Genomic DNA, 72,089 nt, shown 5'->3' on the forward strand with positions numbered 1-72,089 from the left:
AGCTCTCACCGGAAGGGTTGCTCGTTGGCAAATGGTAATGACAGAGTACGATATCCAGTATACATCCCAGAAAGCCATCAAGGGGAGTATTCTGTCAGACTATCTTGCTCAACAGCCGATTGAAGATTATGAGCCGATGAAGTTTAATTTTCCAGATGAAGACATCATGTTCCTCAACATGAAAGACTGCGAAGAGCCAATTGTTGAAGAGGGACCTGATCCAGACGAAAAGTGGACTTTGTTGTTTGATGGGGCTGTCAATGCTAGAGGAAGTGGAATTGGTGTTGTCATTACTACTCCGAAAGGTGCCCACATGCCTTTCCCCGCTCGTTTGACTTTTGAGTGCACCAATAATGAAGCTGAGTATGAAGCCTGTATCTTGGGTATTGAGCAAGCCATTGATTTGAGAATCAAGACTCTGGATATCTTCGGAGATTCAGCTCTAGTGATCAATCAAGTGAGTGGTGATTGGAACACCCTCCATCCCAATCTGGTCCCTTACAGAGATTACACGAGAAGATTATTGACTTTCTTCACAACAGTAAAGCTGTATCATATACCTCGTGATGAGAATCAGATGGCAGATGCTCTTGCCACTCTATCCTCCATGATCAACGTGATTCGGTGGAACCACGCTCTCAGGATTGATGTTATGCGCCTCGACAGGGCCGCGTGTGTGTTTGCTGCTGAACTGGTAGTTGACGACAAGCCCTGGTATCACGATATCAAGTGCTTTCTGAAGAATCAAGAGTACCCTGCAGGGGCATCCAACAATGATAGAAAGACTTTGAGAAGATTGGCAGGCAGTTTCTTCTTGAACAAAGACGATGTTCTGTATAAGAGGAACTTCGACATGGTTTTGCTCAAATGCGTGGATAGACACGAAGCAGACATGTTAATGCAGGAAGTTCATGAAGGCTCATTCGGTACTCATGCCGGGGACATGCAATGACTAAGAAATTGTTAAGAGCAGGTTATTACTGGATGACCATGGAATCTGATTGTTTCAAATATGCTCGGAAGTGTCATAAATGTCAGATTTATGCTGATAAGGTACATGTGCCGCCAAATCCTTTGAATGTGATGTCTTCGCCGTGGCCTTTTGCTATGTGGGGCATTGATATGATTGGAAAGATTGAGCCGACCGCCTCCAATGGGCATCGCTTCATCCTTATTGCCATCGACTATTTCACCAAGTGGGTCGAAGCAGCATCATTCGCGAATGTCACCAGACATGTGGTTGCCCGATTCATTAAGAAAGAAATCATTTGTCGTTATGGGATTCCCGAAAGAATCATTACTGATAATGGTTCTAATCTCAATAACAAAATGATGAAGGAGTTGTGCCAGAACTTCAACATTCAGCATCACAATTCTTCCCCTTATCGCCCTAAGATGAACGGCGCTGTTGAGGCAGCAAATAAGAACATAAAGAAGATTATGCAGAAGATGGACGTCATGTACAAAGATTGGCATGAGATGCTACCCTTCGCCTTGCATGGGTACCGTACTTCAGTACGTACATCGACCGGGGCAACCCCTTACTCCCTTGTGTATGGTATAGAAGCAGTCCTACCTGTTGAAGTGGAGATTCCTTCTCTAAGAGTCCTTTTGGATGTCAAGTTAGACGAAGCTGAATGGATTCGGACAAGGTTCAATGAGTTGAGTCTTATCGAAGAGAAGCGAATGGCAGCCATTTGTCATGGGCAGCTGTATCAGAGTCGGATGAAGAGAGCCTTTGATCGGAGAGTGCGTCCTCGATGTTTCCAAGTTGGAGATTTAGTGTTGAAAAGGATCATTCCTCCTCAAACAGATCACAGGGGCAAGTAGACTCCTAACTATGATGAACCATACATTATCGCCAAGATTTTTGATGGTGGGGCCTTAATGCTTGCAACTATGGATGGTGAAAACTTCACTTCCCCTGTGAACTCAGATGCAGTTAAAAAATACTTCGCATAAAATAGACCCGCTGGACAATAAAAAGAAAAGTCCAGGCAAAAAATGGGCATCCCGGCGAACCAAGAAAATGAAAAGGTTCGGGCAAAAGTTAGGGATTAAAAAATGAAAAGATTGTACACCCGGTAAGTTGAAAACCTGAAAGGGCAACTTAGGCAAAAATGGATATCCTGGTGGATTGAAAACCCAAAAGGGCGATCCAGGCAAAAGTTAGGGATTAAGCGAATGACTGCGTTTTGAGTAGTTCTGAATCTCATCCCATGTCGATAACTGGAAACTTTCGAAAGGTAGGAAACATTCCAATCACTCTTTTCAAAAAGTCGATCATCTGGAGGATCTTGAAGACGAGCGAGTCATACAGAATTGGAACCCGATAGAAATCCATTTCACGTTGCCATTAGATTAATTTCTGTTTTTTATCTTTTGTGCGATTACCTCTTTCCAGGGATTGCTTCCTGATGTAAATGCCTATTCAGAGGCCACTCAATCAATAAAATCATGTTATTTAGTACATCTATGTGTTCATTTTCATTTTACTGTTTTGTGTGCAAAAATGACGTCCGAATTTTTGATAAACATTGCATCATGAAACATAAGAGCTTTACAGGTACGTGCTCAATAAACATTGAAAATTGCTGTAAATTTTAAGTGCTTGGGATCGTCTATTCAGAACAGGTACACTCGGGGCATTTCCTTAAGGTCCCCATCAAATAATTGCGGATGTTTTTCCTCAACAGTTGGAATTTGGTATCTTATCCCTACAGAGCTGGTCCGAGCGTTGGATTCTTCAATCCCCAACAGGCTCTCACTGTTGTACTTCCCCAAGCATTTGTTTCAGATTATACATTCGCTAGTAGAGTCAATAGTGTCTGACTGTATATCCCCAGCGGAGTTGACAGTGACAGACTGTATCTTCCCAGCAGAAGCGGCTGCTCCTCAGAGTTCGATGCCAGATCGATGATCTCAACGCAAGATCCATGGTCTCTTCCCTTGAAGCAGAATCTCAGTACCGTATCGGTGTTTGCTTCCCCTGCTAAGTCGTCTCTCTCGCAGATTATGGTTGCCAGAACCACTGTCGCTTTCCTCAACAACAAGTTTTCAGTGTCATTCTCTCCCCAGTCAGAGCCTCAGTATTTTGTTATTTGTCAGAACACCGTGTGGCAGGTCATTTCCCCACAGAGTTCTTTGTGCTGTGCATCTCCAATAGCCTTGCCAGGGTCCAAAAGATGGTGATCATTTCCCCAGCTGAATTCCTTGCCTCAGCTTGGCGTTCTCTCTAATCAAGCATTTCGCATCCCTGCATGTAGAATCATATTGCATTGCATCCTCCCAAATTGCGTAGCATTTCCATTTTCATGGAGCATTACGCCATTTAAAAATTCAAACATACGCATGTAAAGCATAAGGCATTCTCGATATCCCAGGTGATAAGCCAGAAGTTGTTTCCAATACTCAGACTGAAAATTGTTCATGACTTATCTTTATTATTCCTAGCAGGGGTCGTTGGCCCACGCACCGCCTCAATTATCATTTTCCCTATTTCTGCCGATGCTGACAGACATGAAGTTTTCCGGTATTTAGGCTAATTTTCCGATGTTCAGATCGAAGAAGTTTCCGACGTTCAGGTCGATGCAACTTGTGGCATTCGGGCCAGGTTTCCGGTATTCAGACCGAAGTGGCATTCAGGCCAATTTTCCGATGTTCAAATCGAAGAAGTTTCCGATGTTAAGGTCGACGCAACTTGTGGCATTCAGGCCAGGTTTCCGATATTCAGACCGAAGTGGCATTCAGGCCAATTTTCTGATGTTCATATCGAAGAAGTTTCCGACGTTCAGGTCGATGCAACTTGTGGCATTCAGGCCAGTTTTTCGGGTACTCAGACCGAAGTGGCATTCAGGCCAATCTCTCGGTGTTCAGACCGATATTAATAATCTCATATCTTCCGATGCTCAGATCAAAGTCATTTCCAGTATTCAGACTGATGAGCGGCATTCAGACCATGGTTATTTCTGTGTTACCATTTATTTTGGTATCCAGGTTAACATTCTTTTTCGGTATTCAGACCGACTCTCACCGTACCAGACGGATTCTTCTTTCAAGATCACCTCTTTGCCGATTCTGACAGGCATTGTTACTTCACTTCACTTCAGTGTAAATTTTCAGGCTTTTATTGTATTCAATCCCTTAATACCTCAAAAGTGCGAAAGTCGCTGCTATCTTCTTTTCGGGTCTCTAGTTGATTGAATAGGGGCAGCTGTAGCACCTCAAATTTGCCCCTCTCATTCATGCATTCATTTTTAGGTCATTTAACATTTCATATTGCATTTCATCATGTCAATCAGAATTAGATCCAAGAATCTTGAATATCATCCAAGACACTTTGTGGGTTCTATCTGGGTGATCAGTCAACACAAGGGAATGACTTGAGTTACTTCCAACATGTTCAAATGGGGTCTATTCATCATTCAAAACGCTAATCTTGAAGGAGCAAAAGTCTGTCCCTGAGCTGTCACGCTCGCTAGGCGAGTAGCGTGGTTCGCCTAGCGAGTCTGAACTGTCATGCTCGCTAGGCGAGCAAATTCTTCGCTAGGCGAAGCGCACGCGTTTTAAAAATAAAAAATATATAACAGAAAAATCTTGGACTTGGACCTCTCTCATTTGAGCCCACCAAGCCACGAAAATCAGGTTATAAATTCTAAAAATTCAGTGGAAAAACAGAAAGGAGAGCTAACAGAATTCAGAGCAGCCTCCATAGACACTGAAGAAAAAAAAACTCCTTTGCACAGGATCACCTCTACCAATTCCATCTTATATAAACCCTAAGATTGCTTTGCAAACCCAACCGGGCAATTCAAATTCATTCGATCTCTCCAATCAGGTTTGCCCTATTTCCATTACTTTATGCTTTCAATTTGAAATTTCTGAATGTATGAGGCATCATGGTTGAATTTGGAAGAGTGGGTATCGTTAGGTTTCACATGTGGGTTTAGATATGCATGAATGTGTAGAACAATGCCTTGAATGTTTGATCACTTAATTTCTGAAATGGGTACCACGGGGTTTGGGGTTATTGAAATCGGATTGTTATCGAGGAAGAACCCAGAATCCGCAGGCATTCGCTAGCAATTCGCTAGGCAAATCTACAGCGAAGCTTCGCTACGCGAAGCAGTAGCGATCGTGACAGTAGTTGTTTTTTCTGTTTACTCTCTAATCCATCTTGTGTTTGTTGGTTTTTCTGTTTCTATTGCATCCGTGCACTATTTACCTGACGTTGTTGTGGTTATGGTCCTTCTGTTTGGTGCAACTCTTGATTGCACCCCATCTTGTTATTCTAACTTGTTTGTTGAGTTTTTGTGAGGGCTCACATGACTCTTGAAGAGATAGCTTGCTTGGTATTCCACTTTATTTGTGGGATACCATTTGGAGATTTATTCCGATTACTTTGCTGACTTGCTTTCTTTGATGGTGCTAGCTTGAGAGATCACCGGGTTTCTTGCTTCTTTAGTTGTTATTACTTCGGATTTTTATCCGTGTGGTAGATCTCTTGATCCCTTTATCTTTCCCGCATTTTACCACTTTCTTAGCTGGAAGACCTCAATAGGAGGCGATGTTTTTTATGTATTTACTTTTGTGCCCCAAAGACCTCCAAGAAGAGGCACCAGTGCTAAAGACCTCCACGAAGAGGCAATTGACGGATAAAAGGGATTAGTAGTCAATCCCCTGTTATTCAGTGTGTCGTTCTTTATGCTCGCACTACATGTCGATGCTTCAGAACAAAATCCCAAGATCTTTTGTCTGGTCTGTCAGTGGAGAGGGTTCCACCTTTCTGAATCCCCACTTTTTGTCATGAGCTCACCCTGTCCAGGGTTAAGAGCTATGATGTCTTATCCCCATTACCCTTTTGATCTGCTCACCCCGACGTTCAGTGTCAGTGGTCAAGAGCCCGTTTGATTACCCTTCCATGGCTTGTTTGTCGAGGTTGATATGACCCCTCTCGACTAAAGCCCTACCCATGTATGTTTAAGCCCCCTTGTTGGCGTGTTTTGTAACACCCTTCTACCCAAACGACATATTTAAAGAATTTATCAGAGTACAACATGTAGAAGAGTTTACATTTCATTCAACTTAACACTCATCACTTTACAACATAAAAATATTTCATTTATTTTAATAAAACTTCGCAGCGGACAACAACACAATTAACGATTTATAAAAATGTTTCAACAAAACATATCAATAATTTAGTCTTCATACACAACTTAAATAATAATATAATCTCTATTGAATCCCATAACCCCGGTGTCACATGACCAGAGCATTGACTCGACTCTGTAGAATAACTCTACACTTATTCTTCACCTCAACAAAAGCTACTCCTCATTATCTGCACATTGCTCATCATAGATGAACATAAACACATGCAGAAGGGGTGAGAATTACATTATTAAACAATAATATAACGACAGAATATAATATGAATAATTTGCACATATGTCAACACGGATCATCACAATCATCATTATAATCAACAAACTCATGAATATCAACAAAACAACACATCAATTGCAATGCACACACCCATGCATGACTCAACACGACTCGGTATACCCATTTTGTGACCACTACAGGATCACTACTCCCAGATTCACCACCATAGAATCCGAGTTCCCCATAAGGAACCAAGCCTCTCAACAAGCCCGGAGTCAACAACATCATTGGAACTCAGTCCGTTCATCACTAGGCATCGGCCTTTCATGAATGCATGCACATCAAACATGCATCAGAATCAACATAGCAACAACAACATCATATAGTCATGTTATCATCATCATTAATAGCATGACATACAACTCAACAAAACAACAACAACATTACAACGATATCACATCTGGGAGTTTAAAACGCGAAAGCTGTCCGTCAAACTGATATGGCGAACGCCGTTAGGCTAATGGTGAACGCCATTTAGCGTTAAACGCTCTTATTCTGAAAACTGTCTGTCAAACTGATATGGCGAACGCCGTTAGGCTAATGGTGAACGCCATTTAGCGTTAAACGCTCTTATTCTGGAAAAAGGCCCAAATGGCGAGCGCCAAAGGCATAATGGCGAACGTCATTTGGCTGTTATGTGCATAAACAAGATTTTAAGCGCAGAAACAGTGGACGCGCGGCTTCTAAGCCTACAACCCAATATCAACATTTAACAATCATACATACACAACATACTTCGATTACAATGTATATAACGCCACCATACTCACAGATCGGACAATTTCCCTCAAAAACCACAACTTTCCCAATCTCCCTAAATTCCCCAAATTTATCAACAACCCAATCCTATATCATGTAATTGCTCGCATATTATCGTTTAATAAGGTTCAGACCCCTTACCTCTTTGGATTGAAGGAAGCTCTGAGCAATCTTTGGTCTTTTCCTCTTCCTTCTCTTTCTCTTCAGCGCTTCTCCCTTTTCTGACTCTGAGGCAAAATACGTGAAAATGAAAACCTTCAGTTATCTCCTTTGGCCTCTTTTACCCAATTCCACTTTTACCCTTCCACTCTTCATATTCCAATTATATTATTTATTTAATTATTATTAAAATAAATAATATCTATATAATAATAATAATAATAATAATAATAATCCAATAATTCAACTTTATTTAATTAAATTAATAAAATACTATTAACTCAATTAAATAATTCTCTTATTTTAATCGGGGTGTTACAACTCTCCCCCACTTTAGAAGTTTTCGTCCTCGAAAACATACCTCAAGCAAATAGAGCCGGATACGACTCCTTCATCTGATCTTCACGCTCCCAAGTCAAGCTCTCACCAGCTGGACCTCCCCAAACAACTTTCACTAGAGCAATTTCTTACCTCTCAGGGTCTTCTCTTCTCGGTCATCTATCCGAATTGGCAACACCTCAACGGTCAAATTATCCCTCACCTGGATATCATCCAACTGAACAACATGCGACGGATCCGCAATATACTTTCTTAACTGAGATACATGAAACACGTCATGCAGATTAGAAAGCGACGGCGGTAAAGCTATCCGATACGCCACTTCCCCAACCCTCTTCAAAATCTGATACGGACCCACAAACCTCGGAGTAAGCTTTTTAGACTTTAAAGCTCTACCCACACCTGTCGTCGGAGTAACTCTCAAGAACACATGATCTCCCTCTTGGAACTCAAGTGCTTTTCTCCTCTTATCATGATAACTCTTCTGACGACTCTGAGAAATCTTCATCTTCTCCTGAATCATCTTAACCTTTTCAGTCGTCTGCTGCACAATCTCAGGTCCGAGTACAACACTCTCACCTGACTCATACCAACACAATGGAGTTCTACACCTCCTACCATACAATGCTTCATATGGAGCCATACCGATACTAGCATGAAAACTATTATTATAAGTAAACTCCACCAACGGCAAATAACTATCCCAAGAACCACTCTGCTCCAACACACAAGCTCTCAACAAATCCTCCAAGGATTGGATAGTTCTTTCAGTCTGACCGTCAGTCTGAGGATGATAAGCTGAACTCAACCTCAACTTAGTCCCCAACGCTTTCTGCAAACTTTCCCAAAATCTAGAAGTAAATCTGGGATCTCTATCAGACACAATACTGGATGGAATACCATGCAGCCTCACTATCTCCTCAATATACAACTCTGCCAACTTCTCTAAAGAGTGATTAATCTTCATCGGCAAGAAATGCGCCGACTTAGTCAATCGATCCACAATCACCCAAATAGAATCATTACCTTTCACCGTCCTCGGCAGTCCCGTCACAAAATCCATGGAAATGCTATCCCACTTCCATTCAGGAATCTTCAAAGGTTGCATCATACCTGTCGGTTTCTGATGTTCAATCTTTGACTTCTGACAAGTCAAACAGGCATACACAAACTTAGCAACATCTCTTTTCATACCCGCCCACCAAAACAACTTCTTCAAATCTTGATACATTTTAGTTGCACCTGGATGGATACTCAATCCACTCCTATGGCCCTCTTCAAGAATACTCTTTTTCAATTCAGACACCTCAGGAACACAAACTCTACCTTTAAATCGCAGGATGCCATTCCCATCAATCTCAAAATTACCACCATTACCCTGGTTAACCATAGTAACATGATCAACTAGAGCGACATCAACTTGCTGACCATTCCGAATATCTTCCAGAATTCCACTAGTCAACTTCAGCATACCCAACTTTACACTATCAGCGGAAACTTCACAACCCAAACTCATATCACGGAACTGTTCAATTAACTCAAGCTCCCGAACCATCATCATAGACATATGTAGAGACTTTCTACTCAGCGCATCTGCAACTACATTAGCCTTACCGGGATGATAACTCAATTCGAAGTCAAAATCCTTCAGTAATTCTAACCACCTTCTCTGCCTCATATTTAACTCTTTCTGATCAAACAGATACTTCAGACTCTTGTGATCACTGAACACTTCGAATCTGGAACCATACAGATAATGCCTCCACATTTTCAACACAAATACAACAGCTGCAAGCTCTAGATCATGCGTAGGATAATTCCTCTCATGAACTCTCAACTGTCTAGAAGCATAAGCTACAACTTTACCATTCTGCATCAAAACACCACCAAGACCCATCAAAGAAGCATCACAATAAACAACGAAGGACTCACCAGGATTAGGCAAGATCAACACTGGAGCACTGGTCAACCGCTTCTTCAACTCAACAAAACTCGCTTCACAAGCTGCATCCCACACATACACTTGACCCTTCTTAGTCAACTGCGTCAACGGCAATGCCAACTTAGAGAAGCCCTCAATAAATCTGCGATAATAACCAGCTAACCCCAGAAAACTGCGTATCTCAGTAGCAGACTTCGGAGTCTCCCACTGTAATACCGCATCAACTTTAGCAGGATCAACAGAGATCCCACCACTCGAAATCACATGGCCAAGGAAACTCACTTCCTTCAACCAGAACTCACATTTAGATAACTTTGCATATAATTTCTTTTCTCTTAACACCTGCAAAACAATTCTCAGATGTCCTGCATGCTCTTCTTCCGTCTTAGAATATATCAATATATCATCTATGAACACCACAACAAAATCATCAAGGTACGGATGGAATATACGATTCATATATTCCATAAACACACCTGGAGCATTAGATACACCGAACGGCATCACAGTGTATTCATAATGACCATACCTCGTACGGAAAGCAGTCTTCGCAATATCATCTGACTTCACTCGGATCTGATGATAACCCGATCGCAAATCAATCTTACTGAAAACATGAGCTCCAACCAACTGGTCCATCAAATCATCAATCCTCGGCAATGGATACCGATTCTTGATAGTCACCTTATTCAACTGCCGATAATCGACACACAACCTCATCGTACCTTCTTTCTTCTTCACTAACAATACTGGTGCACCCCAAGGAGAAACACTTGGACGCACAAACTTCTTCTCAAGCAATTCTTCAAGTTGCTTCTTCAGTTCAACTAATTCAGTTGCCGACATTCTATAAGGAGACATCGACACTGGACTCGTACCTGGTACTAAGTCAATGGCAAATTCGACTTCACGTTCTGGAGGTAAATCACTTACATCCTCCGGAAACACATCCTGAAATTCACAGACAACAGGCAAATCTACACTCACTACTTTCTTATCCGCTTGTAGAGACGCAAATAAAGCGAATACCTGAGCTTCATCTTTCACAAAATCCCCTATCTGCCTAGCAGATAGAAATCTTGCCTCATCATTCTCACCAACTTCAGAGAACCGCACCGTCTTCCTATAGCAGTCGATGAACACGCCATAGAATCCTAGCCAATTCATTCCCAGAATAATATCAATTTGGTGCAAGGGTAAGCACACCAAATCAACCACGAACTCTCTCTCGAAGATCGTCAGATGACAACCTCGACAAACAACAGAAGTCTTCACAGAACCATTAGCAGGAGTATCTATCACCATACTTCCGCCTAGGGACGACATAATCACACCAATCCTGGTCGCACACTCATACGAAATGAACGAATGAGTAGCACCAGTGTCAACAATAGCAAGCAATTCAACATTATTAATCAAGCAAGTACCTTTAATCAGATTATCTTCTTTAGGAGCTTCAGCCCCACTCAGAGCAAACACCCTACCAGTAGTATGAGCTGCAGTAGCCGCCTTCTTCGGTTTCGAGCACTGCGAACTGATATGGCCTTTCTCGCCACAATTAAAACACGTCGGACCAGCATCCTTACATTCAGTAACTCTATGACCAGTCTGACCGCATCGGAAACATCTCGGCACTCTCTTGGTACAGCTATCAGCACGGTGGCCTGGCTCGCCACACTTGAAACATTTACTAGCTATGGAAGATCCTCCCCCACTTGGCTTCTTCTCATCTACCACTTTCTGCTTACCCTTACCATTCGGAGATGCATAAGGACTACCACGATCCTTATTCTTCTTCTCACTAAGACTCTTGTAATGAGCAGTTCTAGCCTTGCTATCTTCATCAAATATCCGGCACTTATTAACCAGTGTAGGAAACCTACGAATCTCCTGGTAACCAATACCTTGTTTGATCTCGGGACGCAACCCGTTCTCAAACTTGACACACTTGGATTCCTCAGCATCAGCAGCATTATAATGAGGACAATACTGCACCAGCTCCTCAAACTTCGAAGCGTAATCAGCAACAGACATGTTACCCTGCTTCAGTTCTAGAAATTCCATCTCCTTCTTACATCGCACATCAGCAGGAAAATATTTCTCCAGAAAGGCCGTCTTGAACCTTACCCAAGTCATCTCAGCACCTGGTACTTCAATTCTCTGGCGAGTATTATCCCACCAGTTTTCAGCCTCTTCAGATAACATATGCGTACCAAACTGCACCTTCTGTGCTTCAGTACACGTCATCACCCGGAAAATCTTCTCAATTTCCTTCAGCCAAATCTGAGCACCATCTGGATCGTAGCGCCCTTTGAATGTAGGAGGGTTATTCTTCAGAAACCTTCCCAAATTCTTAAACTCATCGACCGGCGGATTCTGCTGCGCCTGCATAGCCTGCGCCATAGCAGCCAAAGCCTCAGCAATCGCACGGTCATTTTCTCCAGCCATACTCTGCACAACACAACCACAACCGTTAAATATCGACAGTGTCATTTACACTAATCGACCAACAGGGAAAACATCACATTATGACTCGACTGGACTGACTATGCTCTGATACCACTAATGTAACACCCTTCTACCCAAACGACATATTTAAAGAATTTATCAGAGTACAACATGTAGAAGAGTTTACATTTCATTCAACTTAACACTCATCACTTTACAACATAAAAATATTTCATTTATTTTAATAAAACTTCGCAGCGGACAACAACACAATTAACGATTATAAAAATGTTTCAACAAAACATATCAATAATTTAGTCTTCATACACAACTTAAATAATAATATAATCTCTATTGAATCCCATAACCCGGGTGTCACATGACCAGAGCATTGACTCGACTCTGTAGAATAACTCTACACTTATTCTTCACCTCAACAAAAGCTACTCCTCATTATCTGCACATTGCTCATCATAGATGAACATAAACACATGCAGAAGGGGTGAGAATTACATTATTAAACAATAATATAACGACAGAATATAATATGAATAATTTGCACATATGTCAACACGGATCATCACAATCATCATTATAATCAACAAACTCATGAATATCAACAAAACAACACATCAATTGCAATGCACACACCCATGCATGACTCAACACGACTCGGTATACCCATTTTGTGACCACTACAGGATCACTACTCCCAGATTCACCACCATAGAATCCGAGTTCCCCATAAGGAACCAAGCCTCTCAACAAGCCCGGAGTCAACAACATCATTGGAACTCAGTCCGTTCATCACTAGGCATCGGCCTTTCATGAATGCATGCACATCAAACATGCATCAGAATCAACATAGCAACAACAACATCATATAGTCATGTTATCATCATCATTAATAGCATGACATACAACTCAACAAAACAACAACAACATTACAACGATATCACATCTGGGAGTTTAAAACGCGAAAGCTGTCCGTCAAACTGATATGGCGAACGCCGTTAGGCTAATGGTGAACGCCATTTAGCGTTAAACGCTCTTATTCTGAAAACTGTCTGTCAAACTGATATGGCGAACGCCGTTAGGCTAATGGTGAACGCCATTTAGCGTTAAACGCTCTTATTCTGGAAAAAGGCCCAAATGGCGAGCGCCAAAGGCATAATGGCGAACGTCATTTGGCTGTTATGTGCATAAACAAGATTTTAAGCGCAGAAACAGTGGACGCGCGGCTTCTAAGCCTACAACCCAATATCAACATTTAACAATCATACATACACAACATACTTCGATTACAATGTATATAACGCCACCATACTCACAGATCGGACAATTTCCCTCAAAAACCACAACTTTCCCAATCTCCCTAAATTCCCCAAATTTATCAACAACCCAATCCTATATCATGTAATTGCTCGCATATTATCGTTTAATAAGGTTCAGACCCCTTACCTCTTTGGATTGAAGGAAGCTCTGAGCAATCTTTGGTCTTTTCCTCTTCCTTCTCTTTCTCTTCAGCGCTTCTCCCTTTTCTGACTCTGAGGCAAAATACGTGAAAATGAAAACCTTCAGTTATCTCCTTTGGCCTCTTTTACCCAATTCCACTTTTACCCTTCCACTCTTCATATTCCAATTATATTATTTATTTAATTATTATTAAAATAAATAATATCTATAATAATAATAATAATAATAATAATAATAATCCAATAATTCAACTTTATTTAATTAAATTAATAAAATACTATTAACTCAATTAAATAATTCTCTTATTTTAATCGGGGTGTTACATGTTTACTTTATGCATGTTTGTTTTGTATGGTGTGATCATCTCCCCATAGGATTGCTAGGCTTCGTATAGTCTCTCGTTTGCATGTCAATTAAGGTAGCACGGTTCCTTCGTCTAGGACTTCCTTTTTTGCATGAGCATTCCTAAAACGCAAACAAACTCATTGATTTTTCTTCTCCTAAGAACACGTTAACTCCTTCTACTACAGGCGAGTAAGTTTCCAAAGGTCGAGCATCCGGTAGATTGCGTAGTAACGTCGTTCACCTAAAAAAACACAAAACAAACAAATAGGTCAGCCGAACTACGATTCGCTCTGATTCTCATTCCATATGAGATACGTAGGCATAAGACGCGATGTCTTAGCGAGCACACTCCTCTTTAACCCATAGGTAGCCGAGCTACGAAGACTCTGATTCTCATATTCAGATGAGATACGTATGCAGTGGATGCGACATCCGTGCGAGTCATTTTCTTTTGACCCCTCTTTTAGTAAATAGTACATTAGATAAACCCACACCCTTTAGACAAGAACAACAAGAGTGGATCCCGTAGAGTACTACGGATGCGTAGGGGTGCTAATACCTTCCCTTCGTATAATCGACTCCCGAACCCAAGATTTGGTTGCGAGACCTTGTCTTTTCCTTTCATTTTTCCAGGTTTACTTCGAGCGTTTCCTTTCCCTCATTTGGGATAAATAACGCACGGTGGCGACTCTTCTGTCATTTTCTTTCTTTTTTTGCCGGTTGTTTCGTTTCGCATTTAGGTTGCGAGACTCCTTATGCAACATCAGCAACTTCACCAAGCACATCACCTTCAGTCATCTCCAACTTGATAATCAAATTTTCCAAAGTGAGCTTCCTTGCCTCTAACTCCTTGCACGTTTCTTTGAGTATTGCAATGACAACAGCTTTACCTGGTTGAGTGCAAACACTTGATGTCTCTCCTGTTTCCATGGCAATGTCAGGAACATGCGTACCTAGGAACAGTTTATGATTGAAGGCCAATGGGCTGTCTCTTCTCTTCATATAATCATTCTCTGTTAATATGTTTGGAAATTGATTCAACACAATACCACATATGAGGGAAGGAAACGCTATAGGCCCATTCACACCGAAGCTTCCTGCATGCTTCAAGGTTTGATAAAAAATATAGGATCCATAGTCAAAATTGGCTTTGGTTCCAACAACATATATGAACTTTCCAAGCATTACAGCCACTGTAGATTTGTGATTGGTGGGCACCCAGTTAGCAGCTCCAATTTTGTGCAGCATTGCATACTTGACACTTAGTTTGCTAGCCACCAACTTACCTTTGAGAGGCCACTTCCTGACTTGATTAGCAGTGATGACTTGACAGATTTTGTTGTCAGTCACCTCAAGCTCAGGTTGAGCTACATCAGGTCTTCCCAAATACATGTTGATTACTGAGGGAGAGAAGTTTACACACTTGCCTCGCACATATACTTTTCTAAATTCCTTAGACTTTCCATCAGCACATTCTTCAGACACATTGACAATAAATTCCTTTACTAACATCTCATAGCACTTTGAGAACTGAGTCACAATCTTTATTAAACCTGCCTCTTGAATAAGGGCCATAATCTCCTTACATTCCAGAACATTCTGAGCCAATTCCCTTTCCAAAGCCAGCCTCTTCTGATAAACATATTTCCACCTATTTACACTTGAAGCAAAATGGAACGATATGTTGTAAATTGGTACCTCAGGGACACTAGCTGCAAGCTTACTAGTGGTTGGCTTCTTCTTTGACAGAGAGGCAGTGACATCACATGGAACATCTAAGTCAGACTCCACAACAACAGACTTGGTCTTCATTTTCTTGGACACCCCTTTGCTCCAAGATTTTGTTGGACCATGACCTTTCCTCTTGAGGGAACTCTCTGCCACCTTTGGATTGGGAGAGGTTGGCACATCAATCTTCTTTCTGGGGGACCTTTGCACCACTGTTTTCTTTTCTCTCTGAGTCCTAACCCTTTTGGCTATACTAGGGACAACTGAGGTCAACAACTCATTATCAGAAAATTCCTCCAGGTCTACTGTTTCAGCTTCACAGTTAGGGTTGTCACTGACATCATGAGTGACACGGAATTCCTCACCACCCACATTATCTAAGGGTTTTTCAATATTTGACCCCTCATGAGCATCAATTTGCTCAGCATCATCAGATACATTCTTTCCTAAGGAGACTGTATTTTCTTGACAAGCAACATTATCAGGTACAATAGTGTTTAAGGGAATGGAAACCCCAAGAACCTTATAATTATCAGACAGTATTCCAGTCACCATAGTTGCAATGGCATTGTGAACATACCTGGAGCCTTCTCTGGTTTGTTCATTAAGCGCGATTGCTGAGGAGAAGCCTGAGACAGTTTATTTAAGTCTTTTTGCATGCGAGGTATTCGCAGAGTCAGCAACAAGATCTTCCCTGTTAGGGTTGCATGATTCAGAGCTAGAGGAATCAGACATGGTCTTGAAGGAAGATGAGTTGGATTGGTGCGACATGATGAATATCTTAGAGGCGAAATGAAAAGTTTCTTTGAGAGAAAGCTTGCGAGACTGAAAGTTGAAACGATGGAAGAGGTAACGCTTGTTGCACGAGCAGTATCTATTATTTGTTGACCAATCAGAGCAACCTCTCAAATGTTTAGTAATTTGAATTATTAAACAGAGAATATCTAACATCATTAGTTGCTATAATTCCTCAGAAGGACAAATTCCCACTTTGCCCCTTAAATTTTCAAACTGAGTAGCATCCAATGTCATGACATTCTGAGTGACATTGTGCTCAGTCTGCATCTGGTTCATCCATACCAGTGGGGAACAACTGCTACCAGATGCCAGGTACTTAGCTTCTGTAGTGGATAATGTTACACAATTCTGTTTCTCCCTTGCAACTACACCATTTTGATGAGGACTAATAGGTGAGGACAACTCATGACTTTCAATTTGCATAGGTACCATTAAGTCCATGGGCAAAAGTTCCAGAATTTTGGATGTTTTTGGATGTCCAATCTTGGGATGTGACATCTTGGTTAACTTGCCCACCTGACATTTTCCACAGCCTTTTCTTTCATCCATAAGCAGATTTGGGATTCCTCTAACTGCTTCCTTGGATATGATCTTCTTCATTCCTCTTAAATGAAGTTGTCCAAGTCTTCCATGCCACAACTTCACTTCCTGTTCTTCCTTGGCTAAGGGGCACTTTAAGGAGTAGTTTGAGACTTTAGATTCCCACAGATAATAGTTATCTTTGGATCTGGATCCTCTCATAACTTCCTGATTGCCTCTATTCATCACCACACATACTTCCTTAGTGAACTGTACATTGAAGCCTTGATCACATAGTTGGCTTATGCTGATGAGATTAGCAGTTAGTCCTTTTACTAATAGCACATTACTAAGTTCTGGAACTCCAGGACAGTCTAGCTTACCAACACCTTTAATTTCTCCTTTAGCTCTATCACCAAATGTCACATACCTGGTAGTATGAGGTTGTATATCCACCAATAAGTTACTCATCCCAGTCATATGTCTTGAGCAGGCACTATCAAAATACCAGTCTTCTCTGGTAGATGCCCTTAGAGATGTGTGAGCTAGTCTAGCAACCCATTGTTGTTTCATGATGGGGGCATTATGCTTAGATGCCTTCTGCTTAGGTCTGACTTGAGGGGTCTGGTTAGGATAACCATGCAACCTGTAGCAGAAGGGTTTTATATGACCAAATCTACCACAGTAGTGACATCTCCATCTCTGAAATTTCTTCTTCTAACGGTTACTCCTCCTGGTTCCCTGATGTTGTGACATTGGTTGTGACTTCGGCTTGATTTTCGGAACTTCAGCCTTTGAGCTTTTGAGTTCAGTTGAGGATTTCTTAACAAAGCCTAAACCAGACATGGTTCCTGACTTCTGTCCCACCTTTAGAGTCTCTTCTAAAGTGTCAGTTCCTTTATTCAGCATTCTGATGGATTTTGTCATTTGTTCTAGCTTTGAGGTCAGCAAGGTTATCTCACCATTTAGACCATATATGACTGTCAGATGCTTCTTTTTCTCAGCTTCCAGCTCCTTGATGAGTTTCTTCTGCTTTTCTCCTTGTATACACACTTCTGCACTTCTGACACATAGCTCTTTATATGAAGCAGCAAGTTCATCAAATGTAAGTTCATCTCCACTTGAGTCATCATCAGAGGCACATACACTAGTTAGTACATTGACATGTTTAGTAGATTCTCCTTCAGACCAGGTGACAGATAGTCCCTTCTTTTGCATCTTAAGGAAGGTAGGCCATTCAGCTCTAATGTGACCAAAACCTTCACATCCATGGCACTGGATTCCCTTGCCTTGGTTGAACTTTTATTCAGATTTTGATCTTCTACTGATGTCAGATGAAGAGTTCTTAACATTAGGTCTCCCCTTTTGATCAACCTTCTTTATGAACTTGTTGAACTATCTTCCAAGCATGGCTATAGCTTCTGAAATGCTTTCATCACTTCCAATATTTCCTTCTTCTGAATCCTCTTCAGTATTTGATACAAAAGATATGCTTTTGTTTTTGTTTTTAACATCCTCATACAAGCCCATTTCAAAGGTTTGGAGAGAACCAATAAGCTCATCAACCTTCATATTGCAGATATTTTTATCCTCTTCTATAGCAGTGACCTTCATGGAAAATCTCTTGGGCAATGATCTGAGAATCTTTCTTACAAGTTTTTCTTCAGACATTTTCTCTCCTAAGCCACCAGAAGTGTTGGTAATTTCAAGAATATTCATGTGGAAGTCATGAATAATCTCATCCTCTTTCATTCTCAGATTTTCAAACTTGGTGGTCAGCATCTGAAGTTTAGACATCCTCACCTTGGAGGTACCTTCATGAGTTGTTTTGAGAGTATCCCAAACTTCTTTAGCCAGCTCACAGTGATGCACCAGTCTGAAGATGTTCTTATTTATCCCATTGAACATTGCATTCAAGGCCTTAGAGTTTCCAAGGGCTAATGCATCTTGCTCTTTGTCCCACTCTTCTTTAGGAATTTGCATAATAATTCCATCTTTGCCTGTCTTCGTTGGATGTTCCCATCCTTTGTTGACAGCTCTTCAGACCTTGCTATCCAGAGACCTCAAGAAGGCTATCATACGAGGTTTCCAATCATCATAGTTAGAACCATCCAGCATGGGTGGTCTATTTGAGAATCCTACATCCTTGTCCATGGTACTAGAAAGTAACGTCCCTAGATCTCACCCAGAATTTAACAGGCAGGGTGCCTGCTCTGATGCCAATTGAAATTCTAGTTAACAGACTTTCGATGTCACACTGGATGTTATGACATCCAATTTTGCGCAGACAAGAATGATGCAGAACGTAAATGTAAAGGACAGTAAATAACACAGACAATTGTTTACCCAGTTCAGTGACAAACACACCTACGTCTGGGGGCTACCAAGCTAGGGAGGAAATCCACTATTAGTAGTATTAATTTAGGACTTAAACCGACTGTTTAATCCTATCACTTAAGACCTACCCAATGCAATTTCAATCTTAAACTAAGACCAGAGTTCCTACTCACTCCCCCTCAATCACCACAGTGATTACAACCTTTAATAAGTTTAAAGTTAATGGTGAAGTTATACTTCAAACAACTCTTGATTGTGCTTAACAGCTTTAATCAAGAAACACAACACTCACGCTTAAAAGCTTAGAGTGACACAACAATTACAACTCAATGAACACCCTAGTCCAATGCAATCATCTAGGTGATAATTGCTTGGCTCACAAGTTAAACCTAATACAAGACTCAATAAACACTACAGCTATGAAATACAATGATGTATTTAATGCTTCACACTTCGAAATCCATGAGTTATTGAAAGTAGGATTGCCATCCTTTTATAATGCAGCACTTGGGCCTTGTACTTGTATTTCCTAAAATTAAGGTTAAGCAAGTTAACCTAATTTCCACATATTAGGGTGCTACCAGATAGGCTATATGTTAGGCCTCTTAATTGTAGCTCAGTTGTTAGTTTCCTGGATTTTAGCTCAACTGTTAGATTCCTGAAAAATAGCCTGAGAAAAATACTGAAACAGAAAAACTAACTAGCCTACACTTTAGCATATGCTGTCAGGAATGAATGTCATAACATTCAGTTTGACGTCCAGAACATAGGCCATATGCTAGGTCTGTTATTGTACTGAAAAACAGACTGAAATAAATACTGAACTGTAGCAGAAAAACTAACCTGCCTATAATTCAGTATCTGCTGTCAAGGATGAATGTCATAACATTCAGTTTGACATTCAGACAATAGGCTATGTGCCATGTCTGTTATTCTCCTGAAAAACAGACTGAACTAAATACTGATCTATAATAGAAAAACCAATTATTCTATAGTTCAGTATCTGCTGTCAGGGATGAATGTCATAACGTCCAGTTTGAAATTCAGTAAATCCTGTATTAGCTAATCCTGCAGCATACTACTCAAGCATGTCATGACATCAGTCAAGACATCAGAGTACAATTAGTGTTTTAACACAAAATGCAGCCAATCAAAAACATCTACACCTAGTTATTTAAAGCACTCGCCCTTGTTCATAGACTTTAGTGCAATTTGAATTATGCAATTGACAAGTCTTCTTCAAGCAAGCATCAATCTTTCAACACTTCAATAATGGAGCATCTTTTGTTATTAGCAACTCATGGTTGTACACCCCATTTCAATCAATCCTTTGCCCTGAGAGTCATGGACTCTGGCACTTACTCTTCGCCCTATAAGGTGATAAACCCTGGCAGTATAATTCAGTTCTTTGTCCTGAGAGTCATGGACTCTAGCATATGTTTCTCTTCGCCATGAGAGGTGTTAAACCTTGCCTATTCAATTCAGTCATTTGCCCTGAGAGTCATGGACTTTGGCATCTGTTTCGCTTTGCCCTGTAAGGTGATAAACCTTAGAAGTATAATTCAATTCCTTGACAGTATCAGTTTTAAACTCTAGTAGTGATACCTTGCCTAGAAGGTTGTGAACCTTGACATTCCTTTTTTAGCCTTGAGGGGTTGTGTATCTTGGCAAATCAATTTCGTTCCCTTTTGTTTCCGCCGTAGTAGGCTGAACTATGATTGCTCTGACTTTCTCATTGCATGATGAGAATACATAGGCACAAGGGTTCAAATTCTCCACGAGCATACTTATTTATTCCTCCCTCCTTATGGCACCATTCATATCTTTCATGATCAATTATCTACATTCGATCATTGAACCACTCACCCTAGTGACATATTATTTCTTTGAGACCGAAATACTGTTTTCTTTGGAATTCCATATACACCCTTTTAGGATCATATGGTGGCAAATCTGCATTTCTACCTATAGTTTTTTAGCTCGTACCCATACATTTTATTCCTTTTTTTCGGTCCAACCACATAATGATACCATGCCTTAGGCCCCTCACTTGTGGTTTGTGCCACCTTCCCTCTATGGTACAAATTCTATTTCTCTTATGGATTCCAATGTATACCCTGACCTTTGGTTTCAAACTATACCTTTTCAGTTACTTGTTACCAAAACCTCGATTCTGTGACTTTGGTCATTCATTCCATTCATCTCCATGATGCATTCATATCCTACCTTCATTCACTCCATGTGATATACGTTATCTTTGAGCCAAATACACTACACTTTTGAGCTTCATCTTATGTCACCTTGTGAACCAAGAGTTGTTTGGCTCGTACCCAAACACTTAAATTCTCCTTGTTTTCGGCTGTACCATATATAGTGGCAGACGCTTCCGGCTTATCCATATATTGGTCAACGCCACTTTTACTCTTGTGTTCAAATTTCTTCCCTTTTTGGAGTTCAAATCAGATTATGATTTGGTTTAGACCATACTTTAATCACAATTCTTTTCATCTCCCACCACTAGTTTTATAAACTACGGAGCTCTGAATTCCTCATTGCACTATGAGGATACGTAGGCATGGGGGCCTCAATCCTCACCGATCACTTTATCTATTATTTTTCTTTTTATCCTATTATTTTGCGATTAATATTTAGATATAACACCTATTCGAGCTAGAACAATCAAAACGGTTCCAATAGAGTACCATGAATATTATGGATGCTAATATCTCCCCCTTGCATAACCGCCTTCCTTATCCAACACATCTCTCTCCCAGGGTTTTACTGATGTTTTCCCTTTCCTTCGGGAATAAATAAAGTTCAATGGCGACTCTGTTGTATGTTTGAGCGTGCGATACATTTGGGTATATTTCCTCTAGCTTCACTATGATGTCAACACATTGCAAAAAAATGAGATCAAAAAGCCTCCTGAGTATGATCCCCGGTTGAGTTAAACACGGTGACTTGGAATTGAAGAAATCATCATTGCCCAAAATTTGAACTTCAATAATCTCAATTTCAAGCCAAATTAACATGTGTTTTGGACCTAAACATTTTTAAACAAGTCTTCAGAAGTTAAATGAACCTTGAAACACATCATTTAGATGAGTTTTGATAAGTTGCAAGTCACATTTTTCACACATTCATATCAAATTCGTTTTGCACGAATTCATCATCATTCCACATTTATTTTGATCCAAACACATTCCTTATAAATAGAGGAAGCTACTACATTCATTTCCAAGCTTTTGAGAGCCGAGAAACCCCTACTGCAACTTGAAATTTTCTAGAAAAAATCAACAATCACGTTTTGAGTTTAAGCTTGTTTCAATCTAATTTCTTGATTCCATTAGCATCTTCGACATCCTCTGAAACTTTTGCAACAATTCCCAAGCTCTGAGACCTTCTGAAATTCTCTAACCAGATCAAGCTTTATCAACTTATGACCACCATCTGGACAAGGTAGTTCTGAGCATCATTTGAATTCAAACAAGTTACCACAATGTAGTCTTTCACTCTATGATGTTTTCCCCTAACTTATATGGTGTGGATTGATTGTGTTCATCATTTAATTTTACGTTTTGTGGCTTGCTTGTTTTTGAAGCTTTTCTGAAATTCCCTTTGCTCGATTTAGATAAATGAATTTGGAGCATAAGGTTGAATTCAGGATGAGAAGAGGATCACAATGGTGGTGGTCTCGTGTTTTGAATTTACCAAAGGATGAAGCTCCCGTGAGAGCTCACCGGAGAAGATGACCGGAGTGTTCCAGGTCGTCTGAGGTTGGCCAGACACGTTGGACATTTGAAATATTCTGATTAGTTGAATTTGAATTGGATTATGTGTGTTGCTTGTAGCGCGTCCCATCGTGCATTCTAACTTGAGGAGTGTTGGATCTGCCACGTCAATTAATGAGGCGTGATCCAACGCTCCGTGTTTTTTTTTATTTTAACTATTTTTATTTTATTATTTTTAATTGCTTTTTCTTTTAAAATTCATAGTAATTTCATTTTTTATCCAAAAAATCCCAAAATAATTTCTAAAATTCTCTTCTATTTTTCTTTATCTGATTTTTATTTTTCCACATTCTATTTCATTGATTTTCTATTTTTCATGAATCTTCTCTTTTCTCCTTTGTTTTAATTGGTTTAAAAATGATTTTCTGCATTTTTTAATCTAAAAATTTAATTACATGTTTCTTATTTTATTTTCAACCTTCTATAATTTTCTTGGTCATTTATTTGGTGTTTTGAAGGACTTTATGGAATTTTCATTTTATTTTTATTTTAAAATTCATTTAAAAATACTTTTGATGCATTTTTATTTCATTTAATTGCATTTTATATTGGTGTGATCTTTGTGAAATTCGGTTGGCCTTGGATCATGATGGTTTGGATCATGAGTCTCATCAAACTCAATGGATCTTGGGTTTTGATATGGTGAAAACCCTAATCCACCAAAATGGATGATTGAGTTTGATGATAACTTGATCAAACCTTTGATCCAGTTTGGGTGTGACTTCTCTTGTCTCCTTTTCTTCATCTTTTTCTTTTCCCTTTGATCAATTGGATGACCTGTGTCCATCTTGTTCATGATGTGTGGATTGGTGCTTGATGAACTTTCATCATTGCAAATCTACCTCATAATTGATCATGGATCATTTAAGGTACTTTGGATTGATGCACAAGTTTGTTATAAGTGTCATGAAATGTGGATTGGAGTAATTGACCATCCTCATAGCCTTTGTGATTTATCATTCCTTTTTCTTTTCTTTTTGTGTGGCATGACTTTAGGAGAATGATTTACATATCATTTCTCTAGCATGTATTAACACTAACATTATTATTGACCGAACTCAGATAATTGTGACTTCTACATAAGTCCAATTACGATTGCTTAACATAGTGCTAGATTTGTCCCAAAAGAAAATGCATTTTTATAAGTGAGATTGTAAGTCTCATACTCCTAATGATATTGTGTAAAAATATTTCTTATTTTTCATTTGTGAGAGCTAGTGGCATACTTGTTGATTTTTATCCAAGTTGAAGCCCTTCTCATGATGATGTATAGGTTCATGTTTTCATGTTTGTGGGTGAATAGTTGGGTGTTCTCCAAAAAATGACCAAACCATCTTTCATTTTGATTACTAACTTCATTTACTAACAGTTTACTTGTATTAACTTTTACTTCAAAGTCATTTGCTTTATTTTCATTTATTTTATGCCATTTACTTTATACTTTATGTTTATCATTCCATGTCATATTATTTGTGATTGTGTCATTTGTTCTTTGTCCATTTGGACTTTTCTTTTATATCCTTGTAAAGAAAACACTAATAAAGAAAAACCTAAAAAGAAGCTTGGTTCTCCTGATTCATGGACTTGTGGTTACTATCCTTGACATTATAGTGGAGTTATGGACTTAGACTTAGGATCTTGACCTTTGCCTTGAGACTTGTGACTTGAGACCTTGGAATTCATCTGGTACCTTTGACTTATGACTTCCTTTGAAGACTTGATTTGGTCATTCTGGTTTCATCTGATACATGGATTATTATTTGTTTATTTGGCTTGTTTAGGGCTTAATCAAAATGAGGGAATTATTTCTTAACTTATGTCATAAAGCTTGATATATCTTTGTTAGATTTTTCCTCCCTAACTTTTACTTTATGCTATAGGATAGTCTTTTTTTCTCCTCCCCTTTCTTTAATTTTTAAATCTTCTCCCTCTTTTCAAAAATCTTCTTGATTTTAAAGTTGAACCACTTTCTCGATAAACCTTGACTTTGTCAAGTGATTTTTAAAACCTTTTTTTCCTAATAAATGCTAATTCGTCTTAAGAACATTTAGACCAATTTCAAAAGACTTAAAAAATGCATAACTCATTCAAACTATCTTGTGCCTTTTGTGCACTTTTTCTTCTTTTTTTTTTAAATTTTTTTCTCAAAGTTTAGACATGACCCATTCCCATTTTTGAGATATAATCCTTCTATCCCCATAATATTGATGATAATTATTTTCCATCTGTGAGAGCTAGTGGTATACTTGTTGATCTTTATCCAAGTTGAAGTCTTTCTCATGCGATGCAAAGTTCTCATACTAAAGTTCTCTACCAAGCTCAAAAAAAAGACAAGTTATTACACTTCTATATAATATTGTTGGTGCATAATACTAAGATTAAAACAGATAAACATGGATAATAACAAACTTCCAATATAATAAAATCGTTGCATACACATTATTGTACATAGAAAGAGTATGCTTGCCGCTATTGACAGTTACACTAGTTTATATACACATCACGTAGACAACATACTAAAATATTGAATTATCATTCAACATCATTCATTAATTCATAATTTAACTAATAAAAACTAATAACACCAATTTCATCCCTCAAGTGGAGAAATTGATCGGTCTTGATCGCTTTCGTCAGAACATCTGCCAACTGTTTCTGGATGTTATAATGCATAACTTCTAGCACTCCATTCTAAACCTGACTTCTCAAAAAATGATATTTAGTCTCAATATACTTGCTTCTCCCATGTAGCACTGGGTTTTTGGCAAGATTAATTGCAGACTTGTTATCAATCATCAGCTTTAGAGGCTTGTTTACCTTAATATTCAAATCCTGTAGTAAATTCAAAAGTCAAACAACTTGACATGCAGTCTTAGCACCTGTAATATATTCAACTTCATAGGTTGACAAAGCAACAACTGGTTGCTTTGTGGAACGCCAAGAAATAGTATCTCTCAGATACTTAAACAAATATTCATAAGTACTTCTTATGTCAACTTTATCTCCACACCAATCAGAGTCTGAGTAACACGTCAGCTTTGAAATACCTTTTTCACCATAAGGGAACAAAATTCCATACTTCAGAGTCTCCTTAATATATCTCATAATCCTGATAGCAATTTAATAATGAGACCAAAAATCATAAAAAAACATTTCTTTTCCCATCTCTCCAATCTTTTTCAAACAACATCCTTTTCAAACCAAAATGTACACATTTCCAAATAGGTTCCCATGAAGTACCATGGATGTTTAGGGTGCTAACACATTCCCTTTGCATAACCAACCCCGAACCTTTGTTCTCTTTTTATTAGTTTTTTTGTTTTAAAACTTCTTCGGGTTTTGTTCATACTTTTTCCCTTTTCCCTTGGAAACAATAAAAGTGCGATGACGACTCTTGCTTTATGAGTTAAGTTAATCAATAGCTTAGTCTCAAATTTTTCACCGCTACAACGCCCATGTATTTTATCATCAAGTTGATGAATTAATTTCAAGATATACGACTTTCCTATTATAACGGGCTATTCAAAAGCATTCTCTGTTCTTCCATCAAATATTCTGTTTTTTCCTAGATACTCGGGTTCAAATATCCATGGATTTGATGTTTGTTTACTAGCCTCATATAATTCAGAAAACACAGGTTTTATGGAAGCCTCTTATTTCATATCTCTCATCAAAAGGTGTTATTCGATAATGTCTATTTAGCATACTCCCAACTAACTCGAGTGAACATTCTAATATTTGTCCTACATTCATTCGAGAAGGGACCCCTAATGGATTGAATACCATATCAATGGGTATTCCATCTTGCAAATAAGGCATATCATGTATAGATAAAATCTTTGAAACGACACCTTTACTTCCATGTCTCCCGACCACTTTATCACCTACTTTGATTTCACGTTTTTGTGGACTATATATATGAATCGTTTATGAATTATAGCTAGAACCTGCTTTTTAATCGTAAAACAACATTGATTTAGAGTGTGTGGCATGTTTATGGCATGAAAAGGAATCTGATGAGTGTATGTCAATTAATTGAGAAAGGTTTTTCTGTTACCATGAAGGAGAATCTTTTCAAGCTGTATTACTATAATCAGAAGCTGGTTATGAAGTCAGGATAGGGGATGAATATAACATTCAAAGTGAATGTTAAAACTATAGACTCTGATTGCCTTAGTGCAACAAATATTGTGAAGCAAAGTGAGTTATGACATAAAAGATTTGGTCATCTGAACTTTAGAAGCTTAGGGCATCTGAATTCAAAGAAGTCAGTACATGTAATTCTTACAATTAAGAAGCCATAAAAGTCGTGCAATATATGCATGAGAGGGAAGCAACCAAGATTGCCATTTGCATTTGAAATGCCTCAAAAAGCAAAACATGTTGTAAGTGTGGTGCATTATGATGTGTGTGGACCATTTCCAGTACCTTCACTTGGAGGGAATAAATACTCTGTGTCATTTGTTGATGAGTTCACAAGAATGACGTGGGTATCCCTTATAAAGTTCAAACATAAGGTGTTTGCTGAATTTAAGAAATTCAGAATCAAAATTGAGAATCAGAGTGGTCAGAAGCTTAAAATTCTCAGAATTGATGGTGGAGGTGAGTATAACTCTATAGAGTTCATAAAGTTCTGTGAGGAGAATGGAATTAAGCATGAGGTGACTGCTCCATACACTCCCCAACACAATGGTCTTGTTGAAAGAAGAAACCAAACTTTGCTTGATATAACAAGGAGCATGCTGAAGGAGAAGAAGCTACCTCACACCTTGTGAGGAGAAACTGTTGCCACCTCAACATATGTGCTCAATAAGTGTCCAACCAAGAAGTTGAAGGAAATTTTTCCTTTAGAGAAGTGGATTGGAGATAAGCAAATTGTGAGCCATCTGAAGGTGTTTAGTTATGTTTGTTACAAACATGTTCCGGATGCTAAGAGAAGGAAGTTGGATGACAGAAGTAAAATTATGTTGCTTGTAGGGTACCACAGCACAAGTGCTTATAAGCTCTACTGTCATGTCACTAACAAGGTTGAATTCAACAGAAATGCCATTGTGAAAGAATCAAAAGTGTGGTATTGGAGTAAACCTCAATCAAACTCTGGTGAGTTAACTTCTGAAGATACTTCATAATTTGAATGTTCTGAAGATGAGTCGGAATTAGAAGATGATTCTGAAAGTGACTCTGAAGGTGAGTTTGACTCTAAAAGTGAGTCTGACTCTGAAGGTGAATCTGATTCTGATCCATATTCTGATATTGATTCAGACTCTGATGGAGATTCAGACTATAGGAATATTCCAAACTTTGAAGGTGGCCATGCCTCTGAAGGTGGTACTTCTGGGGTTCCAGCATCTGATATTGTTCCAGTGTCTGAACAAGTTTAGAGACCATAAAGAATCATACAAATATAAAAAAAGGTTTGTAGAGTTTGACATGCTGTAAGATACTGAAGTAGACTATGAAAGATAAGTTATTAAGTATGCCATGTTAGTAGACTTTGAATCAGTGAGTACTAAAGAAACGCTTAAGAAGAAAGTGTGGTTGAAGGCTATGAAAGAAGAACTTGAGGCTATAGAAAGAAGCAAGAATTGAAAGTTGACTAAGATTCCAAAGGACAAGAAAGCCATAAGTGGCATATGAGTTTTCAAGGTGAAACTGAAGTCATATGGATCAATTGGCAAACACAAAGCAAGATTAGTGGCAAGAGGTTTTATACAGAAACCTGGGCTAGACTACCTTGAGGTGTTTGCTCCCGTAGTGAGACATGAGACAATTAAGTCGGTGATTGCGACAACTGCTGACAAGAATTGGCCTTTGGTGCATTTAGATGTGAAATCTGCATTTATGAACGGTCAATCACAAGAAGAGGTATACATGTCATAACCTCCTGGATTTGTGAAAAAGAATCAGGAAGGGATGTTGTATAGTGTTTATGTTCAAGATACTTCTGAAGGCAATATGATTCTGGTGTGTCTATATGTTGATGACATATTGTTAACATGGAGTTATGAACATGAGATAACTAAGTTCAAGAAGATGCTGATGAATGAGTTTGAGATGATTGGTCTAGGAAAGATGACATAATTCCTAGGGATGAAGTTTATGTACTATGAGATGGGTATGGTTTTGCATCAACTGAAATACAAACATGAGTTTTTGAAGAGATTTGAGCTGCTGAATTGTAAGGCCGCGGTCACACTTGCAGAAACAAATCACAAATTGGATTCTGATCCTGAAGGTGATGATGTATATGCTACAACTTTCAAGCAGTTAGTTGGATCTTTGAAGTATTTGTGTAACAATAGACCTGACATTTGCTATGTAGTTGGAATGATAAGTAGGTCCATGAGTAAACCGAAGTGGTCTCATTATTAAATTGCTATCAGGATTATGAGATATATTAAGGAGACTCTGAAGTATGGAATTTTGTTCCCTTATGGTGAAAAAGGTATTTCAAAGCTGACGTGTTACTCAGACTCTGATTGGTGTGGAGATAAAGTTGACATAAGAAGTACTTATGAATATTTGTTTAAGTATCTGAGAGATACTATTTCTTGGCGTTCCACAAAGCAACCAGTTGTTGCTTTGTCAACCTATGAAGTTGAATATATTACAGGTGCTAAGACTGCATGTCAAGTTGTTTGACTTTTGAATTTACTACAGGATTTGAATATTAAGGTAAACAAGCCTCTAAAGCTGATGATTGATAACAAGTCTGCAATTAATCTTGCCAAAAACCCAGTGCTACATGGGAGAAGCAAGTATATTGAGACTAAATATCATTTTTTGAGAAGTCAGGTTTAGAATGGAGTGCTAGAAGTTATGCATTATAACATCCAGAAACAGTTGGCAGATGTTCTGACGAAAGCGATCAAGACTGATCAATTTCTCCACTTGAGGGATGAAATTGGTGTTATTAGTTTTTATTAGTTAAATTATGAATTAATGAATGATGTTGAATGATAATTCAATATTTTAGTATGTTGTCTACGTGATGTGTATATAAACTAGTGTAAGTGTCAATAGCGGCAAGCATACTCTTTCTATGTACAATAATGTGTATGCAACGATTTTATTATATTGGAAGTTTGTTATTATCCATGTTTATCTGTTTTAATCTTAGTATTATGCACCAACAATATTATATAGAAGTGTAATAACTTGTCTTTTTTTTGAGCTTGGTACGGAGAAGTGGTTTAAGCAAATCTCTCGTCTTGTATCCTTCGCTAAAACCCATCAGGAGGATAACGGTGCTTTTACTGCAACACTTCAGTTGCTACTACTTCAAATTCAATGCTTCTATTTCAATTCAATTCATCCTCAATGCATATCTAAACTCATTCCTTCTTCTCACAATTCACATGGACTCCATCCCCTCTTCTTCTTCACTTCATTCACAGCAACTACTTCCTTCTCGATTTTCACCACCCTTACCTTTCACATCCTTTCGTCCCTTTCCAAATCAAAAACCTCGAAACCTAACCTCACGCGCTTCAATCACTTTCCCCGCAAAGCAACGAAACGAAACCGTTTTAGCCGTTACTCGTCAAAACCAGGAGGAGCGAACAACTATATCAGAATGCTTGACGAAAGAGCTTGTTCGCTCTCTATTTTGTTTCGCCGTGGGGGTTTCCGCGTTCGGAGCGTTCCGAATTGCGCCTGCGTTGGCAATTCCAACTATGCCTTGGGTTGTTTTTTCTGATAAGAAAAAAGTGAAGAGGAATACTCATGAATATTCTGACTGTACTAAGAGAGTGCTGGAGACTGTGCCGGGTTTGTTGAGGAGTATTGAAGAGGCTAGGAAAGGGGATGCTGATATGGAGGCTGTGAGGCGAGCATTGGATGTTGTGAGATTGGAGAAGGAAAAATCCGAGAGAGAGATTTTGGAGAGGATGCATCCGCAATTGATGGACTTGAAGAAAGAGTTGCAGAAATTGGAGTTACGGGAGGTGGAGATTTCGGGGAAGATAGAGGCGGTGAAGCGGGAGTACGATAGGTTGACGGGGAGTGAGTTGGTTGTGGGGAAGGTTGTGAATGAGGTTGAGAAGAAGATGTTGGAGCAGAGTATGGTTGAGCTGGTGAAGAATTACAATGAGATTTCGGAGAAAATAGGCGAGGTGGAGGGTGTCATTTCAAGGAAGGAGACGGTGGCTTTGAGTTATGGGGTGTTGGAAGTCTTGTTCATTGAGAGGGAATGTGAGCAGCTTGTGGAAAGATTCAAACAAGAAGTGAAACAGAAGGAATTCGAAAGGTTGAATCACTTGCTTTGATAACTTGTTAATACGTTTTTTACATTTTCATGTTTGCTTCTGCGTGTGGATATTCGTTACTTATGATTCTAGTTTTATTTTGTAATTTTCTGTGTGTAATAAGATGGAAAGGAAGGCTTTTTTGTGACCAATAGTTGAGGATAGATGTTAAAATATTTGGGATACTTGCTGTATCTTCTTGCTATAATTTATTTACACAGGCGAAGGGCTTAATTGAAATCTTGAAGAGGAATGGCTTAATTGAAGTCTTGAAGAGGAAGTTGACTTTACATATTTATTGAGATGGGATCTTATTGAAATTGTTTTTGAATCGGAAAATCTTAGAATTAAGGTCATGAAGTACTGTTGGTATCGTAAAACTAATCAATTTGACTCACATGACAATTACAAAATTTGTCGTCAGTGTTGGACGCAAAATCATTATTGGTTTCATAATGTACTGTCATGCTAGTTAGTTTCGGTATTATTCCTTTGAAACTGTATATGATTGTGCAAACATTTGTCATGTGGTTGCAGTTCACTTGCAAGCTCAGTCAACGGGCTCTCCAAACCCGTTGTTCAGAAAGACTTGGAAACTGTGCAAAGAAAACATTTAGAACAAACTATTCTTCCTAGCATTGTGGATGTTGATGATCTTGGACCATTCTTTCATCAAGACTCTGTTGATTTTGCCCAACGATTAAAAAGAAGTCTTGAAGACTCAAAGGAGCAGCAGAAGAATTTGGTGACCCAGATAAGCAAAAATATGAAGTATGACAAGGAAAAGCGAAGTATTGTTTACTCATCAGAAGAGGAGGTGGTTAAGGGTCTACTGATTTTTATGTTGTATGAATGATTCTTTGGAATAAAAGAAACAAAATGCCTTTAATGCTGCCAACTCACTAGAACGGGTCATTAGACTAGTCAAATTGCGATGCAAATTTGTCGCTAATTAAATAACCTATACATTATATTTGATTCTCATGTGTTTTTCTCTAGACATCAATGACGGCGTGTTGATGGCAGATATATTATTTTTAACATACGTTTTTGTCCATGAAGTTGAATTGATCCTTTAATTGTGCATCAAGCATTACCGTGTTCCTTTCACTACTTACTACTTATCCATTGCAGGAAATGATTCTTTTGGACCGAGATAGAGTAATATCGAGGACTTGGTACAATGAAGAGAAAAATAGATGGGAGATGGATCCACTGGCTGTTCCTTATGCTGTCACAAAAAAGCTAATAGAACATGTCCGGATTAGGGCTGACTGGGGTACCATGTATATTGCATTGAAGGGGGAGGACGAAGAATTTTATGTAGACATAAAGGTGTAGCTGTGTATGCATCTGTGTATATTCTATTTCTTAATTATTTATTTATTTATTTATTTTTTATTACTATTATTATTTTTTTATTTCTTGTATGGTGATTATTTGTTTGCTTTCATATTTCAGGAATTCGAAATACTTTTTAAAGATATTGGGGGTTTTGAAGGGCTATATAGGAAAATGATAGCCTGTGATATTCCAACAGCTGTCCATCTAATGTGGATTCCTTTATCAGAGTTAAAATTGCGCCAACAGTTTTCTGTGATATTAAGGTTCCCTCGTCGGTTTTTGACCGACCAGTGGAATTCCGAAGCTGCCTTGAATGCAAGAAGTTGGTTCTTTGACACGATTAAGGACACAACTGATGACCTAATGACGGTTATAGGGTTTCCTGTTATGGAATTATTAGTATTACTCCTTAACCGGGTATCTTTGAGCTCAAAACTTGCCATTTGCTAATTCAGACAATTGACTTTGAATAACACGTTTTTGAAACGTTTGTTGTATTTATGATACAGGTGAGGGTAAAATTGGGAATGGCTTGTCCAGAGGAAGGGACAATGGACACTACAGGGTTCTTGAAATGGCAAGTAAAGGCAGAAACAAGGACTAACGCCAGGCGAACACAAAGTGAAATTCAATGGATCGTGTTGTTTATCACAAGAACTGCTATTTCAGGATTTGTTTTATTTCACGTGTTCAAATTTATGAGGAGAAAAATTCCAAGACTTCTTGGTTATGGTCCCGTGTCTGTGCGAAACAATCCAAATAGGAGGAAACTTGGGCGAGTGGTATACGTTTGTTCTTGCATTTAGCATGTGTTCAATTTCTACCTAATTTTCTGATGGTTATCATCTACAATCCTATTCTATATTTGTGTATGATAGGAATGAATCGGACCCCACAAGTGATGATGGGAATGTGTTAGTTAACAAATATAATTTTGGGCCTAAACAGTGGAGGGTATATATGAGAAAGAATAAGAAAGACCCAGTTAATTAGTATTCTCCAAATAAATAGGAGTCTCAGTTAGTTTGTTAGGATTTCCAAATAAATAGGAGTTAGTTATTATTCCCCATATAAATAGGAGTGTATGGGGCAGTAGCTAGGTATGCTATTATTCTGTTTTTCAATTTCATCCTTGTGTAAATGAGGATATCTATAAGGCCGCACACTTACCGAACCAGCACCATGTAAAAGTTCAATTGAATGGCTAGTGTTTCTTGGCGGAGGAAGACCCTGAATTTCTTTAAACACAATAACAAAACGATCCAACAATCCTCCCAACTCCTTAGTCTGATGATCAGAGACACGTGACACCGGTGATCCTAGCACCTCCATCAAGGTAGGCCATTCACAGCCTGCTATCATTCGAGAAGGAGTGATAATGCTTTGGAATGTAGCCGTCGTATCATCTACAACTTGACCAAGTAATTTCACCTTACTGCCCTTATGGTTGAACACCATAGACATTTCTTTCCAATCCATGGTCACCTTCCCCAAAGTTTCCAGCCACACAACTCCCAAAATCAAATCCACACCTCCTAACTCCAGTACATAAGCATCAAAACAAATCTGCACCGCTCCCACGTTCAACTGAATTCCATTGCATCTACCCCTAGTTAGGACACGGTGACCATCTCCTAACTTAACACCCAAGGGATTAGAAGGCACCATAGGCAATCCGAGGGTTTCCACCACCTTAGGGGATATGAAATTATGTGTGGCTCCACTGTCAATAAGAACCAGAATAGATGCACCTTGTAAACATCCCTCCAATTTCATCGTCCGGACCTGGTTTAGATTAGTGGATACACCAAACAGTTCCATAGTTTTACATTCTACTTCCTCTTGTGTGAGCTCTTCTTCCAACTCAGCCTCTAACACGACAATCTCTCCTTCATCGTTGACAATTTCATCATCCCCCAAGATAATCAATCGTAACTGTTTTGTTGCACATTGATGGAGAGGATCCCATCATTCGTTGCAACGAAAACAGAGTCCTTTCGCACGACGCTGATTAACCTTTGCACTTGGTAGATGGCGGACACCACGAGAATGACGGCGCAAATTGTCACCTAAATTTGGGCGAGAAGATGCTGTAGAATTAGTAGGGCGTGTTGACCCGGTTTGAGATCCTGAACCCGAACCAGTCCGCGTTTTGCCCAAATAATTATTAGTCTGGGTCTGAATTGCAGATCCCTTTCCTTCCCCTTCGCGAAAAGCCCAATTAGATTTTTGAGATTTTGTCCAAGAGCCATGACCCGGTTTGTAACGTGAACCAGATCCATGACCTGAATTTTCAGCAAATTCACGTTCCACATCACGTGCCAATTGCATCGCCACATACCGGTTGTGCGGCTTGAATGTTCTTACCCGAGAACGGATGTCGTCACGTAAACCACCAATAAAATAGCCCAAAAATTGTTGTTCTGGTAACCTTCCACACTGAGATGAACACAATTCAAATTCGGCGATGTAATCCTCCACCGTCTCAGATTGCTTCAAATCCTTGAGTTCTTCGAAGGGGTTCTCCAAACGCTCTCCTCCAAATCTTGCCATCATTGCTTCACAGAGGTTCTCCCATGACAATTCCTCTGTTGAATCACGCCATAGGTTAAACCAATGGATAGTAGGGCCTTCCATACTTAACTTTGTCAACTGAATACGAACATCTTGAGAGATTCGTTGTACTTCAAAGTATGTCTCAGCACGAGTGATCCACGCCACCGGATCGTCGCTGGTAAATGCTGGCAACTCTACCTTCTTTGCGGACAAACGAAACTCATCCAACGGTGAGGTAACCGTTGTACCGCTTGACTGAGGTGATTCACGATTCACCATCGCCCGTTGAATCTCCGCAGCAATGAAAGTACGCAAATCCTCAATACTAGTTTCCACACGTCCCAAGCGTTCCTCAACTGCAGTAATTCTCTCTGCCATTCTGGTTTGCATGAATCCGGTAGGTTGGACCAATTGATAGAACAGAGGAAAGGTAGAATAGAATGGAGAAAATTATTTTATTAATGAATATGAAAACAACAAAGAAGTTCCAGACAGTTAGAGAAAACAATTCTCTCACTGCCCAAACCCTAATATGAAAAACAGAAAATAATAGCATACCTAGCTACTGCCTCATACACTCCTATTTATATGGGGAATAATAACTAACTCCTATTTATTTGGAAATACTAACAAACTAACTGAGACTCCTATTTATTTGGAGAATACTAATTAACTGGGCCTTTCTTATTCTTTCTCACATATACCCTCCACTGTTTAGGCCCAAAATTATCTTTGTTAACTAACACATCCCCATCATCACTTGTGGGGTCCGATTCATTCCTATCAGTGTATGTACCACTTATTTAAAGTTTGATGTTGTGCTGTGGTATTATACTGTATTAGTGTTCTACTCAATTTAAACTGATAGCTTGCAAAAGCTGCATTCTCTTTGGATACAGGATGCTATTTCAGTTTAGCTCCATAGACTGATAAGCAATTTGTGTTCATTTGAGTTTGATATGATAAGAATGTGGATTTTACTTTTGTGTGCATTGCATAGTTCTTGAATTAGGGCCCTCCAACCATAATGGTTGCAACCAGCGAATGCTTAACATATTAGCTATAGCATTCCTTTATTGTCATCTTTAACATTTTCTTTTATTCAAACAAAGGGTCATGATAGCTACATGTTTGTAGTTTTGTTGTGGGCTTAACTCAAATTTGAAGATATCATCATAAATGTTATTAGAAAGAATGTAAATAGGGTAATTATGGTTGTATAGTATTGTGTAAATATAGCAAACATGGCAATGTTGCTCTTTTTATTTATTGTGATTCTGTAAATATATAATATAGTTCTGTTGTATAATGCACATATTCTCTCACATATTTCTCGTTTTCCTCTAACTCTAAATGTTTATACTCAAATATGTAAAATTATATCTTTTGGGATATAATCACTTCGCATCCATTTGTATTGCTTCTTCACAAAGATGGGATAGATAGATAGGTCGGTAGATAGATAAATAGATGATAGATCATAAGAGACCACTTTGCAACTTATAATTAGGCATTATAATTATAACTTTTGTTACTCCTTTTCAGGCTTATTACTTTCAAAAAAGATGGAGAAGCGTGAAGAGTAGGAGAAGGGATGGTGTTGATCCCATAAAAACAGCTTTTGAGCACATGAAGGTTAGAACATGGCAATTAATTATTTTCTGTTTTAGTACTGTTAACTATTCATCTACGAAAAACTGTAAGACTTATAGCTGTTCTGCAGAGGGTGAAGAAACCACCAATACCATTGAAGAGCTTTTCTAGCATTGAGTCTATGGAAGAGGAAATCAGTGAAGTTGTAACATTTTTGCGAAATCCAAGGGCATTTCAAGAAATGGGAGCGCGGGCACCTCGGGTATGATGTAGCATGAAGGTTTTTCAATATGACCAGCATTATTGTCCTTTTTCTTTATTTTAGCAGCAAAATGGGGACATAAACATTTTGTTTATCAACTTTCAGATTCTTCCCGTTCCCCTATAGTTTGGTGCACAGTTTTTTTTTTCAATTAAAGAAACTTAGACATTACTCAAAAATGCTTAAGTGTGAACCCTGTTTTTTGGTTCCATTAAGAGTAAGAAAAGCTATGGGGTTTTACGTCAATTCTTCTTCTTAAAAACTGAAAAAATTGAAGTACCTTCTTCCATTTTTCTTTGTATGCTTCATCATACACAACATTTGTTTATTGTGTTTTCCGATGAATTTCGTGAACAATCATTTATTATTATTCATATAAGATAAAGTGAAATGTAAGACAACACAGATTGTATATCATTTCATTCAGAGGTTTCCTTCTTTCAATCAATTCCAAAGCTCTTAATTTTCTCGCCATTTTGAGTCCATCAATACCAGCCTTGATGTTAGGCCACCCGCATATCTCTCGTCTCACAATCTTTACATTCTGGACGTCCAATCTAAGTTTGGGGAGTGTGGTAAGATCTCACATCGGCCAGATACATTGCCAAAATGCTCTGTATAATAGCTTAGACAATCCTTTCCCCTTGACTTAGCTTTTAGGGTTGAGTTAGGCCAGACCTATTCCCAATTCTAATCATTCCGTATCAAAGTAAACTCGTGGTTTAGTGTCATTCCAAACGCTCTCATAATTTAACAGTTGTTAAATACACTATGGTTAGCAGTGTCTATTAATTGCTAAGATCTACATCCGGGAACTTTTTATATTGCAGGGTGTACTTATTGTAGGTGAGAGGGGTACTGGCAAGACGTCTCTAGCATTGGCTATAGCTGCTGAGGCTAAGGTGCCTGTTGTTAAAATTAAGGCCCGACAATTGGAGGCTGGAATGTGGGTTGGACAAAGTGCATCCAATGTTCGCGAATTGTTTCAAACAGCTAGAGATTTGGTTATACTCTTTAAACCACCTTAATATCTCCTATTATTACAGTTCTCAGTTCTTACCTTTTATTGTTTAGATTTCTACATTTATTTTATTTGAATCAAATAAGTAATTAATCAGAAGTTGCCCATGGGGTGTCAATTCAGTGGTAAGAGTTTGACCTTGTAACCTCAAGGCAAATAGTTCAAATCCCCCCGGAGACAACTGTAAAATGACAATTTGTGCCAGTTTAATTAATATACTAATAATACTTCCTCTCTTCCCAATAATCTTTTATTAATAAAAGTAACTAGTCAGAAGTAGATATATTGCTCACAAGAAAATATTTTGGTCTAAATGTCTGTTAATATTTTTACTTTGTATTAGCAAGTTTCATTTGGCTTTGTTAATCTAAAAAATCTGCTCAATTTATTTATTATTCATGTGTTCTGATAGTTATGTAAGTCATATGTATATGTACGTTTGTACCATTACTTTTGGAACTGGACTAGCTAGTCCAATGATTAATGAGCCCTACTTCTGCTTTGGTTGCCCTCCCCAAAACTGAAATGGGTCAAAACCCTGTCAAAGCCAGGTTGCCCTAGATACACTAAAATATATTCAGTTTTTAGATTCCATCTGAAATCATGTATGTCTGGTTTATTATCAAAATATAATTTTGCTAGGTTGAAAGAACATTATAAAATGTACTCCCTCCGTCTCATATTATAAGATATTTTGCAAAAAAAAAAAAAATTTATCCCAAATTATAAGTTGCTTTAGGATACCAATGCTAACATTAATGATTATTTTTCCTAATATACCTTCTACTATTTATTACTCTCTCTCCTTTCAATTCTTTTAATTTCTCTCTCCTATATCATTAATGAATGACAATATTGTAAAGTCATACATAGTTTCTATTTCCAATACAAAATTAATTATACTCCTTAATCCATGTGAAATGTCAAAAGTGACTTATAATTTGGGATGGAGAGAGTATTTATTTGGATATTAGACAAGTATGATAATGTTGTAATACTGTTTATCTATTTTTCTTTTCATTTTTCTGGTTGGAGCTCTAGACTTGTGGCCAAACTATTTAAAATGTAAATCAATTCTCCGTGGTTTAATCCTGTTGTTTTCTTAACTTGATTTTAATTTATGCACGTTGGTTGCATGAGTTTGTTAATCTATAATCCGAGATTATATCTTTTCCTGATTTGTTTGTAGCTACTTGTAGGCTCCTGTAATATTGTTCATAGAGGATTTTGACCTGTTTGCTGGTGTACGTGGCAAATTTATCCACACTGAAAATCAAGATCACGAAGCTTTCATTAATCAACTGCTTGTGGAACTTGATGGGTATCTATAGTTCTTTTGACTAGTTGAGAATGATGATATGCTTGTATGTACATATTTGCTGACCATTGTTTGTTATACTATGCAGATTTGAGAAACAAGATGGGGTTGTTTTGATGGCTACTACAAGAAATCTCAAGCAAATTGATGAGGCCCTGAAGAGGCCAGGCCGCATGGATAGAATATTTCATCTTCAAAGACCAACACAGGCGGAGAGAGAAAACATATTGTACTCTGCAGCGAAGGAAACCATGGATGATCAGCTTATTGATTATGTAGACTGGAAAAAGGTTTATAACAAATTCTTTTTTTAATAGTAACATACATATTTTTAACAAACAACTTGAAAAGTTCAGCTATGGGAATTATAAGATACCCAGCAAAACAGAAAGGTGAGATGCAACAAAGAACAAGAATTTTTTTGAATGCTGCCAGACTACCCGGTCTCTTCATACTGGAAATGGCGACTCTACTTAAACAGCTCTAAGTAAAGCACCGAAGAGAAGCAATAAATAAAATCCTATGCTGAACAACAAGCAGCAACCAGGTGTGTGAGCATTTCGGAGAGAAGCAATAAATAAAACCCTTTGCTGAACAACAAGTAACAACCATATGTATGAGCATTTTGCTCCAACTAAATGCACTTATGAACTGCATAAACTTGTTACCTTTATGACAAAACTGCTCCAAAGTAGAGGGAGTACACCCGGTAGTCGCCAAGAAGCCCAATTTTTTTTTCTTTCAATGAGCAGGTAGCTGCTTACAACGTAAAAACACGAGTGGTTTACTGTCTTTGATTCCTGTCCACACTCAAGTTCTATTTTTAAGATGAAAATAAATATTCAGAACGTCAATAGCTTTTCGGCATGCTTATCCAAACACATAACTTATTGATTTTAAGTGCCTGTGGCATAAGTTTTCATATGATAATATATGCTTATTGACTAAGGCATTTGATTAAGCAATTTTCGCCACATCCCATATGTGGATAGCTTATAGAATGAGAATACTTCACTTGATCCCATGAACACAAGGATTAAAAGCAAATGAACAATGGTGAGAATGGAGGACAGTAAGAAATTAAGAATGATGAAACAGAAGAGCTTGGCTGGGTTCATAACTGATAACTGACATTTTAATAGTCTAACTTAATAAAAGATAGATCAATCCATCAAAATATAATCCTTAATTGCTGTTGACTAGTTTGTTGGTACTTGATTACGACTAATGTTTGCTCCTACCTCTGGACTAAAAAAGATACTCATTTTCAGGTTGCTGAGAAGACAAGTCTTTTACGACCTACTGAGTTAAAACTTGTTCCTGTGGCTCTAGAAGGAAGTGCCTTCCGGAGCAAAGTTCTGGACACAGATGAACTAATGAGCTACTGTAGTTTCTTTGCAGTAAGAATTGAGTTCTTTATTTTCACATTAACATAAAATAGGAAAATATTGATTTTTTTGTCATTCGGTCATCACCATGTGTTGATTTTTTTCTATCCTTTCCCTCTAATCCTCCTCTCCCTAGCTAAAAGCTGGTCATGGTTCTAGGTTTTTGTGCTGTCAATTGCAAATGGCCTCACTTTACAAATCAAGCCAGCTGACACACCTCATTAATAACTAATACATAGATTATTCATATTTGTTTATATTACTTTGTACTTATGCTTGAAAAAGCAGCCTTAGAATGTATGCTAGGTGACCTGACCTGCCTTCAACAAAAGAATAAAATTTTCCCTAAAATGCTTTCTCCATTTAAAAGAAACGGCTTGAGTTTGTCATATATCAATGAGATAACGACTCACATATATCATTTGTCAAGTTACTTTTTTCTGTTTACTTTGCTTTTCATTTAACAAGAGTTAATGAATAAGCAGATTGAAGAACACTGCTGCAATATTGTTCTTTCTACTTTTTATTATCTTCATATATTACAGATCTTTCTTTTGCAACATGTATTATATCTCTTTTTCATGTAGTTTATGTGTAGGAAATGAAATATACTTATTATCTTTGCTTAGACTTTCAGTTCCGTGATGCCCCAATGGCTGAGGAAAACCAAAATTGTCAAGAAAGTAAACAAAATGTTGGTGAATCACCTGGGATTGACATTAGCAAAAGAAGATCTTCAAAATGTTGTTGATTTGATGGAACCATATGGCCAGATAAGCAATGGGATAGAGCTTTTGAGCCCTCCTCATGATGTAAGAAACTATCATCTCCATAATGTTTATTATGTGGTTAACTTTCATTGTACAGTATCCTCTAGTGTTATCACTGACTTTCTTCTTACATTTTTTAATTGAACATAATTGCATTACAATTTCTTCTGTCGCTACCAAAAAAAATAATGGGTAAACTTTCTTTGTTGTTAGTGGACGAGGGAAACTAAATTTCCACATGCTGTCTGGGCCGCTGGTCGTGGTCTTATTGCTCATTTATTGCCAAATTTTGATGTTGTTGATAATCTTTGGCTTGAACCTCAATCTTGGCAGGTTAGTCTTATTCCGTTCCTGGCCTGCTTTGTATAACCTTCCAATGCTCTGCTTGATTGTTGAAAATTATGTGCTATATCTTTCGAAAACTTCACGTAGCTCGTATAACTTTTGAGTGTCTACTGCTAACTACAAGTAGGACTGTCATTTAATGTTTTTCACTACTCTAAAAGAAATTGGGGCCTGTATTAAATGTTAATTGCATGTATGAAAATGCACTAATGACAGCTTCAATTTTGCTTTCACTCCTAGATGAACAAGAAATGCAATAGCTTTCACCTTTACTTTAAATGTCTCTTGTAATTGTTGAATGTCTAATGTATTAATCTCATAGGTGTTTTTTTTTTTGGAAAAAAATGATATTTATACTGTGAAGTTTAATTCCATAAGGTTGAAAAGAAAGGGAGAAGGGCACCTAACAGCATAGGAAAAACCTCTTAAAACAGATCTTAGAGATAATAAAAGAAAAATATGACTGTCACCCATCTTTTGGATCCTACACCCTCCACCAATTTTCTCATTCCTATATGTTAGATAGTTGGACCTAACTAATCCCTACAAAACCGACTTGTAAGATGAGGGTGCCACTCTATATAAACCTTTTTTAGACTCTATTTTTAACCAATGTGAGACTTATTTTTTTCCAATATTCCCCTCACATCCATCACTATTAGGCTTGATGCATGAATCTGAATGGTGGGTGGTCCGAATTATCGATATGTGAGACTTGGTTTTTCCAATACATCCCTTTACGCCCAATACTATTGGGCTTGGTGCACATATATAAATGGTGGGTGATCCCGATTTGATAGACTCTTGATACCATGTTACAATCTTAGAATGTGTGGGTTGAGCATAACTCATCCCTAAAATCGGGTTGGGGCAACCCAAACTTGATAAAAAGCTACACAAGCCATATCTCTAAGTAATGTGGGACTAAATCCACCCCTTGGAGTTGGCAACGAAGGCAAACCAATTGCTCCAATTAGGCCACTAGGGACGGACCGCAATGAAGACGGAAATTTCAATGAGCCTGAAGCGTGGACGATGTGGGATGCCCAACAACAGGTTTATGATAGGCTCTATACCATCTTAGAATGTGTCGGTTGGGCCTAACTCATCTCTACAAAACCGACTTGTAAGGTGAGGGAAGTCCAAACTTTATAAACACTATCCAAGTCATATCTCTAAGCAATGTGAGACTAAATTCATCCCTTCAAACCCAACACATTGAAGGTGTTGGAGATGCAATGAAGGCAAACCAAGTGCCACAATTAAGCGACTAGGGGCGGAACGCTATGAAGGCGGAATTTCAACACTATATATGTTCTCCCACTCTCTATGTAGTGTCACCAGTCTTCATTCTGTTATAATTTTCCTTCGTAGCAAACTTTTGGATACACATCTTCTTGCCCCAATGACTGTCCAACATCATCATGGTTGTTACAGTTCTTTTTGTCTAGGGCCATTTCAGGAAATCGTAAGAGAATCACAAGAGATTTGATTCTCTTCTCCCTGATTTTATTTTATGTTGTTTGATTTGAATCTAATCTGATTTGATTTGTCTTTACCTCCTTCCATTAGAAGTGTTCTTAATTATTGGAACTACAATTATTGTAATCTGTCATATATACACAGTTCTAGATTGCAATAGCAAACATAAAAGTATTTTCGCCATTACTTTTTATAGAAATTACAACCTAAGTCTTTTTATTAGCAAAAAGAACTGACTTATCTTATGTAAAAATTCTGTATTTCTTATTGAGTTTGTACATAATAGAATAGGATATAAATAGTCTAGGGAGTACACTTAACTAAAGAAACTAATTAAGTCCTAATTAAATCAAATTAATTCCTATATACAAGAAGGAAAATATTTTATATGACTGTGTAAATAAATATAAATGTATTCATATAATACAGCTATAAAATCTGTATTGCTGTCCCTTATTAATGGCTGCATACCTGTGCCTTAATGGCTGCAGATCAGCAACCAACGCTCTCCCTCAAGTTGGGTCATAGATGTCCATCATGCCCAACTTGAATCTTAAATTTTCATAGTTGGTTCTAGGAAGTGCCTTGGTCAAGATATCGGTTGTTTGATGACTTGAGGGTGTGTGTTGAAGAGAAATTAATCCGTTGTCAATCTTCTCCTTGATGAAATGTCTATCAACTTCTACATACTTTGTCCTCTGTCATGTTGCACAAGATTTTTAGCAATACTTATGGCAGCTTTGTTGTCACACAATAGACTTACTTCATGGTAAGTATGAACTTATAGTTCCGCAAGCATCCTTTTGAGTCACATCCCTTCGCAAATCCCATGAGCCATTGACCTAAATTCTGCTTCAGCACTGCTTCTTGCAACCACAAATTGTTTCTTGCCTCCATGTCACTAAGTTGTCCCATACAAATGAGCAATATCCACTGGTTGATCTTCTATCAGTTACTGAGCCAGCCCAATCTGCATCTGTAAATATTTCTATTTTTCTGCATGTGTCCTTTTTGAAATGCAGCCCCTTCCCTGGTGCCTTTAGATACTGTAGAATACAGTGCTTTCATGTGAGTCTCTTTGGGATCATCCATGTAGCGGCTAACCATGCTGACAGGAAAACCAATATCTGGTCGTGTATGGGTTAGGTGGGTTAGGTAGATAAGTCTCCCAACCAGTCTTTGATACATCTCTTTATCAACCGGTGAACTCTCTTTTTCCTCTACTATTTTCACATTAGATTCCATAGGAGTGTTTGCTGGCCGGCATCCTAACATCCCCGTTTCTTGAAGTAAATCAAGAGTATATTTCCTTTGAGACAAATAAATTCCAAATTTTGATCGTGCCACTTCCATTCCCAGAAAATACCTTAAATGACCAAGGTCTTTAACTTCAAATTCCTTAGCTAGTAACAATTTTAACCCTTCAATTCCAGTATAATCATCACCTGTAATAATAATGTCGTCTACGTAAACAATGAAGATGGTTACCTTGCCTTCCTCTGAATGCTTTAAGAACATTGTGTGGCCTGTTTGGCATTGAGAGAAACCATGCATCCTAACCACTCGTGTAAGGCTATCAAACTAAGCTCGTGGGGATTGCTTGAGCCCGTATAGTGAACTTTTGAGCTTACATACCTTGCCTGAGTTTTCTGACGTCTGAAGTCCAGGTGGTATTCTCATGTAAACATCTTCTTCAAGTTCACCATTTAGGAAACCATTTTTATATCTAGCTGATGAAGTGGCCAATCCAAATTTACTGTCAAGGAAAGGAGAACACGGACTGAGTTTAGTTTTGCTACAGATGCAAAGGTCTCTTGATAATCCACCTCATAAGACGGAGTGAATCCTTTTTCCACCAATCGAGCTTTATACCCGTCCACACTCCCGTCCAAATTATATTTCACCTAGAATATCCATTTGCATCCAGCTGGCTTCTTTCCATCTGGAAGGTGACAAAGTTGCCATGTATCATTCTTCTCTAGTGCCTTGATTTCTTCCACAACCGCAACTTCCACTTTGGAACTAGGATAGCTTCATGGAAATTTTGAGGAGTGTGGGTGTTATCCATTGAGTTGATGAAATTCTTGTACTCCTGCGACAATTTTTCACTAGAAACATGGTTCCCAATTGGATGTTTGGTACAAGACCTCACTCCCTTTCTTATGGAAATTGGTAAGTTTAAGTTCTGGTCATAAGTGTCATTATCCAATAAATTAGAAGATGAATCAATGCATGGTAATTTACCTTTGTGAGCAGGTTCAGAATCTGAATTTTGGGCAAAACCTTGGTTCTGCTTCGGAAGAGTGCATGTTTCTACTTCCTTAAGAGTTTGAAGCTTGTTTTTCTTCCTTGTGTATACTTGTACTTCTTTTCTTCCATTTGTTGTCTTGGTAACATCAAGAGTGGTTGCTTGTTGGTCCAATTCAAGTATTATTTGGGTAGATTTTGAATTTTTCGTGGTTGAGCCAGGTTTCGGTGGGTTAGATTTTGGGACAGATTCTTGCGGGATAGATTCTGGTACAATATCTGGAACGGTTTCTGGGACAGATTCGGGTACATTTTCTCGAACGGTTTCTGGGACAGATTGCAGGACATATTTTGGTATAATAATTTCCCAAGGTTGGTGTTCATCAATTATCACTTTCTCCCCCTGAATGACAACCTTGGAATAAAAGGCATTCCCTTCATAATACGTGACATCTATAGTGTGATAGATTTGTCTTTTCTGAGGACAATAACATTTATATCCTTTCTTGGTAGGAGAGTATCCCAAAAATATACATTTGATGGCTTTTGGGTCCAGCTTGTTGAGATTTGGCTTTTGATCATGTACAAATGCAGTACATCCAAAAATCTTTGGTGGGAGATTTGTGATGAGTTTAGTCGAAGGATAAAAGGACAAGAGGGTTTGTGAGGTGTGTTTAGGTGAGTGTTTTTGAGGGCATTCTATTTATTAGGTATGATGAAGAAAGAACTCCATCTCCCCCAAAATGGCTAGGTACATTCATGGACAACATGAGGGCTTGAGTGACTTCTAATCGGTGTCTATTTTTCCTCTTTGCTGTTCCATTTTGTTGGGGAGAATATGGATATGAAGTTTGGTGTACAATCCCATTTTTGACAAGGTATGTACCAAGGGTGTGAAGGAAGTACTCCCCTCCATTATCAGTTCTTAGGATTTGAATGTTGCTTTGAAATTGGGTTTGAACCATTTTATGAAAGTTCTCAAATATACTCCCTACCTCTGTCTGACTTGCTTTGAAATTGGGTTTGAACCATTTTATGAAAGTTCTCAAATATACTCCCTACCTCTGTCTGACTTTTCTTTAATGAGAAACACCCAAGTGACTCTTGTATGGTCATCAGTAAAGGTGACAAACCACCTTGACCTAATAATATTGCTCACTCGTGAAGGTCCACACACGTCACTATGAATAAGGGTGAAAAGTTTAAATGGCTTATAAGGTTGTATGGTCATCAATAAAGGTGACAAACCACCTTGACCCAATAATATTGCTCACTCGTGAAGGTCCCCGCACGTCACTATGAATAAGGGTGAAAGGTTTAGATGGCTTATAAAGTTGTATGGAATAATGAGTCTTGGTGTGTTTGGCTAATTCACACACTTCACATTTGAAAAAACCAGAATCTTTATTAAATAAAGATGGAAACATCTTTTTCAAATATATAAAATTTGGGTGTCCTAGGCGATAATGCCATAACATTACATCATTCTCATTCTTTGATGAACACGTAAGGGCAACCTTGTATGATCTTTTATTTTGTTCTTCAACTCTTAGGTAGTAAAGGCCTGCACTCTCCTCAGCATTGCCAATCATCTTCCCCGAATTCATATCTCGAAATTCGCACAAATTTGGTAAAAACTTAACAATACATCCCAAATTTTTGGTTAATTTACAGATAGACAACAAGCTGCAATTTAATTTTGGAACATGTAAAGCTGAATCAAGAGTAATATCTTCAGTGATAATCACCAGCCACTTTAGGGGTAGTACCATCTGTTATTCGAACAAAAGATCCATCTTGACAGGGAGTGTATTTGGTAAATACATTTGTTGTAAAATATTTTACTGATATATTAAAAAGTGATTCTTACATGTTACATCTACATGCTTTAAATAAGAGAGAATAGAAAACCTAATGGGCTTTGACTAATGGGCCTCATTACTAATAAAAATAATTACTATTTACAATCTAATATTTACAACACTCCCCCTCAAGCTGGTGAATGGATATCTATCATTACCAGCTTGCAAGTAAGTTGCCTGAATCTTTCTGTTGGTAAGCCTTTTGTTAACACATCTGCCAGCTGATGCCTGGAAGGAACGTAAGATGTAGTTATCAGTCCACTATCCAACTTCTCTTTGATAAAATGTCGGTCAATCTCAATGTGTTTAGTCCTGTCATGCTGAACAGGATTATGAGCAATACTAATAGCCGATTTATTGTCACAAAACAATGATAGGACCTTCACATTGTATCTTCAAGTCTTCTAGAATTTGTTTCATCCACAATAGCTCACAAATTCCTAGTGCCATAGCTCTAAATTCTGCCTCGGCGCTTGATCGAGCAACTACACTTTGCTTCTTACTCTTCCAAGCTACAAGGTTACCACACAGAAAAGTACAATAGCCTGACGTAGATCTTCTGTCACTCACTGATCCGGCATAATCCGCATCAGTGTAAGTCTCCATAGTTAGATTTCCACCTCTTTTAAACAAAAGTCCTCTCCTTGAAGTTGCTTTAAGATATTGTAGAACGCGGTCTACAGCCTGCAAATGTCTCACCCTCGGATCATGCATGAATTGGCTCACCACACTGACTGCATATGCCAAATCTGGTCTAATGTGTGCCAAGTAAATCAATTTTCCCACTAATCTCTGATATTGACCCTTGTCAACTTTGTCACTTTCCTCCTCAAAGCTTATCCTGTGATTTTGTTCAATGGGAACACTTGCAGGTTTGCATCCAAGTTTGCCAGTTTCCTGCAAAAGATCAAGCACATACTTCCTTTGAGAAATAAAGATGCCTTGCTTTGAGTATGCTACCTCAATTCCCAAGAAATACTTGAGTTGTCCAAGGTCTTTCATCTCAAACTCTGCTGATAATTTCTCTTTGAGGAAATGTCTCTCAATCAAATCATCTCCTGTAACAATAATATCATCAACATAAACAAGAAGTACAGTCAGTTTTCCTCCTTGTGAATGTTTAAAAAATAAAGTGTGGTCTCCTTGACTTTGCTTATAGCCCAAACACATCATTGCCTTTGTGAATCTTCCAAACCATGCCCGAGGGGACTGCTTTAGTCCATAAAAGGCTTTCTTCAATTTACACACCTTGTTAGCTCCATTTGTTATGCCAACACCTGGTGGAATCTCCATATACACTTCTTCCTCTAAGTCTCCATGCAAGAACGCATTTTTAACATCAAACTGTTGCAATTCCCATCCACATGAAGCAACAAGAGATAGTAAAATTCGAACAGTATTCATCTTTGCCACTGGGGCAAATGTCTCCTCATAATCAATACCATACGTCTGAGTATAACCTTTTGCCACTAGTCTTGCTTTGTACCGATCAAGTGTACCATCAGATTTGTACTTTACAGTATAGATCCATCTGCATCCAACTGGACTTTTGTCTCTTTTCCTTTCAATAATCTCCCAAGTACCATTTTTTTCAAGTGCTCTCATTTCCTCATCCATAGCTTGGACCCAATTTCTATTTTGCAATGCTTCTTCAACAGATGATGGGATTTTCACAGAATCAACAGCTGCAATAAAACTTTGATATTGTGTGGAAAGATGTTTAGTGGAGACATATTGAGAGATAGGGTGTTGATATAGGGAGGGACAAGATCTTTTATCCTTCCTCAAAGCAATGGGTAAATCAACTGGATTAGTGTCACAAGTATCAGAAATGGCACAATCATCACTAGAGGAATCATTTTCAGTACTTACCTCCGGTTCAGGCGATTGAATTTGTTTCTGGAGAAGGTCAGGTTTACTTCTTCTCTGATACACTAGAGTTGGTGCTGGAGGTGCTGATTCCTGTAAAACAGAAGGCCTTGAAGGACCAGGAACACTTACTGGCTCAGATTCAGGTGTTGAACTAGGACTCAAACTCAAACTAGGTGACAATTCGGGTTCAAGAGAGGGAACACTGATAGGTGTTCTAGGGAGGCTAGGACCAAGGATCAGAAACTCGGACTCAGACTCTGACTTTGACTCTAAGTCACTTATGTTCTCCCCCTGAGACTGAGAACGAGTGAAATATGACACATTTTCATGAAAGGTGACATCTTTGGAGACAAAGAATTTTCGACTCGGAGGATGATAACATTTGTACCCTCTTTTGTTGGGTGCATAACCCAGAAAGATACATCTGACAGCACGGGGATCCAATTTGTTGCGATATTGTTTGTGAACATGAACAAAAGCAACACAACCAAAAATGCGAGACTCAAGAGTGTGTAAGATAGGAACAGATGGAAAACGTGAAAGCATAAATTGGGCAGGACTTTTATTACCTAACACTCGAGATGGGACCCGGTTAATCAGATAGGCAGCAGTAAGAATTGCCTCACCCCAATAAGAGGTAGGAACAGACATTTGAAAAAGGAGAGATCTAGCAACTTCAAGTAAATGACGATTTTTTCTTTCTGCGATACCGTTTTGTTGTGGGGTGTCAACACATGTGAATTCATGGAGAATGCCATGTTTACTAGTGAAGTTGGAAAAGGTATGATTGACATATTCTTTACCATTGTCAGAACGAATTCTTTTTATGCCTTTCCCAAATTGCGTTTGTACCATATTATAAAATTGGATAAATATTTGTGGTACTTCGGATTTAGTATTCATCAAGAAAATCCAAGTTACCCGAGTACAATCATCAATAAATGAGACAAACCATTTTGCACCAAAAATATTAGAGGTAGGGGCAGGTCCCCAAACATCAGAATGAATCAAATCAAAAGGTTCATCACTTTTATTAAAACTGGAAGGAAAAGATACACGATTGTGTTTTGCCAACTGACAAACATCACACTTAAAAGACTCAACAGAATGGTGTAAGAACAACGACGGAAACATAGACTTAATTATATAAAATGGAGGATGACCGAGACGCTTGTGCTGAAGCCAAATTTGTGAGGCTGAAGAGGAAGACTGAGACTGGAAACAGGAGGACAACACCTTTGGATGGTCATCAGAGAAGTAGTATAACCCTTCCTTTTCCTTAGCAATTCCAATCGTCTGCCCCGTGGTAAGGTCCTGAAAAACACAATGGGACATAGAAAAAATTACTTTACAATTCAGATCACGGGTAAGCTTATGGATGGAAATTAAATTGTGGGAAAGTGTGGGAACATGAAGCACAGATTGCAACTGGAATGGAGGTTGCAAGTCAATATTTCCAGTGCCAACAACACAAGCATGAGAGCCATCAGCAACAGTGATATAAGGAATACTCGAAGGTGTGGTATAAGAGCATAATAATGTGGAATCAAATGTCATATGATTAGTAGCACCAGAGTCAAGAATCCACGCATTCTTAGGAATATTACCACAAACAGTAAGAGATCGGGAACACAAACTCTTACCAGTAATCTCAGCCATTGAAAGGACAATCGAGAGAAAACAAACCAAGAAACAGGATGGGTTAGGGTTTCAAAGATGAGTGAACAAAAACAAGAAGCACGATGTGCTACAACACAAAACAACAATGACCCAAACACCCAAAAACAACAACAAACTGCAGTAAAAAAAACTCCGCTACAAGGCGGCTAGGGTTTAGGCGGAAGCGAATCCCCCAAAATCGGGAGCTCTTGATACCATGTTGTAAAATATTTTACTGATATATTAAAAAGTGATTCTTACATGTTACATCTACATGCTTTAAATAAGAGAGAATAGAAAATCTAATGGACTTTGACTAATGGGCCTCATTACTAATAAAAATAATTACTATTTACAATCTAATATTTACAACATTGATGTCCCCAGTCATGTGATCCGATGCGCCAGAATCAACAATCCATTGGTTTGTTTTCTGGTGATTAACATGAAGGGCAGTAGAAAAATAACCTTTTTGGGCAAGAGTAGTAGTGGAAGAAGTACTAGTGTTTTGTATTGCTTGTTGTATCATTTTCTGCAACATCTCTATTTGTTCTTTGTTGAAAGGGCTTGCCTCTGCAGTACTTTTGGATTTGCTTTCATCAACGGCAGCAACATATGGGCGTGTATCCTTGAATCGTGGTTTCAGATCCATGGGTTTCCCGTGAAGCACCCAACATGTTTCCTTTGTATGTCCGGGATGCTTGCAGTGATCACACCATCCTCTACTTTTCTTTGGTGGGCCTCTTGCTACAAGGACAAAGCCTTCAATGTTTGCACTTTTACTTCCCAACATAATTTTTCTTCTACTTTCTTTCCTTCTTAGTTCTGCAAATGCTTCACGAATGCTAGGTAGAGATTTAGTTCCAAGAATCCTTCCCCTTACTTCATCTAAATTTTTATTGAGTCCCAATAAAAATTTATAGATTCTATCATTCTCGATCAATTTTTGGTAGATTTTTTCATCCTCCGGACACTTCCACTCTGTGTCAGCATAGTTGTCGAGTTGCTGCCAATACTTTGTGAGAGTGTGATAGTACTCCGTTACTAGAGAGTCTCCTTGTTGAAGGTTATGTAAGAGACTTTTGATCTCAAATATGGCTGAAGTGTTATCCACATTTGAGTAGGTCTCCTTGGTTGCATTCCAGATTTCTGCAGCATTGCCATAATACATGAAATTTTCACCACACACATTTGTCATGGAGTTGAGTAACTATGACATCACAAGACTGTTTTCAAGTTTCCACTTTGCATGGTTTGAATCAGTCTTTGCTGGTTGCTTAGCGTCGCCGGTGATGTAGTCTTCCTTTCCCTTTCCCTTTCCTTGGAGGAAGAGTTGGACAGATCTGGACCGGTGTGTATAATTCTGTCCATTGAGCTTGTACACAAGTAATGAGAATTGTCTCATTATGACTGGTGGTGTTTCCAGTCGCTGCCTTTGGATCAGCATCCGAGATGCTTGAGCTGTTTGTTTTTTTCTCCATGGAAAATCCTATTTTTTTCTTTCTTTCGGATCAGAACTGTAGCTCTGATACCATGTAAAAATTCTGTATTTCTTATTGAGTTTGTACATAATAGAATAGGATATAAATAACACCCGGAGTACACTTAACTAAAGAAACTAATTAAGTCCTAATTAATTCAAATTAATTCCTATATTCAAGAAAAAAATATTCTATATGGCTGTGTTAATAAGTATAAATGTATTCATATATACAGTTATAAAATCTGCATTGCTGTCCCTTATTAATGGCTGCATAGCTGTGCCTTAATGGCTGCAGATCAGCAACCAACATCTTATTCCCTTGAATAACTGGTAGGTTATAATATTTTCTTATACAGGGAATTGGATGCACGAAAATCACGAAAGCACAAAATGGTGGTTACATCAATGGGAGTATAGAATCAAGATCTTATCTTGAAAAAAAGCTTGTATTTTGTTTTGGTTCTTATGTTGCGTCCCAAATGTTATTTCCTTTTGGGGAAGAAAACTTACTGTCTTCATCTGAGATACAGCAGGCGCAAGAGGTTGGCTAATATTTTATTTGGTGCAACTCAAATATTTTCTTGTTTTTCATTTAATTGCATGGAAAATAATATTATTACTTGTTATGAAATATTGTGACTATGAAGTCTCTGATTGTTTTTTTTTAACAGATAGCTACGCGAATGGTCATTCAATATGGATGGGGACCTGATGATAGTCCTGCAATTTATTACTGTAACAATGCGGTATAAACCTTTCTTACATGCTTCCCAACTGTCATTGATTTGGTTGCAATGCATATAGGTTGTGCAGTGTCGAATTTGTGATTTCAGTGTCTCAATCAGACCACACTCACCTCTATTTATTATAATAGCATGTAAAATAAATGCCACTCCCTCTGTCCCATAATAATTGTCACACTTGCAAAAGAAAAGTGTCCCAAAAAAGATTGTCATTTTTTGTTTCCAATGCATCATTAGTTTTTTTTTATTCATAAGTACCCTCTAATTAATACTATAAACATCAATATTCTCTATTTTGGATTCATGTCAATTGAAATATACCAACAGTTGACATGAATAATTGTGTAAAATCACCATTCTCTTTCATTCATTTATCATCTTTTATTAATCTGTGCGTAATGGTCAAATATGATGAATATTGTGGGACGGGGAGAGTAATTAATTTGAGTTGCAAATTCCAATCCTAATAATAAGTATTAGGTATCATTTGATTTTGATTTTAACTTGAAGCTTACTTTTGACATAGCACGATATTAATGTCTGTAGCTCTAAAAATGTTCATTATGGTTAAGGTGATTTTTTTTAGCAAAAATTATTTACTGAATTGTTAATTGAGCTAGTACTCACCAACAAGGATAAATAACATAAAATGGTATATTAGGCAATATCCCAAAAGACTTTAAGCGCAATTGAACTTAGGTTTTAAGTTCCAAGTAAAATGTGCTCTATTCTATGCTTGATTTAACTCGATAGAATATGTGTCATGCATCACATGCTCTCAAAACCTCTCATTAGTCCAATCTTTCATATTTTTTCCATCTGTTGCATTTTACCTTTTTCTTTAAAAAAAAGGAGTACGACTTTCTACTTTCCGGATCTGATACTAGGGACTCACTTTATTATCAATGAAATAATGAAGATATTTGTCATAACTGCATTAGACAAAATGTTTATCGTCTTTGGTTATTTAATGTTAATAGTAAATTAATGCATGCTTATTTTTTGTTTGCTGTCATAGGTTTCTACATTAAGCATGGCAGGTGACTATGAATATGTGATGGCCGCTAAAGTTGAAAAGGTAGCCGTATTTTAGTAAAAATTTAACTTCAACAAAAAAATTATCTAATCTAATGTGATCTCTGGTAATGTTTCTAGATTTTTGATTTGGCATATCTCAAAGCAAGAGAAATGCTGCAGAGAAATCGCCGGGTACTAGAAAAGACTGTAGAGGAATTACTTGAATTTGAAATTTTGACCGGAAAGGTACATAATTAGTGTGTCTAAGATGTCGAGTTTGGTATTTGTCTACTTGCTTTGCTACTTTTCTTAAACATTTCGGTGCATATGTAATACAAATTCTTTAAAATGGGGCGTGAGTATGTATTTTCTGTTTTTTGTTGGAAATTCAGTATCTCAAGAGAGTTTACCCGTACAATAACCTAGTCTGTTGATCTTCTGTGCTTTTTTTTTGCATTGCATTGCATTCTCTTATCCTGTTTTGAAATCCATTTATAGAGCTTGCAAATATTACATGGTATTTTTGTTTGATTTTATGTTTTGCTAAATACAATTTGTTTATATTTTGGTGGCCTGAGAGTATTAATTAATCCCTGTATTATTATCATGTGAGGTATTCTTGTTTTTTTAGTCCGAATATTTTTATTACCAATAACTACACAAGATGCTTTAAAATTTGTATAATGAACTTAGCCGGTTGCATTTGTTTAGTCATCTCCAAATTTCACAGCATTTCTTGATAAAGTTAATTTGATATTCATTATGTTCTGGTGTTTGGAATACTAAAGTAGCAGTATTATATCCTATAAAATTCCAGTATTACATTGATTTGCCAGTCCACTGAACTCATTTGTTGTTGTTTTCTCCCACATGGTTCTTTTGCAATCTGTTTTATATCGGGCATGACAAAATTCTATGTTCTTCATAATATGATTACTCACCTTCTAGCAGGGTTTGGAAAGAATTACCAAAGACAATGGTGGAATCAAGGAGAAGGAACCGTTTACTCTTTTTGAAGTTCAAGCCAGTGAGGTATATGATTGTTATGTTAAAATAAAATTTGGGAGAATTTAGTTTTGTATAGAAATAAAATCTCAAAAGACATTTTTGAGAATTATATTCTGAATGCTCTGGGTTTTTCAATTATATATTCTGACAATCTTAAAGGTTCACATACACATATTTTACTTCTCCCAAGCTTTTATGGATTGAATTACATGTCAACCTGAGTTTGCAAACCGACAATCAAGTATATTGTGATGCTGAGTGTTTGTCTCTTACATGTATACCATTTGTGATGGACGCTGTAACCCAGTACATCTATCTGTGACAAATCTCACTATTTCCGTTATTGTTTTCCAGCCAACGTCCGGCAGCCTCCTTGAAAGAGGAAATGCATCAGGAGGTGCTTTGCTAGCATCCTAGATAAATCTACTGGGAGTTGTACATTTTGAGGTGATAATTTTTTTGGGGAGGTGGGTTCAGAATTTTCATTTGTACTCGGATAAGACTGTAGTTTATATAAATGTAACATTTATATGGCTATCATGCCTGTGTCCGTTGGGATAAGAAGAGCAAGAGCAATATCCCAACGTCCTGTGTTGTAAGTTAAATTCTTTATTTTTGTTACTGGATAGAAGAATGATAATAGCGGCGAAAAAGTAGATCCATGTAACCCACTCCAAAGGCTTGACTGCTGCTGTTGTATAGTTATTGTCAGTTTGACAACTCACATAAGGGGGATATATTGTTGTGGTTGCATTCGTTTTGTATTGTTTAGATTAACTTGGAATATCTATTTTGGCACATTCAGTCTGACAAACTAAAACAATAAGTTATGTAATTTTACAATTTTCTTTAATTTAGAAACTTCTATAAGATTTCAAACTAGAAGGAATTACTGGAGTGAATTTTGAGTTTGGAAAGGACGGAGACAGTAGTCAATTGTGAAAGAAAAACCTTCACGTTGATGGTTGATAAAACGCCTACATCTGACAAAAATATTTTTGCCAAGTTAGGAGACAATACTTAAAATTAAATGACATTATTGGCAGTCTATACGATCTTCATGTGCATTTTACCTACATTTTTTTTTTTGTTTTGAATTGATTGTGGTTCTGAAATCTCGACTTCTTCAATCGAAAAAGAAAATATGAAATGAAAACCTTGTAGAAGTACATGTAATTACCATCTGCTATAAATTTGGTAGTAATTAAGACATACAGCTGAATTTAGAGGCCAAGGGAATTCAACATATTAAACTTAACAACGTGGTGCTACAAAAGACTTGCTACTGGGGATGTGGTAAAGATTGTTCCCTTTTCCTTGCTACTCTCTTGTCTTCCATTACCACACATGCTCTTCCTTCTTGGCTTTGCTTCTCCAAGCATTGTGATGATGTCTCTCATGGATGGTCTTTCCTTTGGAAGTTTTGCAGTACATAGAAGTGCAATCCGGAGCACAAGAAGCATCTCTTCTTGAACATATTTGCACTCACCAGCTATGGAAGGATCTAGTGCTTCTAACAAGGCTTTATTGTTTCTCTTCTTTCGTATCCATTCGACTATGTCCACAGCTTCTTCAAATGTAGGGTCTAATGGCATCTTACCAGTTAGCAGCTCCAAAAGTACCACTCCATAACTGTATATGTCAATCTTCTCATCTACTTTCAAAGTGTATCCATATTCTAAAACCAAAACAAAAATTACGTTAATCATTTGTATGTATCATGGTGAAAATTATACTATTGGATACAAAGTACTAACCTGGTGCAATGTAACCATAAGATCCAGCCACCATTGTAACAGTCTCATTCTTTTGAATCATCATCCTTGCCAACCCGAAATCTGCTATCCTTGCTTCCAAATTCGCGTCAAGGAGTATGTTATTAGACTTGATATCCCTGTGAATAACCGATGGATGGCAATCATGGTGTAGATAGTTCATCCCCTGTGCAACTCCAAGAGCTATGTTATACCTTGAAACCCAATCTACAAGCAACCTTGCAGATTCTTCACCATGCAGTGCTGTTCCAAGGTTTCCATTAGGCATGTACTCATAAACCATTATCACATCTCTTTCATTGTGAACATACCCTAATAGTCTTACAATATTCCTATGCCTCAGTCTCCCCAACAGTTCCACTTCTCTTAATACATCATTCCCACCATTTTCTATGTCTGTGCTTGACCTCCATAGTTTCTTCACTGCTACTGTTGTGTGAGGTTTATGGATTTCAGCTTTGTAAACAATGCCAGCACCACCCATACCTATCACATTTGATTCCTTTATGCAAGTCAGTATCTCACTACTTGTAAAACTGATCCTTTGAAATGCTACTAACCTCCAAGGCCAATCTTCATTGCCTTGTTTGAACCAATCATAGATGAAATTGTTACGCAGATAGCATTTATTGTATAACCATTTGCCTCCAAAATATGCTGCAGCAAGAGATAAAATAACCAAAATTCCGGTCAAAAAACCAATAACAATTCGACTAATGTGTGAGCTCCTTTTCTGGTTTGTCACGGTCAAACTCCGAGAACATGAAGGGAGAAAGCCTCCGCAAAGACCAGCGTTTCCGATAAAATTGTTAGGATTCATGGTCATTAGAATCCCATTTGAGGGTACTGATCCTTCCAGTTTGTTATAGGACAGATTCATTGTTTCAAGAGCCGGAGAGCTTCCGAAATTTTCAGGTATCCGACCAGTCAGTGAATTGTTGGACAAGTCAAGAACAGATAAGGTAGGCATGTTTGTGATTGATTTTGGTATTCCACCTGTCAAATGATTGTTTCTCAGATTAAGGTTAACTAGTTTTGTACAAGAAGCTATACTTTTCGGGATTGCGCCGGAAATATTTGCACTTGAAAGATCAAGCACAGAGAGAGATGAACATCCCTGGAACTCATCAGGGATAGTACCTCCAAAGCTGTTGTGAGAGGCAAGGAAGGTTTGCAGAGATGGAATAGAAAGAATTTCTGAAGGTAATGATGACTCAAGGCGATTCCAAGATACATCAATGAAGGAAAGTGATGTGGAAGAGGTTAAATCTATAGGAATTTGCCCGGTGAGATTGTTCTTCGCCAATTCCAGACGTTGAAGGCGTGGAAGATTGCCGAATCCAACCGGAATAGTTCCTGAAATAACATTGTTTTGAATCCGAACTCGCACCAACGACGAACAGTTTGACAGTCCGGTCGGAATGTTCCCCGAGAACGAATTGTTAAAGAGAATCAGTTTCGTGAGATTGCCTGTAGTACATAAACCCGGAGGAATCTCACCAGACAATGAGTTAGATGACACATCTAACCACTGCAAAGGAGAATTTCTTCCGAGGTTCATCGGCAAAGAGCCTTCTAAAGAATTTTTCCATAACTCAATCACTTGTAAGTTTTTCAATTCACCAAGCTTTTCTGGTACATGACCAGTTAGTTTATTGCTCATTAAATTCAAAAGCTGCAAATTTTCCAATTTAGCAAGTTCTTCTGGTATTTCTCCTGTGATCTGATTATCAGAGAAATCTAGAAATTCTAGTGACATAATATTGCCAATTTGAGGTGGAATTTTCGCGGTGAATTTGTTTCGGTATAAGTAAATCGTAGCGAGTTTCTTGAGCTTACCTAATTCAGGTGGAATTTGTCCACTGAGAGTTCCTACAGCCAAATCAAGATACTGAAGATTTGTCATGTTACCAAATTCTGCAGGAATCTCACCTTCAAACTCATTGTATCCCATAATCAATGTCTCTAGAGAATTTAGTTCGCCAAGATATTCCGGAATCTTTCCTGTCAAGTTATTGCCTGAAAGGCCTAGAAATTTAAGATTTTGCAAATTTGTAAAACTCCTTGGAATTGGACTTACAAAGTAATTTCCTCGAAAATCGAGGCTTTCCAGCAATGTTGCACTTTCAATATCCTCAGGAAGAAGACCTGAAAATTCATTGCTTGATGCATTGATTGATCTCAACTCAGCAGATCTTCCGAATCCAAATGGAAACCCGCCGGTGAAGTAGTTTTGGCTCACATCAAAGCTCTTGAGAAAAGTGAGGTTGGAAAGTGATTTCGGAAGCGTCGAAGCAAAGTTGTTACAGCTTATATTGAAATAAGATAAACTTGAAAGAGATTGAATATGGTTTGAAACAGTGCCACTCAAGTTCATGTTGTAGAGTTCTAGACTCTCTACAAAGCCTTTCGTGTTGCAACCGACTCCGGTCCAGTTACAATGGAGCCGTTGCGTCGCGTTGTTCCACGGATGCCAATCTTTGAGATGATTCATTGGATCAATAAAACTAGATTTGATGGTGAGAAGAGTTGAGAGTTCATCGTTTGTTGTAATTTGAGCTCCCTCAGTAAAAAAGAGAGAGACAAAAACGTAAGAAGAGAAGAGAAACAAATGAGGTAGCATTTTTTGGTGATTCTGTTTGTTCTGTTATGAGTTTGATTGTTAATGTTAATGTTGTTGGATATTTGAGAGCAGGGAACAAAGAAAAAAAAAAGAGAAGGGAATGAAAGTTATAGGAAAAATAGTGAAAGGTGATGATTATTTATTGGATATACGTGAGTACTTGGGATCTGAAGCAGGTAATGATGAGTGTGATAATTTGGAGATATTTGAAACCTGAGAGACATGATAACATGCAGAGAATGTGTTACTAATATTGATAAGGTCAACTGAAGTGAAAAAATGGAAGTGTTTGTAACTTTTTCCAAGGAAGTGTAAAAGAAGGAATGTGTTTTGGACAATCATTGTTTGTACCTACCAAACCCATTCCTAATGATAAACAAAATGTGGTCACCACATGGGTACATCTGGCTCTTTACAATTATTATAGATAATGAAACTTATATGAAGGCATAACATGAAAGGAGATAGTAGTAGATAGTTTTTGAAATGAGAGATTAATGATTGGGTCCATAAATAATGAAAGTGAAAGGGTGGAAGGCATGTGAAAGAGAAAGAGGAAAGAATGTAATTATTGGAACTTGTAAGTAAGTGGTTTCATCATAAAAAGAAAAAGGAAACAAGTTTGAGATATGCTACAAAAGGCTGAAAAAATAGCTTCTTCACATGGTTCTATAACAACTTAACAAGGAATTGGGTCCACCACCGCCATTCATCATTTCTTTCTTTAATATATACCTTCGATGCTAAAGATAAGGTATTATTATCAAATTTAAAATAGATAAAATATAAAATCATTTTTTTCCCGAAAAAACAGAGCCTAAGCCCAAACAACAATAACACTAACTAATCCCAGCAACATCAACAACACTAACTAATCCCAGCAACATCGCTCTACTGCATTGAGCAAGATAATGCATAATAACTTCAACTAAAGATGCAGGAAAGATAAAATATGGCAATGAATTTTTTAAGACAATCCTGACAAAGGATTTTGTGAAGCTCATTTTGCAATTTAGCTTCCAGCCTTCGAAGACTAGCATGTCAAACACCATCACGAGCTTTACGTTGAATACCTTCAATTTTGCGCATAAGAGCTTTCTTTTCTTGCAGGTGCATTTTTTAGAATCATATGGTTATGGCTTCAACCTCCTATTTTAAAATAAAAAACTTAAATAATATGACATACAATTTGATGATCTGTAAAATTATATAGATATATTAATTATTTAATGTTATTAATTAAATTATAAAAATAAATTATTTATGAAATTGAACCGAAATTTTATACATATTGATTAGTTAGATCATACATAACATCATTTAAGATATATGATAAATTATTTTTGTTCTTTCATTTTAGTTCATTCATAAAACCAATCATCTATTTTATTTTTGAATAATTACAAAGAAAAAATAACCAACAACAAGGAAAAAAAAACGAAGCCAACTAATCTAACAATCCAACATATATCTTGAATACTCAAATGTAACAGATCTTTTGAGAGAACAAGTTGGAGGGAGGTAGACACGATCATTTATACAAAACAAAAGGAGGATAACTGGCCATCCAACACACCACTAAATACCTAGCCACTTGAGCGGATCCCACTCCCAATCAATAATAGAAACAACAAAACCTAAAGCATGGACATGAATTCACTTCCATGCCAAACTAATAATCATAGATATCTAATGATTAACCATCAAGTTTTCCTAATAAAAAATAACTTTATTATGAAATTTCTAAATCGTCTAGACTGCAAAATGTAAGATTGGGACCAAACCAAAAGACACATATTTCCCATGACCTAAACCCTAAAACAAATCAAACACCCCTAAAATCGAATGTAGCTGAGACCTAGGCCTCCCCACCCACCTAAAAAATGTATACCAAATAAATAAAACAACCTCACACAAAAGAAAGAGATGGTCGAACCACTCCATCTGCCCCACACACAGAACACACCCTACACTACCTAAACCAGACAAAATTTGACGCCTTATGAGGTTATGTCTAGTCAACAACCTGTCATGAAGCAATTGCCATAAGAAAATTACTTATCAATAAGGTTACCAACTATTATAAACCCTAAAAGGCCCCGTCAAGACACTCTCAGACCTACCATATCTACGCTAGCCAAAATCAAGATATTATCATAAACCTATCTAACCAATATGCCCTTAGTCAAGTATGGTTTCCAAACCCAAGATTCAATCTGCCATGCCTAACCACTCTTGAAATAAGGTCGAGCAAAACCCCCAAAGCTCCCCTCCCAAATTAAAAAAGTCATTTCCATCTAAAACTCTAAACCTGAACATCCCCCTATTTGGGACATTTGATCCGATATGAAAAAAATATCTCAAAAGAGACACATAAATGGGGTACTCCCTACCCACAGATCATGCCAAAATTTGGTCTTTTAACCGTCCATAACCAAGTTAACACAAGATGAAGCAAACAAGTCAGTCTCCTGATTAGGTGAAGACCTAAAGAGGGAAATCCTCTCCACCAACGAAACACCCTCTTGAGATATCCTTCCCTACCACTCCAAAGGGGAATCAAAACCATGAGAATAGTACCTCGTCAAGCTAATTTCTCTCAAAAGCGAAGGAAAATCCATAAGGATCCTTCACATCCACTTACTTAGCAAGGCAAGATTAACAAATCTAAGATCCTTCACCTCCAAACCACTTGACCTTTTGGTTTTACAAACATCCTCCCACTTAACCCACAAAACCTATGCTCTTCCTTTAGAACCCCTAGAGAAAACACCTTTGCATACCAACCAACTTCTTTCAAATTGAGACCGACATCTTCATAAAAGACTAAAAGAATACAATGGATGTCCTAATAGCAGTGGACAGGAGACAAAGATCTAAGGTGTATGATTTCTTTTAGATCCAACATGTATTAATTTTATAATTTATTTATTATATTTTTTTATTAAAAATTTATGTTTTGATAAAAAAATCTATTGAATCCTTTGAAATCTTAAAGACCCATAAACTATTTTGAAATCTTATAAATATGTATTATAAATCTTTTAAAATCCAATTAAATCTTTTTGATAGTAAACAATTTTAAAATTTAATATGATTCTGTATGGTCTAGAGAGGATTAGTTATGAGTCATATGAGTGCTTCATTATATTGGAAATTTAACCTGCCACCCCCTCTTTTATACATGACACCCTTCATATTTTCATATTGTTGAAACTGTCCCGGCTATTATTTACCCTTCAAATTTTACTTTTCTTAAAAAAAATCACTTTTACTAACATGTTAAAAACAAAACTTTTGGTACGATTTTTTTTTGCATTTTTTTAAAATCAAGCATTTTTACCGATATTTTGTAAATTTTCGATGTAGAAATACTATAAATTTTGAAAAGTTCGGTATTATTCTAGAAAAAACCAAAAACATATCAAGAATTATTAAAATTTCCGGAAAGCTACTAAAACTTCCAAAAAATTCAAATTTTCTGGTATACTGGAAATTTTGCCAATACACATAATTTTTTTCGTGCAGAGTAATGCTTTACTTGTGTGGTCCAGAGCGGAGTCTTCTATAGATTCCTATACAAATTTTACGCAGTTCTTCACCACTGACGTGCTATATTTTCTATTTAACAAGTTTAATTTAAAGGTTTTCTTGTCTCTACGATATTGATAATTTACTTTTTATAGATTGTAAATGACAAATATTTGAGTCTCAATATGAAGTATTAACATGGGCACAAACTATTGGTAAACAACATGATATTATTATTGTCATTGTTTGTTCTGATACTGCAAATGGAAAGCGAGAGAGGAAAGATAAAATGATTATGGATTGTGAGAGAGGAGGAAACTACAAAAGGAAGAATGCATATGAAATCAATAATTCCTCATAAGGCATTTATATTTATAGTGTGAAAGTTAAATGTCCTTTTAGGCTGAGATATGTTCCAAGTGGTAGAGGTTGGAAGATGATGGTTAGGTGTGAGTTGCACAATCATCAACTATCTAAAGATTTTGAAGGCCATGACATATTGGGTCGTCTAAAAGGTCATGAAAGACAGTTTGTGAATGACACGACGAAGTACAATATGGCTCCAAGGTACATAGTTGTTGTTTTGAAAGACAAAGATCCAGAAAACCTCACAAGTATTACCCAAGTGTATAAAGCTAGAGCTACATGCAATGCGAACAAGAGAGGTCCATTGACGAAAATGCAAATGTTGTTGAGTCTTATTCATAGAGAGAAATAAATATGCTGGACTTGAAATAAGAAAGACTCAAACGTTATTGCCGATATCTTTTGGACACGTCCTGATTCAATGAAGTTGTTGAATATATTTCATTTGATGTTGATTTTTGATTGTACATACAAAATAAATAGGTAATGGCCAGATGCTGATTTTTGATATCTTTTGTACATATTTTGATTTATCAAAATTTTGATTATGTGCATCATGATCATATAGGTATCGGCTACCATTGCTTGAGATTGTTGGTGTTATGTTAACAAAGTTGATGTTTTCAGTTGACTTTGCCTATTTAGAACATGAAAGGGAGGAGAACTTCAAATGGGCACTGGAGAAGCTCAAAGAGTTGTCCTCTTCTAAGAATTTGCTACCGAATGTTGTGGTAACAAACCAGAAATTTACGTTAATGAATTCCATGGAAGTTGTGTTCCTAAATTCAACTTATTAGTTATGTTCGTTCCATTTTTCAAAAAATGTTAGTATGAAATGTAAGGAGTATTATAAACCAGAAAGACAAGAACATGTCATGGATCTATGGAACAACATCATGTATGCTAATAGAGAAATTGAGTTTGTCGAACACTTGAAGCACTTTGAAATTGTTTGTACTCATAATCCTTTATTTGTTAAGTATGTGAGTGAAACATGGTTGACACCTTATAAAGAAAGGTTTGTTGTTGCTTATACTAACAAAGTCACTCATTTAGGGAACAAAACAACGAACAGATACAAAGACGTCATTTTGATGTTATTAGATTACTAAACATGATTTAACATATATTTTTATTTATAGTTTTTAGGGCGAAGTATGCTCATTTGAGACTAAAAAACATGTTGACTACAAGTCGGGGAGATTTATGTTGAAGTTGGGATGCTGTTAAAATCATGTTGAAGTTACATCTAGGTTCAATCAAAGTCTCGTTTCAAAAGTATTTTCAATATTAAGCATCAGTATAACCCTCCATTCTATGCCAGCTTGCACAATTTTATTTTGAGACAACATATACAACACATTGGAAATGAACTAGAAATGGTAAGATTTGTTGGTGCAAGTCAAGATGCACGTAGTTGCTTCATTAGAAAAATGCATGGGTTATTGTGTTTGTGTATCAACTTGTTAGTTTCCAAACACAAGGAAATCCCGTTCCTTTAGAACCAATTCATATTTTTTGGAAGAAATTACACATTGAAAAGCATGATGTCAGTCATGAAGAAAGTAATACACAATTGGATTTAGAAGCATAGTGTAAAGAGTTGATGATATATTTCAATACTTTGGATATTGTATGCCAGAGGGTGTTGAAGAAAAAGGTTCGGGAACTAACATATTCATTCACAACTTCTATGTGTCCACCGTCAGTGAAGTACAAGCCAAAGATGAGAGTTAAGAAGAGTAGAAAGGGTCAAGCGATAATGTGCATCTTGATCCTTCATAGTGAGAGTATGGTGAGGGCTCACAGTGGAGTCAGACTACAAATAGATCATGCACAACACTAATTGGAAGTCAACTGTTAAGTATGTCAGATAGAAGTCAATCGTCCACCGCATCTTCGAGAGATGTTCACTTGTCTAAGTTCCTTGATTTCTTACATCCATACATTTAGGGGTGGCAAAACAGGCTCTGCCCGCGGGGCATGCCTGTTTTGCCCGCACTTTTGTGCGGGGAGGGCCAAGAATTTAGGCCCTCACCCTCAAATGTGTCCGCCCCGCCCCACCCCATTTTTTTCGCGGGTTTTTGCGGGCATGTGTATTTACATAAATTTTTGCATTTTTAGGCTTAAAGAGTGCAATGCCCGCGGGCTTTCCCTGCCCCGCCCTCACGTTTTTGCGGGGCGGGTCTAAGTTTTAGGCCCACATCCTCAACTATGACCGCCCCGCCCCGCCCCGTTTTTTTTGCGGGCTTTTGCGGGGCGGGCCTAAATGGGGCGGGCATGCCCGTTTGCCACCCCTACATACATTGATGACATTGTTGATGTGGGTGATGATGAAAATTATGGTTTTCGGGCTATTGCAACTTTACTTGGATGGGGCAAAGAGTCACAACCTTTGATTCAGACACAATTAGATACTCAAATTCATCAACACCCTCAACTGTTTTCTAATTTGTTCTATGACACATAATCTACAATTAGGAATGCGTTACGAGTAGAACCCTTGGGTGTGCAAGGTATTGATAAATATATGATTATTCCTGATATGGGTTACCTTATTGTTTGTAGATACAATGTCATATTTGTATCCTTGTCAAAGATACTTAACATCACATTTCCCCTTATTGTCTTAGCTCCCCCTATGTATACGAGCAAACATAAAACTATTGTTGTTGGTTTTGTCAACAACAATCATTAGGTTCAGGTAAAGTTGAAATCTGATTGTCCATTGTCTCCTGTCACTGTACTGAAGATGCAAAATCATGAGAATCAACATATGCGAGACACATTAGGCACTGGGAAGATGAAGTTAGGAAGTCATCCTAATTTTCTTTGTATTCTTGTATGTAACATAATTTTTATTATACGTATATATTTAATCGGGTATTTTTTATTGAATCAATTATTCTAAAAAAATTAATAGATGAAAAAAATAACAATTTTACTCATTGTATATCGAAAATTTCACAATTTCAGAAATTTTGTGGCAAATATCAGAAATTCCACAATTTTTGGAATTTTGTAGAAAAAACATAAATTTTCATTGGAAATTCCACAAATACCGGTAAAAGAGCAAATGTCTTCATTGGAAATTCCACAAATATCGGTAAAAGAGCACATGTCTTCATCGGAAATTTCAGAACATTCGGTATGTATATATCAAAAATTCCAAAATTTCGGTACTTTTATCTTTGTTTCGATTTTAAAAAAATGCAATTTTCGTAAATTTCCGATAGATACTCAAAATTTCATGTAAGTGTTGGTGTAAGCCCTATAGGCCAATACTTTTGGTACTTGTATCGAATTATTTATTAATTAATAAAAAAGCTTTTTCTTTATTATGGTTGATTAATAAAGTCCCTGGAATAGATAGTCCGTTTAATGTATTAAGTGTGACTTAATCATGAGAGCACATTAAACATAAGGACACTATTCTTAAAGTATCCGTAGTCAAGCTTTAGTGTGAAGTGGGATAATGTCATACCCCAAAATTTGTCTGTTAATTTTTATGATAAATTGGTTCATGACATTCATTTCACATTTGTATTCATTCATGAACATACATTCTCATATAAATTATAAATTTTAATTTATTTATTATGTGATACAGATATAAAAAATAATAATAATTTTGGTTATCTGTATGATATAAATAAACTTTATATATATAAATAAAATAGTTTTAATTTAATAATAAATAAAAATAGATTTGAATTTTAATTGTATAATTAAAATTTTAAATTAATTTTATTTGTTAAAGCTCATTAAATTATAATAACTATTTTTTATAATTTAGTGACTCATGTTCCATTTATTCATTATTTATAAATAGTATTTATTTAGTAATTCACGTTTTTTACTTAATAAAATTTATTTATAAGAGTAACAATTTTTTAAAAGCCCATAAATCATAAAATAATTTTGGTTGATATAAGTAAGAATAATTTTGATTTTTTTTAAATGATGAAAGTAAAAATAGAAATAGGTTTAAATTTTAATTCAATTATGTAACTAAAATTTAAATTAATTTTTATTTGTTAAAAGTCATTTGAATTATTCATTATTTGTATTTAATAAATATTTAGCAAGGTTAAACCCTAACTCTCCTAAAGTATAGGAAGGGATCCAAATATTTAGCAAGGTTAAACCCTAAAGTATAGGAAGGGATCCAAATATTTAGCAAGGTTAAACCCTAATCCACACCATTATAAATACTTCATATGGCTGCAGCGAGAGGGAGAAGACGAAAAAGAGGAGAGATACAGCGGAAGAAGATACACAAGGCAAGACAGAAGCAAGAAGATTCACGGGCAGGGAAAAGAGAAGCAACCATAAAGCACTCATAGCCTGAATAAGAACAACACACATACAGTGAGCAAGCTAGAAGAATCAAATCCCCAGTAAGTGTTCATTATGGAATTTGCATCCAACATGATTACCTTGCAATACTCCTTAATTCATGCATGAATAATATTGGTTTAATATATATATATATATATATATATATATATATATATATATATATATATATATATTGAGATGATGTATTCATGGTTTGGTGGATGTTGATATTGCTTTATTCAAGTATGCATATGTTATTGATATGTCATAGCATGTTGGAGAAATTCTGTTTGCATGATTAAAGAATTATATCTGCCATTTAATTATTATTATATGAGTGTTGTTTCTAGCATGATTATGTTTATTTCACATGTTGTTATTACATAATAATGATGATGATGATATAATGGTGATAATATAAATCTTTGGTTGTCTTTAACATGTATGTGTAAGGTTTGTTTTATCATTATCACTTGCAGTAAAGAGAACTAATACATGAGTAAAATAATATAAGCTTCTTGATTTGTGCATGGCTATTTTTATTATTGCATTATGATTACATATGATCTTATTTTATGTGTGTGGTTTGATATAAGATGAAGTTACAGGTTTGTTGTATTCACATGAAAGAAACAGCATGAGAAAAAATAAAGTAGCTTGCCGTAAGAGAGAAAGCTGTAACATGCATGGTGGTGTTGTGTCAAAATGGAAAAATCCATGTAGAATTAATATATATTTTAATGAAGACGAATAAATAACGAATGGACCAACATGGCTTGTTGGTAGCTCCCCCCTCACTGCAATGTAGAGGTCCTGAGGTCCAGGGTTTTTACTATGTTTACTCCCTTTCCACTCTAATTAATTCACCACTATTTTTCTATTATTAAAATAAAACCCATTAATTAATTTTCTAATTAATATATTATATTAGTTATTTAAACTAGGATATAATTTAATCTAGTTTATTAATTAAATTTTCATATATCACTTAATTAATTAAAATGGGCTATTTTGAATAATAAAAATCTAATTATATATATATTTTTTTTCTCTTTTCTTTTAAAATTTCTATCAAATTTTGTCTAAGTTTTCCCATAAATTCATAAAAAAAAAAGTTTCTATTATTATAGACTAAAAATATTCTTAATTCATTCTTAATTTTTTTTTATTTCTTTCTTTTTAGTTTAATTAGGTTTTATTATTTTGTATGCCTTTTAATTTTGTACTCGTTAATTAAGATTTAGATATTTTATATCCCCCTTTTAAATTATGTACTCCCATCCCGAAGCCATGTAATAGCGTAGTCTTATTTTTCGCAATTTAATTTTTCCGTACTGTGAATATAACTGTCTAGATGTATGCTAATAGGATTGCATGGAAAGATAAATAATCGAACTTAGATAAATTAATTCAAGATAATATATCCGAATCCAATCATTTCCACACTTGCACCTCTAGGGTAACCCTCTCTTTGTTGCCTTACGATATTACGGTCATGTCCCGCGAATGTGGGGATACCCTTAGCAAAGACCCTTTCGATTAAATCATCATCATCCCTAAACAGATAAGTCATAGTCCCTTCGATCAAAAGGTCAATGTCCCTACAAGATAAATCATAGTCCCTCGAACGTTGCCTTCGAATATATGACCTTGTCCCTCGAACGTTGCCTTCAAATATATGACTTTGTCCCTCGATGACCCTTCGTTGTAGCCTATGATTAAATGATGATCGTCCCTTCGAATGCTAAGGTATCCTTACAAATGTTGCCTTCAATGACCAATCGACGACCCCACGATATCCCTTTACATCCAAAGGATAAGACTACTTACTTCTCAATAGTAAGGACAGTTTTACCCTCCTAAGGATAGGAAATACCTATAAAGACCTTGGTTAGGTATAACTCTTAAATGCTTGCTCACAGCTTAATATACTTTTCACACCTCACACTTTTCAAAGCATCTTTTAGAAAATCACCACTTGGTATACATTCGCACCAGAATCATCGCCGAGTTATATTTTTCTAAACATCTTTCAAAATCAAACGAGATAAACACTTTGTATACATTCGTACAAGAATCATTACAAAGTTAAACTCTCCTTTCAAAATATTTTCTAAACACACCACATTTCTCAAACACTTTCTCAAACAAGGAAAACATAAGTGAGTTAAGCAATTAAGAGCCCATGGATAACCATGGATACAAAGGGTGCTAACACCTTCCCTTTGTATAATGTACCTCCCGAACTCAAAATCTAATCAAGGTCTTTCCTGTTCTTTTCCGCCTTTCCTTATTGGATAAAAGAAAAGTCGGTGGCGACTCTTGTTATCCATAACATTGCTTTTCAAAGCAAAAACACAAAGTCAGTTCACCGTATCACAGAACTGGCGACTCTGCTGGGGAATCTTAAAAAGAGAGGTTACCTTACAGATAAGATCACTTATGTTTTCGAATTGTTTCTTTGTCTGATTTACTTTTAAGGGATTGTTTGGGTATTCTATGCTTGAGTGAAAGATCCTACACCCGGATCTAGTGTACCTTAGGTAAGTAGCAAGAGATCATCGCGACTGTCCGGCGTATACTGGAATGGTTAAAATGATGGCTACGGTTAATGTGACACTTTGGATGTCCTGATGTTCCTCATGTTTACTTGAGAAAAAATTTGGCGTCTGCGTGGTGTCATCAAAGCATTAACCAGACCTTTAGAACCCTAATTGACTCATCCTAGCCATTAGAAAGTAGTGAGATAACTGACTTCGGTTCCGACTGGGGTTGGTTGATACTCGATACCACACTCTTTGAGATTGGACTTTAGGGAAATTTTGGTCAACCGCTTGGTGTTGCACTGAAGTGGACTTAAGGAAAGGTCAATGATTTGAGATCCTTCTAGAACCCGGTTACTATTCTAGGACAGGTTGAACCAACCAAACTTCAGTGGGGAGGGTACTTACCTATGGAACTCATGCAAGCCTTAAAACCTAGGAATGATTGTGGTGTGACTTGTTTGTGCTTGTTACTTACTTGACATCATAACATCATAACATCATGACATCATGGCATTGTACTAACCATTTCGAGGACTTAGGGATTTAACTTTGCTCTGTTTTGTAGGGCTATGGCTTCCAGGAAGACCATCCGGATCAATTTTGTAGCGACCTCTCCTCAACTCAAGGATTTAGTGTCAGAACTTCCCGATCATGCTCAGTTCATCAAGAAACATGGTTATCTCCTCAATTTAGTTACCACCGGTTTCAAGGAAGATATGATGAGAGTTCTATTCTAGTTCTTCAATCATAAACATCATTGCTTCACCTTCCCAGATTATCAGTTGGTACCCACATTAGAAGAATTTTCCAGGTTGCTTGGGATACCTATCCTTGATCAAACACCTTTCAGTGGTTTAGAAAAGATTCTGAGGTCTGAAGAGGTTGCCGCGGCTTTACACATGACAAAGTCCGACATTGAAACTAATTGGGTAACAATAAGTGAAGTTAAGGGTTTACTTGCCAAATTTCTGATAAATAAGGCCCGAGAATTCCTAAAAGCTATGAGTGTCCATGCTTTCGAAGATGTTCTAGCATTACTAATCTATGGTTTGGTGTTATTTCCTAATCCGGATCAATTCATAGACATGAATGCTGTTAAGATATTTCTCACTCATAACCCTATGCCCACCTTGCTTGGAGACATTTTGCATTCCCTTCACACTCGTACTATGAAAAGACAAGGGACTCTCATGTGCTGCGTACCTTTATTATCTAGGTGGTTTATTTCGCACCTTCCTCAATCAGTCTTGAAGGATGAGCAAAATTTGAAATGGTCTCAAAGGATAATGTCGCTCTCCCATTCAGACATCCATTGGTGTCCCCAACCCAAAGAAAATGTTATCATCATTGACCGTTGTGGAGAATTCTCTAACGTACCACTCCTAGGGATAAGAGGAGGTATTACTTATAATCCTGCTTTAGCCCTACGTCAGTTTGGTTATGCTCGAAGAGATGGTCCACATGAAATAATTATCCAAGGCACTGTGTTTGACTATGACAACGACTCTCAAGGTCTCCGTCAAAGGTTTGTACGAGCTTGGGGCATGGTGAAAAGAAGTACTTTAGGACAGAAAAACTCTATTCCTATGGAACCTTATCTCAG

General features: G+C 37.3%; 3 protein-coding genes across 3 annotated transcripts; 1 reads left to right on the top strand and 2 right to left on the bottom strand.

Annotated features, from left to right (window-relative positions):
• Positions 1-14,668: 14,668 nt before the first annotated feature.
• LOC127095409 (uncharacterized) lies at positions 14,669-16,198 on the bottom strand. Its single transcript, XM_051034105.1, has 3 exons — positions 15,663-16,198; positions 15,339-15,566; positions 14,669-15,218 (listed from the first exon to the last, which is right to left on the bottom strand). The coding sequence occupies exons 1-3, from the start codon at positions 16,196-16,198 to the stop codon at positions 14,669-14,671; spliced, it is 1,314 nt and encodes a 437-aa protein (XP_050890062.1).
• Positions 16,199-30,244: 14,046 nt separating this feature from the next.
• Positions 30,245-56,090, top strand: LOC127097844 (probable inactive ATP-dependent zinc metalloprotease FTSHI 5, chloroplastic). The gene is made up of 19 exons (XM_051036330.1): positions 30,245-31,336; positions 31,872-32,151; positions 32,469-32,669; positions 32,796-33,095; positions 33,188-33,460; positions 36,780-36,869; positions 36,958-37,089; positions 37,920-38,093; positions 39,310-39,431; positions 39,517-39,718; positions 40,700-40,828; positions 41,446-41,628; positions 41,800-41,919; positions 52,893-53,078; positions 53,208-53,282; positions 54,298-54,357; positions 54,435-54,542; positions 55,248-55,328; positions 55,659-56,090. Exons 1-19 carry the CDS (start codon positions 30,447-30,449, stop codon positions 55,719-55,721), a joined length of 3,669 nt encoding a protein of 1,222 aa, XP_050892287.1. The 5' UTR covers positions 30,245-30,446; the 3' UTR covers positions 55,722-56,090.
• A 381-nt stretch (positions 56,091-56,471) lies between these two features.
• On the bottom strand, positions 56,472-60,153 carry LOC127097846 (leucine-rich repeat receptor-like protein kinase PXL1). Its single transcript, XM_051036331.1, has 2 exons — positions 57,062-60,153; positions 56,472-56,982 (listed from the first exon to the last, which is right to left on the bottom strand). Exons 1-2 carry the CDS (start codon positions 59,700-59,702, stop codon positions 56,573-56,575), a joined length of 3,051 nt encoding a protein of 1,016 aa, XP_050892288.1. The 5' UTR covers positions 59,703-60,153; the 3' UTR covers positions 56,472-56,572.
• Between the last annotated feature and the right edge of the window lie 11,936 nt (positions 60,154-72,089).

The sequence above is a fragment of the Lathyrus oleraceus genome, chromosome 6 (genome assembly GCF_024323335.1).
Source record: "Lathyrus oleraceus cultivar Zhongwan6 chromosome 6, CAAS_Psat_ZW6_1.0, whole genome shotgun sequence".
NCBI classification, from domain to species: domain Eukaryota; kingdom Viridiplantae; phylum Streptophyta; class Magnoliopsida; order Fabales; family Fabaceae; genus Lathyrus; species Lathyrus oleraceus.

Excerpts from the sequence above, each read along its gene's own strand:
- LOC127095409 (XM_051034105.1), bottom strand. The coding sequence starts at position 16,198 with ATGGTGACTGGAATACTGTCTGATAATTATAAGGTTCTTGGGGTTTCC. Across the intron at positions 15,567-15,662 it reads TGTGATGTCACTGCCTCTCT|GTGGAAATATGTTTATCAGA; the intron begins GTCAAAGAAGAA and ends AAGTGTAAATAG. Across the intron at positions 15,219-15,338 it reads AAAGTATATGTGCGAGGCAA|GAAGTGGCCTCTCAAAGGTA; the intron begins GTGTGTAAACTT and ends TAATCAAGTCAG.
- LOC127097844 (XM_051036330.1), top strand. The coding sequence starts at position 30,447 with ATGGACTCCATCCCCTCTTCTTCTTCACTTCATTCACAGCAACTACTT. Across the intron at positions 32,670-32,795 it reads AATTTTATGTAGACATAAAG|GAATTCGAAATACTTTTTAA; the intron begins GTGTAGCTGTGT and ends TTCATATTTCAG. Across the intron at positions 41,920-52,892 it reads TTGAACCTCAATCTTGGCAG|GGAATTGGATGCACGAAAAT; the intron begins GTTAGTCTTATT and ends TTTCTTATACAG.
- LOC127097846 (XM_051036331.1), bottom strand. The coding sequence starts at position 59,702 with ATGCTACCTCATTTGTTTCTCTTCTCTTCTTACGTTTTTGTCTCTCTC. Across the intron at positions 56,983-57,061 it reads TTATGGTTACATTGCACCAG|AATATGGATACACTTTGAAA; the intron begins GTTAGTACTTTG and ends TTTTGGTTTTAG.